Here is a 62,126-nt window from a genome sequence, read left to right as displayed (position 1 = left end):
TTTTTTAAATTTTTTTTTTTTTTTTTTTTTTTTTTTTTTTGGGTAAGAGATCGGGCGGGTAGGAATGGGTGGGGTGAGAATCGAGGGGAAACAAGCGAACGCACACACAGTTAAACGAAGCGACGAGTTTCGGAAGGAAAGTACAGTTTTCTCCTTCGGTGGCGACGGATCCACGTGAGTTATGGCGGGGTCGAATAATCGAGGACCGCAATAAACGTCGCACGTCCAGACCTTGGAGTGAACGAAAGGGGAAACCGAAAAGCGACATTTCTATTTACATGCGCGCCCGACCACCCAGCAGATGCTTCGCTTTACGACGCAAGTCGTTTGCGTTAAATGGCATTGGTGCAGCGACGAATCGTAGAAGAAACTCGCTCGTGATGATATCCGTCTCGGCGAGTGATGGGGATCGGGGAAGGGGGAGGAGAAGAAGGAAGGGGCAAGTGCACCGCGGCCAATTAGCATTGAAGATGCGAAGAGGATATATGGATGGAAAAGAAGAGAAACATCTGCCGACGAGGGCCGCTTTTCGCGCTCGACAGAACATCCGAGGAAAAGAAAGTATTGAATTTCGTTGGCCCTTCTCGAGGGGCCCGCTCGCTGTGCTCCAAACAAAAAACTGTTTTATCGGCCACGCAGTATACCAATGTGCCTTTGTCTTTGGAGGATGTCGGTAAGGTCGGGGGGATCGCCGGTAATTTGCGAGGACAAAAAGCACCGGGGTTGTTTGCAAGAACACCTGTTGGCACCCTGAAAAAAAAACGGGCGCTCGGGACAACGGGGGCGCTCCTTTGAAATTATTCGACCATAATAGGTGTACATGAGTGAGAGAGGGAGAGAGTGAGAGAGGGGGATATGGAGGGTGATGAGGGGAGGGGAGAACGAAGGAGATCGGAATGGGGAGCGGAGGGATCTCGCGGGAAAAAAAAAATAAACGAGGGACGATTGAAAGGAATAGGCAGCTCGTTGTGAACGGGACTTGCGGCATGAACGCGAGTCTCGGTTCCATGAGAAAAGCAACTTTTCGTGCAGTCGACGAGGCATAAATTATCGCTGAGACTTGAAAATGCTTCCACGTACGGAGAATTTGGAACGTCTCTGTGATCCATTAGCTATCGTTGATTATCACGCGAATGTTCGCTTGAATGAAAAGTAAGTAGTACGGTTTAAGTGTGGAAGGTCGTTTAACATCAAACTTTGCGTTTGGTGAAACGTTTGTTCCCAAAAATGTCATTACACATGCATACAACATAACGTTTTTATCCTTTTAATCCAATTTGATGAAAAACGGTTAGATACTTTAATTGCGAAAGCTGCGATGCTTAATATTCTCAATATTAGAAGTCTACATTAACATTATTTTCGCTACTGTAAAATTTGCGTTAATGCGTATTATTATGTATTAATGCATAAAAATATTATTAAAAATGGAAAATTTTCTTGTTGTTACACAGTTAATCAATAATGATACCTGCTGATGAGGCAAGTTGGGAGAATGAAACGCGTAAGTATTGAACACTTTGGGCGACGAAAAATCCCGGTTAAATAAAAAAAATAGCGCTTTGAAAATATCATAACGTCGATTATTACGACGATCGCGAATGAAATGATCAATGAATTCGATCTTGACGTAACACTTAATGCCCATAGGGTTAGTAAGCCGAGAGAAGGCTGCGTAGTCAGAATTCTTTAATCACTATTTCGTTCTCTCTCTCTCTCTCTCTCTCTCAATTTCTTTCCATTTTTCTCTTTAATATACAAAGAACAAGTGCGTCCACGATACTTGGGCCCTAATAAGTTCATGTACATTTAACCGAATAAGGCAGGCTGCCGTAGTAAGACAAGCGAATAATACGGCTGGCAAGAGACGGTGAGAAATAATGAGCGATGCAATGATATAGGGAAATACAAAGTGGAGAGTGGGAGGGAGAAAGGATAAAGAAAAGAGGGAAGAGAAGTTAAAAAAAAAAGTCGTAAGGAGATTTACCTCGTAAGGAGCGAATCTTCTCGCGGGGCTCCCGCATATTGCACTAAGAGCCCGTGTATTCTCGGGGTCCTCTTGTTTTGGACGCGTCGCTCCGCCCCCGCCTTGGAGGAACAGAGGTCCAGTCACAATCTGGCGTTGAGGTTATGCGAGAGTCGCGGCTGCCGCCGCCGCCGTTAGCACCACTGGCGTTGCCGTGACGGGGGAGAGCGCGAATACCGAGGTAATGAATCACGAAGGGGTCGGGCGTCCGGGTGCTACGCTCCACGACTCCGACAATCCTACGAAACTGACACACGACTCTGCTGGTCGCAAGAAGGAAAACGAGTGTCTTGGACTCGCGCAGCAATCGTCAGCCTCACACCGTCGCCACTGAATGGATCGTACGTACGTGTGAGGTTAGACTGGTTGGTGGCGAGGGTGTACGTGAGCGACCGCTCATTCTCACTCCCCCCCCCCTCCCTCACTCCCCCCTCTCTTCCCCTTTCCCACTCTCCTGGCCAAGATCGTGCTTGGGCTTTTCACCCATTCCCCTTCCTTCGTCGCGTCGTTACTTTACGGGAATAAATATAAACGTACGGGTTATCTACCCTAATGTATTATACGTAGACGTATTATACGGCAACTGGGACGATGCGTGTCGCGTGCGCCGATGTTTCGTAAAATTGGTGTGATCCCTTCTTCAATTCTCTATAATCGTTTAGATTATCCTTAATTTTAAACTTTTTTCCACAAACCTGGCCTCGTTGTCATTGGTTGTTAGACGATTTTCAAGATTTACGACCAAGGCTTTATAAGCACGATTTTGTTGTAACTGTGTCGAATTCGCGTTATCTCAACTTTTTCTATCTCAATTTTTAATGTATTAAAAGCTTAGCATCACCTTACCGTCTTAGCGTTCCACTCTTGTGGGCCATTATCCCAAAAATGTTTATCATCAAATAAGCTCTCGTTAAGTCCTACGCAATACAACTTATATAATTGATAAAGGAGCGAGAAAGCAAGAAAACTACACTTACAGTTAGTTACTTCGTGCAATTATAAATAAAAATGCAAGCAGATATGTCTATATTGCCATAAGGAATAAAAATTGCCTATGTTGAATTTTTTCTATCGTACTTCGTATCGTTTACCATGATGGTAATGAGGTACCGAGTGAAATCAAAGCTGTAACCGTACATTAAAAATATTATAAACCTTGAACGTATTGCTCGATGGTAAGTAAAGACAAGACCTCGGTGATCAATTTCATTATTAATTTTAATCACAATTGAGCGCAGCCGAGACTCCGTTCGTCGGCCCGTCGGCAAGCCAATTTACCATATTCTCACCAGGCCTTTAATCTGTTTAGATGAATTGGGTTGTACACGGAGCGGATAGATTAATTTCGCTGAAAGAAAGTTGAGGGACCATGTCAAATGTCGCTCTTTCCCCGTTAAACGTAACGCAAAACCGCATGCAAGTGTGCGTGCGGCGTACTGTAAGTAGATTCGAGCGCCGCGCTGCGTTGATTGGTTCAACCAATTCCCCGACTACATGTCCTCGGATAACGTTGAGAGTGTGACAATCATGAAAACAGAAAGTCTACAAGCCATGTGTTCATTCTGCCAGTGGTATCCACTGTTTAGCAAAAATGCTCTGGAAGCGATAGTGCTCCCAGTGCCCAAGAACGTGTGCGATTACCTCGAGCATGATGCGTTTATATTACCCTCGGAGGCGACTAGTAAGATTACATACAGTAATTCGGAATGGTCGGATGGCTCTGCCGTCAACGAGCTTGAAGAGGTAAATTTTAGGTATTCGATTATTTGCTCATAGGACCTTTACATTTATCAAGTCCTCAACTTATATTAATTTCACTTGTTTTGTATCGATAAAACAAACGTGTACATAATTATATTTATATATATATATATTGAAATCGATTGATTATGTCCATTCGTGGTATCCTCAGTGCGCAAATGCTTATTCCTCGTCATGACCAATAATAATGACAGTTTGTCTAAATGAGAATTGTATTTTTTAGGACTCCGACTTTCAACCAACATTTCCAGATTTCAGTAGGCGAGTACAGGAGGTAATAGATAAATTTGAAGCAGTTTTCATCAAATCTAATTGGAGCGCTCCCACAGTAATAATATTTTATTAATTTTATATTAGAAGTATAAATAACTCTTGAAGCATGATTTATTTTATCCATTGTACAGGATTCTACATGGGTGACACCAACAAAAACTTTAAAGTGTACTTCTTTAGAAGATGTTTATTTACTTTTAAAGAGCTCCGATCGAATATCCCAGGATTTGAGCTTTGCAAAGAATTGTAATAACAAGGAGAACTTTATAGCTCCGTGCTTAGTATTAAAAAGGTGGCAAGACGTAGATCCTTGCACAGAGTTTCGTTGCTTTATTGTAAATGGCGAACTAGCTGGTGAGAAGCAAAATTATCAAAATCTTTTTAAGCGTTGCAATATTTTAAATAAAATAAATTACAGGAATTTCTCAAAGAGATATTTTTCAGTACTATAGGCACATAGAAAATGAAAAGTATGATATACAAAAAGATATTAAGAGTATGTTTATGGAAAAAGTAAAGGATAAATATCCAGCTAATAACTGTAAATTAAACAAAATTTAATCTTTCAAAATGTTAAAAAACATAACGTTCGATTTCTAAAATGGCTTTATTTTATACTAGATACATTTGATGTAATCAGATATAAAAAGGATAAAGTAAAAATAGTTGATTTTGGACTGTTAAACAAGTCTGTCACAGAAGGTACCTTATTCACTTTGCAAGAATTACAAACTGACATACCAGAAGCGCCAGAGTTCCGATTTATTGCCGAAGACATGGGGATTCAACCAAAGACAACGACCCACCTTTGCGTACCACGCGAAGTAAATGAATTTTTTCAAGCTACTGGAGGAATGTCAATGATCGATGCCATACAAAAGGTTTAAAAACTTGTTAAATCTACTTATAGACGATAAACGTTAAGAAAAACTTTCAATACAATAATACGGATTGAATTTCTTTGATTAACATTAATAGGAAGTCCAGGATCAAGGAAAGGAGGAAAATGCGAGTATTAGTTAGTCTGGAAATTGTTTTAGCAAAAAAAAAAAAAAAATCTGAATTAAATACAGAACTTTCATTTTTATTCTGCCAATACCCTCTTGTTTTTCTATTATTACATTACATAAAACGATTAAACACTATATTCTATCGCTTGAAAGAATTATCATGTAATATTGCAATATTCATCGAGCCGTCGATCTCAATTAATTTTTTCTTTGTTTACTGAGCGACGTTTTTCATATAGAAAATATGTCTTGTTTATTTACAATATGCAATCCTTCAAATTTCTGTTAAATTTTTTTTATTTTTGCTCATTCTCTCAATCTCTCTCTTTCTCTCTCTCTCTCTCTCTCTCTCTTTCTAGCTCACTGTTTATCTTTTTTTTTGTGCTAAACGACAAATACATAGCGCTCGAAGAACAACCTTTCATGACAATGTAGCTCTCTCTACTCTTAAGAGATGTTCAAAGTGACTACGGTACAACGTATAGCGCTTTCGAATACTGGTAATGTTTCTTTTTTTTTATTTTTTTATTTTTTTTTTGTAATCTCTTAATCGTTTTAAGTGACAAAACTTTAGCCTTAACAAACATACGTTACAAAAACTCCTTAAGTTACTTTTCTTATAACGGCCTTTAAGCAGCTTAAGTACCTGAAGCTAACTTTGGAAAACTTTTTTTATATACCTCCTTATCAATATAATAATAATGTACGATTTTTTGTCTCGAAAAAAAAAAAAAAATGCATTGCGGCTCTTTCACCAAAACCTATGTTTTAATTATTATCGGCTCTACTGTGTTATGTTCTTTGCTTATTTACTGTTTATAGCCATTTTAAATGCGCTCGGTACGACTAAGTTTCGGCAAAAGACCGCACTAACTCGTCGACAAAAATTTCCTCATCAATCGCCAAGACAAAGTGATCGTTATGTTTTCGTAAGTCGTTTTTCTTTTCAAAAATACGCATCTATTAATCTGTTCTTAAATCAATTTGTCAAACTCTTTTTACGTTTGCTTCTCACTCATGCCTATGACGTTAACGCAAAAATTTACACATTTAAAATATACAGGAAGATTCTTAGGAGCCGCTTCTTGAATATTCACTTGTTTCTCCATTTCGCATACGGGCATCGATGAAGATAAATAAATAAAATTTTACTTTTACACAACAAAGAAAACTCTCACATTTCATAAAGGTTAAATAATATACAATACTCTTTGAATTTACTTTATTTGTACAGTAATTATAACGTTCATTCAAGACATCCAAGTACAGATTGCAATTATAAAAGTCAGGGAAAAAAGAGCAGTAATTTTCGAACAACGAGTTTCTATTTACATATGATAAAAAGAAAAAATAAAAAAGTGAAAGTCAATATATGCAATTTTTAGGGCAAGAAAACAAATAAGTTATATAATCTCAGTATATTAAAAAGTACGATCTAATTTCCATTTTATTTAATTAAATTATTATTATTATTTTTTTAAATAAATTTGTTTCGGGCAACAGAAACATCAAATAAGCGAACAAATTGACATGTAAAAAAAAAAAAAAAAGAAGTAAACTTTCAACGCAAGACCCGTTTTCATCGTAGCATTTCTGGTTGGTGCAATTACAGGATCGCATATGCTTAATATCAACCCCTCGCGTGTTTCTTTTTTTCTTTTTTTTTCTTTCTTTTTTTCTTTTGTCTTGAAATGATGATTACAGCCGATACTGTATAGGTAAGAATAGAGTTACACGTATAAATGTTGACTTAATTCTGCAAGGAAAAATCTACCTAACTACCTTTCAATTAGTTTCTATTTTATTACTCGCTTTATATGCACGAGTACACACGAACAGTTCGCACTCACCCTTGACTAGATTGCATTTTTTTTTTATCTTTTAAATTCTTACTATGAGTAAATCGGTTCTCTACTCCTCTACTGATAACTCTGCCCATAAAAATTCGAACTGTTACTTTAAAAACATCTCGGAGATTTAAGTCGTATCTAGTTTACTGACACTTCAATTTTTACAGTGATTCGCGGTTAATCTATAATTTGAGAAAACACTGATTTGTTACGATGTTATTATAACACCTCTTCATTACAATAATAAACAAAGCAACAAATTCCGAGAGTATTGCAAAATTATTACAATGAGAACGACTACTGTTGTAAACAGCGAAAAAAGTCTAATCATCGGTAAAAACAATACCCCGAGATTACATGTGTGTACATCAGCGTCTCTACAAGTCATCGCTACTGCCTCTTTAGTCCAGCCATTTATTTAGCTCGTGATCACCTACTGTAATCGAAAACATCTACAATTTAAAAGGAGCACGCACTAACGATCCCCTATTTTGGGGTCCTTGTGGTATTTTCAAGTTATATATATATATATATATATATATATATATATATATATAACTGTATACATACATAAGCCTAAATTTCTTTCATTTTATAATATATATATAACTTAAAAATTTTCACCTATGGATTTTACCTAACTTTTTCTCATTTTCTCTATTAATGATTCTCGTAACGCAATTATTTACACTGAAGATCCTCCTTGCTAATGTCAAGAGGAGGCTCTGGTATTTTCTAGGATAATCTGACCAAGATACCAGTTTTCTTTTTTCCTTCATTTCTTCTAATTATAATTTAGAGAAATATTTTCGACTTTTTTTTTATACAAACGTCAATTCTTTGTACATTGAAAAAAAGTTTTGGTATTCCGTCAGAGTAAGTAACAACCCTGCTCGTAACTTGATTTTATCTCGACCCTGTAAATGCTTTGTTGAATATATGACGTGTATAAGAAATCGGTCGATCTTTATAGAATATTGGCGCGAGGACGTATCTGACATTTCAACGTCGCTCAATTCAGTCGGCCGTCGAGAGCTCGGGGAACGATAATTGATCTATTCAGCGAGCTTTTTCATTCTTCCTTAAAACATTATCTATCTCCAAACATTAGTATAAAATTTAAATAAATGATAAAAAAAATAAATAAAAAATAAAAAAATAATAGTCGATCGAAAAAGCCTGCCTCCTGCGAGTACGAGCCAACGCACACTTTCACTTTTAAATAAGCGCTCTCGAGGAAGAAGACGAATATCCAATCGCGCAATCGGTCGACTCATTGAATCACACGAGTCGCGCTCTGTGCGGCTTTATATAATCATCAACTTATGACGGGAACGAATTGGCGATGCCTTTGAGAGTAGCACGAGAATCTACGTTCCTCTTCAACATCCTTCAACAACAGTAGGCGCAGTCGGCACTGCGAGAAAACCACTTATCACGAACGAAGAATGTACAGACGCGTGTGAGCTAGGACTACCTCTTCTTCACTAAGAGTTTCGTCGTCGTCTTCGTCGGCTGTTGCTGTTGCTGTTGCTGTTGCTGTTGCTGTTGATGCTGCTGCTGCTGATGCTGTTGTTGTTGTTGTTGTTGTTGTTGTTGTTGTTGTTGTTGCTGCTGCTGTTGCTGCTGCTGATGATGATGATGGTAATGGTGCTGGTGCTGGTGTTGCTGCTGCTGCTGATGATGATGATGATGTTGATTTTCCTGGTGTTGATGCGACTGTTGTTTCGATCTCTTAATTTTACTAGGACTATGATTCTCGGGTTGCTGCTGGAGATGCTGCTGTTGCTGCTGGAACTTTGGTACTATGAGCTTTTTGCTTTTGGGCCTCTCTGGTGATCCATTACAGCAGGCGCAACCTTTCTTCACGTGACCGCGTAGGCTCAATCTACGCGCCGTCAAACAGTGTTCGGCTCCGACATCGAGGGCTCCGAGGCTCATAAGTGTTGTCGCACTGTTCTCGTCGTCAGAGGGGCCCACTTCGTATAACTTGTCGACCGTGGTAATGGGACTCGAAGACTCGTTCTCACTCGTTGTCATTATTGCTGCCGTTGCAGTTGCTGTTGCCGAAGCCGTTGATTGCTTCAACTTTTTAGAGAGAGATTTTGAAATCACAGGCTTTGAGTCCGTTGATTTATTCGTTGCTGTTGACCCTATTCCAGCATTTGAATCTCGAATTAATGTTTTAATTGAGTATACTCCATCGAATCGATAATATTGGTATGGACACGTATATGGTTTTCAAGATATTTTAATACATATCCATACTACAAGAGTTTCTGAAGTTTATCTACAAAACGTTAAATTGCGAATAAATCATTTTTATAAACACATTTTAGCGTTTTAAAATATTTTAAATAATACAATTATATAATATTAAAAAAATAATAATAAATCAATTAAATGAAATGTAGAGATAATAAAATCGTTATATGATAAATTTTAAACTCTGAATTTTTTCGAAATTAATTACTCAATTAAAATTAATGAAATAGCTCGGTATATTATTTATACCAGTTAAATGATTCAAATAAATAAAACATGTATAAGAGGCAATTATATAATAATAAAATGCTAGAATAGAAATCATACGTTTTATATACGATTATCTTATTTTTCATTTTCATAAACTCTTACAATTTGCTCGATCTATTTATATACTTCAATATATGAAAAAATAAAATAATCTGCCGTTCAAAGCATCACATTTATAATAGAGTTAAGCTATAATATATTTTGCAAATACTTAATAATATTCTTCAAGCAACGTATATATTTATTAAACGTTATCAAATACAATTTGCTATTGTAAAGAGACGATCCTTACTTTTGACGAATCCACCACTCCTTTGATTAATTGTAGTCCTTCGAGCTACTGGTGCTTTTCTTTTAGCTGAATATGTAGCGTGATCAACGGGCGTGACCTTGATTGCAGGTACACTCCTCGTTATAGCTTCCTGCAAACCATTGCCAATGCCACCTATATTATGCTCAAGCTGAGCTGGAACGACTGTACCACTTATGCGTGGAGATTCGTCGCCATCGTCCTCATCTTCGTCGTCGTCCTCATCATTATCACTGCTCGATCTCGTTCTTTCTGACATGGGACTCTCCCAGTTTAAGCTTGTTGTCCTCGTATCGACACTATCATTTTAATACAATCATTTAACATTAGATTATAGATAATCAAATAATTTTTTTTTTATCCTTAAAATAGTACTAAATCATTTATTATAGGCTAGCGCTATTAAAGCATTTTTATTAGGAATTAACGAACGGCTAAGAAATTAATGATTATACCTGAAGAAGTCGATGGCGCGAGGTTGTTTCACCGCCGTCGGTCGCTTCTTATTGTTGGCGTAAGTAAATCTGTGTGTCATGAGGAGAGGCCCGGCAATGGGTGATAATGGCGAGGGTATTGTAACGCTAGCGGCACTATCCTCGAGTAGCGTTAAGCTCTCGTCGTCTTCGGCCGAACTCGCCGTTGAAGAAACATTGTTGATTTTTAGAGAACGTCGTACAGAACTTGATGTTGCACTGGTTCCCGATGGCTCCACGTCCATATCGAGCTTTACCTGCGAATGACTACTCGATCTGCTACTACTCAGTGTATCTTCTCTATCCTTTGATCCGTTTCTATTTGTTATCTAGTGAATTGCGAAGAAATATTATTGTTATTTTTTTTTTTTACGAGCACCCATAGTATATTTTCAGTTACATTTGCATATGTAATATATTTCTCATTAGTATTGAATTCATTCATTTCATTGAAATATAGCCATCTTTATTTTCTACAAATGTAAGCAAGACAAGAGCGTATTTAATTAGCAATAATCAAGTTAAATATAATTGAATGTAATATTCGTTGGTTACAATATAATACAACATAGTTAATTTTTTGAAAATAATACTTGCTCTCCACCTTTTGATTGAACGTTTCTTTACAGAAGTCATTATCGGTAGCGGGTGACAGTCGGGAAAGGTCAGAGTTACTATTGGAAGCTTCGTCTTGGCTCAAATTGTCGATAAGGCTAAGTCTGAGCTGCTTGGCAGTGGTACTGGCACTTGTACCATCGACTAATTGTTGGCCGTCTAAGTTCCGCTTGTTCCTCCTCGTCTGCGAATCCTTGAGCTTCGGGGTCCGTCTCTGAATCGGTGTCTTCTTCTTTGGCTCGCGATATGGAACCGAGGTCACGACTACAGGACTCGCGTCCCTACTGCTTGTTGATACCGAGTCCAATGATTTAAAGAAGGAACTACTGCTGCTGCTGCTTGCTCCGGCATATGATTTGATGCCGCTCAATGTGCTCGTACCGCTGAAAATTATATACTTTTATTTCCCGTGCTCTAATCACCACACGCTAATGAAAAATAGTGACACTAAAATTACGAAATAATTAATAAATTGCATATAGTAGAAAATATTTTGTTTTGAATATGTTTGTAAATAGTTTAATGTTATAAATATTTTGAAAAATTGATTAACTATTATGATAAAATCGAACGATTATTAATTCAAATTCTTATAAAAATAATAATAAAAAAACTACAGTAAATTTAAATTCGTATTTCTATTACCTCAAAGTCTGGCTGCAGCTGGCTTCTTGTGAGGAATGATCAAAGGAGGGAGAGTGATTGGTGTCGAAGAGCAGATCTGCCTCGGGGAAGAGATCGCTCGTGCTTGGTTCATCGACACCAAGGTCCTCGCACTCCTCGCTCAAACTCTTCTGAAGTCTAAGCTCGCATTCGATTATTTGTTGCTTCCTGTCGTTAAGTCGTTGTTGATTTTCCTGCTCAGCGGTAGAGCGAGCATTGTTAGTGTGTCCGGGCTTTGTTAGTCCCTTACTCGGAAATTTCTGGAAGGGCTCCATTGAGTTATTCATCGTGTGATAGTACTTTTTCGTATGGAACACGCCACCACTCGTCATTTCGATGCCCTGGCCTTTATTGATGATCTGAAGTACGCTACTGTGGACGCTCTCCGAGTTCTCACCGTCACGGGAGTAAACCTTCAGGTGATCGATACCCAGTGAATTTGTCGTTGGTATGTACCTAAAATAAATCATACAAAATGATTTTATGCTAGGGCATTTGTCATCTTTATCACTGTTCATTACTTTATCGCTATAGTGGAAATTATGTAAAGCAATTAAATATCTGATCACAACAAAGTAAAAGAAACAGTATTTTATATTGAGTTTATCAAGTCGTTGAATAATTATAAGAGCAACGATTTTGAACAGAAACTTTTTACGAACCGCCAAGGTGTGTCCGGTGAGCCTTTCCTCTCCGGTTCCCAAGCCTCTTGAAGTCGGGCATTACCGCATAGCACCCCGTTTTCAAGCTTCACTCCGTCCATGCTGCTGTTCTCCATTGTCGAGTTTGGGATCGTCGACGACACTGATTCTTGGCTGTCCGAACTACTTGGCCCACCACTCACAAGTAACTGCGTGGCTGCATCAAGACAAGACGAGGATGGTGTTGTCACAGAAGCCAGTGATGGAGACGACAACGACTGTTTTACTTTATTACTGAGTGATTCCGACGTATCTGTAAGGTATAATGCAATTCACTTCAATTATGTAGTTAAAAACTTTTTAATTATTTCACTTCAATTCACATGAGCATCAAGAAATTCCTAAATATACATTTTTCAATATGCAATATTTCATTGACGATTATATATTAACTTAAAAAGATATTTTTTATTGAAATTTCTCGATGTTTTATGTAATACTAAAGAAAATTTATAGTTGTTTATACACATAAAATTTAATGATATTTAATATTTAGAATATTTATGTATTGAATTCTACGAGATGTCATTTTTTTCAAATAAGTAAATTTTAATTTACATTTATTTATACCATTATTTCGTAATTTTATTATGACTAGCACCAGCTTCTTTAAATCATTGGACTTAATTTCAATAAAAATTATGATAAATGATAGAACATTTTAAATAATTAAACAGGATTGAAGTCATTTTACTTTGTTTGACAAAATAATATCCCATATAAAGCGAAAGATTGAAATATTTCTATACACAAAATTCTAACATAAATTACAATGATATAATATCAAATATGATATACAGAAAAAACGCAATGAATAGATGATACTTTGATTGTGCATGATAGACGCTGTGTGAAAACCAACTAAAAAGCTGCAGAGCTGAAAGAAAACAAGTTTGAAATAAGAGTAAATAATGATAATACGTAAGTAAACAATAAATGATTAAAGTGCAAATGAAATAACATGGATTACAATACCACAGTATACAATATCACACAAATACAATTATTAATTCGTAAAAGTTAACCGATAAGAATTTACTTTCAACACATTAAAAAAAAGTACATGCAAAACATGATAATATGATATACAACATAGATAATAAATAAAAGATGAAGAATAACAATTAATTAAACGAAAAATTATATAAAAGACACGATGAATGTATAATTGATTACATATGAGAATTGACAAATATTTCTTTTTATTATTCTTTAAAAAATTTATTGGTATAAAAATATTATCCTACTTTTATTAAAAAAAATATATATATATATATATTAAAATATATACTTCAACTACAATAGTTTTTAAGTGGAAAACATTTTGTAAACATATACTGCCCATACAAATTCTAATATTACATTCAAGGAGGTAAGCATCTCTAGAATTCTGTACAAATACGCAAACAAAAGAAATTATATAAACACGAACAAATAGATAAATGCGCGAAGTCTACGAGTAAAAAAGAAGTCGCATAAAGTACGAGTTCGACAATCGAGTCACTCCTCATCCTTACCGGCGCCAGCATTACATTGTGTGATCGTATCTGCGAGGATCTGTTCCTCTTTTCTTTTAACCGTCTTGGGGGACACAATCTTGTTGTCCTCGGGAACCACGCCGTTCTTAGTCTCCTTTTGGCCCTGAGATACGGCACTAGCAACGTCGTTACTTGCGGTAAACGCGAGAGCAATGGTTGTAGCCGCCTTGGACTCACCATCCTTCATCGTTGTGGTCAAACGCACCATTTGTTGTTGTTGCTGATTGCCTTCGAGCTTAGCCATTGGAACCTTAACACTGGAAGAATTACAGATCCGCTGGCCGATATTCGGATTACTCGTTATGACGCCCGAATGTTGGAAAAGTCCAATTGTCGCCAATGGTGTCTTGCCCCCCTCGACTTTCATCTCGCCCTTCTCGACCTCTTCACTAGCAAATCTTACGACGCCCGTGCCCTGCGGTATCACAATCTGACTTTGTTGAGACAATTTTAGATGTTGTTGTTGTTGCGGCTGCTTTTGCTGCTGCTGTTGTTGTTGTTGTTGTTGTTGTTGTTGTTGTTGCTGCTGCTGGATGACCTTGTTTGCTTGATTGAGGAGGGACTGTAGAACAAAGGCGTTGGATACGCCAGAGGTGCCGCCGGTTGTACGAACCGTCGGAACAGCCGCAAGGAGCTTTGAGCTCCCCGAAACGACCGTTATCTGTTGTCCACTTTTAACAAAGTTCATGGGAAGCATGAAATTCGTACCTGAGACCAATACCGCCGTGCCCGTCGTCATCTTGCTCGTCACCGAGGCGAGAGTCTCACCTACTCCCGACTGAAGCGCTTCTTGCACAATTACCGCTCGTGTTTGACCTACAAGTAGGAGGAACATTGTTTTTGAATAACTTTTAGTATTCATGATCATTATCCTGTTCTTGCATTCTTTCCTATTTTGTATTGTGTAGCGGGTATGTAAAAAAAAATTTTCCCAAACAAACTTTCATACATTGTTACTGCAATGTTTGTCAATTTAAAAAGTATTGCGAATTAATATATAACAGTCATATTGTTTCTATTTATGAAAAATATGCACCAATAGAACATATAAATACAATGAAAATTAAGGAATATTCATATAAAAAATAACGATTGTTTCCATTGTTTTGGCAATAATTATGGACATATTATGTACAAGTGTGATGATAGTGTGTACACTAAATGGTGTAAAAAATCGACAAATAATTGACGTGAAAATTAAATAATTTTTTTGCACTAATGTTCCTTGAAATAAATTATTAACCTGTATTGGGTTCGGCAAATATAAGATTCCGCCTTTTCATGTTTACTTCTACACCGTCGTTGGAGTCACTAGCTGCATTTGTACTCTTTGTCTCCGACACACTTCTAAGCGTTGCATTATCATTAGTAGAACTAGAAAAAAGCACGTTTACGTTATCACAAATTAGCCTAGTATTTGTATTTACAAGCGCATACAATATATATTGTAATTATTTTAAAATACTTTTCAAGCCTTATTCACATTCGAGATTGTCTTTATTTTGACGCTTATTCATATTACATTGTGTAAGCCGTGGAACAAAGATCCGAAAGCAAAGCACAAAATAGAATAATATTAAAGCAAGTTTTTATAGCAAAGTTTTTGTCTTGTTGGAAGCCCGACGACTCACCTTTGGCTGATGTTATTGCTTCCAGCAAGTGTGTCGTCGCTGGCGGAAAAGTTGGCTGGACTGTCTTGCACGTGCAGTATTGCAGTCGCTGATCCGACACCCGCGGTAAGACTTCCGCCACCGCCACTCGAATCCTCGCTACCCATTGTCCTGCCTGTATCCTCGGCACTGGGGCTGGGCTCGGATGTCTGTTGGCCCGAGACCGCCTTGGACTTGCTTGAACCAGATTTCTTGCGTTTCGACGATTGGTTGGGATTCGTCGGTGGGTTTGAACGTCGTCTCGGTGCTGGCTTGTTGTTTAAGTCCGGCGAATTACGTAACTGCTCCGCATACTGGCCTAGGATCGCATATATCCTTTGGGTCGTCTCAGGATCCTCCTGGGGTTTCTGTTGAGGTTTAGGAATCGGAGCTGTCTTCGCTGTACTCTGGGTGTTCACCTGTGGATCATACTTTTTTAATGCTCTATCACTATGTTTTCTTAGAACGAATAAGATTCTTGTGCTTGTCCATTTAAATTCCTATATCAATTTGATACATTACAAGATAACGATACCATTTGTAATTGCGGATTTTCGAATTCTATTTGTCAAATAAATTGACTGAATGCGAATCGAATGTCTATTTAAGCCAACGTTTCTATTATTATTACAATTGAAATTACAATCAAAGTCTACTCGAGTCTTTTTCGAATATTTTTAAAGTATTCCTGTTTTTATGCTTGTATAATCGTAAAATAACTGTAAACTTCGAGTACACTTCATTAACATTTAAAAACATTGTTAGTTTTCATCGTATGCTTATAAGAACTTTGTGATATAAATTTTTATTAATTAATTTACGTGAATATTACCAGAAAAAGTATTTTTAAATATAATTTATTTTATACAGTCTAATAAGTAATGTAAAACTTTATTACTTTCCTTGACACTCATAAACATGTATAATTGATAAATGAATAAAATACATAAATTTCACGTTGCTTCGTGTATTTACATTTATTTTTAATTAATATAAGTATATGCTGTAACGAATAAATCTATTTGTTTCTTTCTTCTATTATTATATTATTAGTATAACCATATAATATAATATTTCTGCATTAGTAACAGACGCTAGCATCTAATTTTTAAAGATGAAAACCATGAGAATCAAGAGCGAGTAATAATGGATTTGCATGTAAGCAACTATTATCTAACACCTGATGATTTGTGGGTTGGCAATTGGCAATTGGTAACAAGAGTTGTGGGCGCAAGCGAATCCTATATTGTCATCCATTTCCAAGATCACTGGTCTTATGTTGCATTTACCAACATAATTCGAACGAGAATTATGTTCAATTACTTCAACGTCAAAATTTCAGCATGATAAACGCAACATTGACGAAGCTGTAAATCTCTTGCATGGGTAATTTTTTTAAGTAAACTATGATACCGGGTGCGTCCTCGGGGTATAATGGGCTTTTTAACTTAGACTAATTAATTTGTCTATTAGGCAGCCACCGACTATGTAATCCACCATTCCATCATAATTAATTTGTTCGTAAAAAATATTTGATAAATATCGATTAGATGATTGATTGCCTACCGTAGTTCGGCTTAAGCTTTTAATCAGTATTTTTATTTGGGAGAAGAAAAAAAATTTTTAATTTAAAAATTCTCTAATACTATTCTAATAATGCTCAGATATGTTGAAATGCTAAATGTTCTTACATATTTCTTTCAATTAAATTATTCAGCGATGTTGTATAGTGTACTCGTGCCAAGGGGTTCTTGATTAGTTCTTGCAGATAAATAAATTACATGTTAAGAATTCATTTACACGCGAATGAAATATCTGACTTTTGAGCGTACGTGATTGAAATACATAGTTGACAAAATAATGATTTTTCTTTTCTTTATACTAATTATTCAAATTTATTTCTGATTAAATAATCGCGCCTTTTATGATAAAATAATCGGAGTTTTATTCGATAAATAAATAAATTGATTTTATTGATGAAATGATTAGTGATGAATCATTATGAGTTTAAATTTAAATGCATTAACTTTTTCAACAATGTTAAAGTTTTTTTTTTTTTTTTTTTTTTTTTAAGATAATATTTTAAATGATAATTAAAAAATTTAATCTTTAATACCAACATCTTATTCAAATTAGGTACTTACTTTAACTGTTTTGGGAGCAGCCTTCTTTGTACTTTTTGAAGATGACTGAGGTGGCGTTTTCCCAGTAGATGAAACGGGTGTAGGCGCCGGTGTTACGCATGGACTCGACGAACTTTGAGAAGTAACACTCAATGCCGGAGACGCTGCTGGTTGGCAATACGATGTGACAACGACAACCGGTGTCGAGTTTACTACTTTCGATGTCGCTGTGCTGCTATTTTGATTTGTGTACATCAGAGCCACTTTTTGTGGATAAACCTAAAAACAAAAAATATTTATTATGATTTATTATAATATTACTGATATTGATATTATTATTGCGATAATGAGTTTTGGAACATTTTAACTAATTATAAAAAATATTATTGTTCTTATTGTTTCGAATTTTTACTAATATGAAATTATTTTTATTTAATTTTAATAAGAACTATTTTATTTATAAATTATTATATTGTCAAATTACCATTATATATATATATATATATATATATATTTAAAATGTATCTTTGCAGCAATAAACATACATTTTATCAAAAAATCTCTATTCATAAAAATTCAATTTCACTTTTTGTAAATTTAATTTTTCCTTTTTTTAATATACGTAATTATCATCTATTTATATATATAAAATACAAATGTATAAACCTCCTGCTGCTGGAATGTTAGAGTATTGCCATTGCTGGGAAATTCGAGAGCACTACTGGGTGATTGCGAGGACATAAGGAGTTGTTGTGTCAAAGCGCTCACAGAAACCTGCTGTGGCTGGGACTGTTTCGCCGGCGCGGTGTTCTGCACTGCCTGGGACTGCGTTTGCGTTTGCACAGTGGTCGTATCACTCGAGGACGATTGACTCGTACTACGTTCCTTAACTTGCTCCAATACGCTCTCAAACTCGCGGAGCTGCTCGAGGGTGGATGAACTCACTTGATTCGGCATCTCCATCGACGAGTTTATTAAAGAATCGGCCGATCTCACATTTTGCTGCTGTTGTTGCTGTACTTGCTGAATCTGTTGAGGCTGTTGTATCCTCGAGGCCAAAACTGCCTGAATCGCCCCGCTAGCTGATCGGAACGGTGCAGTCCTTATGATATTCAGCTTCACCTAAGCAACAAATTTGTATGTGGTTATATAATAGAATTATTTTACACACGAATGCAAAATAATATAACATAAATTTAAAATACTAACCTGTACCGGTGATCGATTGTTAGAAATAGATGCAGGTATGGATATTAATTGCGTTGCTGGATTTGCTCCAGCGATCGTTACAGGTATCTTGTGCGTGTAGATAACTCCAGGGGTCGAGTTGGGCACACTGCAGAGCTGTAGTGTTTGTCCAGGATTACCCGCACTGGAGTTGGCGCTCGTCACCGCACTTTGGACAATGTTGAGAATCTGTCGAGCTCCCGTGGATACTTGCAGATTTGGAATGTTTGTGATGTTCGTGTTCTGCACGGATGCCTGCACAGATGTCTGCACAGCTTTCGACATATTCAAAGAGGTTGACGATTTATTGCCTGCCCGTTGAACATTCGTAGCTGCTCCGGCTGGTGCTGCTGGTGCTTCTGTAACATTAAACAATTTATCTTTTATTATTTGCCGAACATCTCGAAATGATGTATATGCACCGATCAATAAATAATAATAAATGTAAACAAGAAATATTACACTGAAAATACTAAATAGCTAACCGTGTGTGTCAGCTGCAGACGAGGACGGTACAGTCGTTGACTCGGTTGACAAAGTGCAGATGGTTTTGCCGAAGGCTTGTTGGAACTTGGGTAGTCCAGCATTCCTATTGGTCTGCGACTGTGTCGTCTTGGCGTCAGTACCAGCTACAGAAGCGACAGACACCTGTCGCGCAAAACCAATGTTTCCATCCTCGAAGTTCTGCAGAGATAATATGTTCCGTTGGCCTGTGACGATACTCGGACTAACCTGATTACGAAGATAATGGTATCAATCATTATTTGAAGTAGGGATAAAAATAGTAGAAAATATTTCATCACGAAATATTATATTATTCCATTTTTATTTTAAGGTTACTTCTTTTCTTTATTTAAATCAGTTGTAATTCAGAACTTACGAGGTGATAAGTGCCATCTGGTTTACAAAGAACAAGCTGTTGCTCAGTAGTATTGATTGTTGATGGCGATGGCGACTTTTTTGGTGATTGATTCGAGCCGATTCTTTGATTTGCTAGTACAGCTAAAGCGACGGTCCTCGTATTATCTATGGAATCCATGGTTGATGTATTCGTAGAATCTACCATAAAAATCATTGAATAACAATATATTCAATTTGCATGAAAATAAAAAGTAAATCTAAAATTGCAACTGGGTACGATATAACGAACAATTTATTATTTATTATTTATTATGGATCGAATCTGTAAAAATAATTTTGAAAACGTTATGATTGAAAAATTAATGAAACAACGTTATACTAACTCAATATTATTAAGCATTATTGTAATTATCTTAAGCTAAAATTATATTATGTAAATGAAATTGTTAATATACAATGATAAAAATGTATTAGAAACGTAATTTAATTAAAAAGCAAATACCTTTTCAATAATAATATTTAAAAATGGTGTCAAAACAAAAGGTAGTGTACCTAATCCAGGTGAAGTATCAGGTGGTTGATTGGCTTCCTCACCGACATCCTGAAGGGACGAGGATCTGGTGGGAGGAGGTGGTGTCTGTCCTGCGGGACTCATTCCTACGCCACTATCGTGTCCGCCCGACGACGGGGTTCCTGGCAATTGGATGTTGCTACGATTACGTGGTGGTGTATTACTCGAAGCATTGGAATTTGGACTCTGCGATATATTACGCGTTAACTGAACTACGTGGACTGTTGACTGGACACGTGGTAGCACTGAGAACTCCATTGAACGCATACCTGGTACCGTCTTCGATAAGATTTGTTGAAGTTTGGACTTTGCTGTTGTATTCTTCCGTGGCCTCGTCTATTTAAAAAACATCATTTTAATAATATATTATTTCTTTGAATTTTACATTTTATTCAATATAACATTTATAAAATATTTATGCAGAAAACAATAATTATATACAACTATTTATTATTAATAAAAATTATATCGTACAAAATTAACGAATGTTTATAAAATATTTTCTCTTTACATATTTCATATTTTAAATATAGTTTTCCGACGAAAGCTAAATTACCATATCGAGCAGTTAATTCGAAATAAAATAAAACATTTAATTTTGAAATATAAAAAAGGAATATACATTTGTTGAATGCGACAAAAAAAAATTCCTTCAAATCAGAAACAATGGATTTTATAATCAATGAAGCAATAATAAAATATTCATTATGTACATAATTACACACACAACTACACAAGTTATTACACACGAGATCAGAACTCTCCCATTCAACTAGTTTTAATATAAAAATCTAATGAGATTGATCTATCTAGGATCTACTCTAATGATTAGATAAGTCAGCAATGACTCAAAGGTTACGGTAACATTATGTTTATTGTTAAAAGAACAACATCCAACTGTTTACTACGTAAATTTGAGAAATAGATATAAAATAAAAATAGGTATGTTTGTTTATTAACGTTCTTGCTTGCTTCATTCTTAATCACAACTTGAACAAAACGTATTTATATTTTTATTCTTTTACTGTCTTAATTCTAAATTTATTAATGTAAATTTTTTGTTTGTTTGTTTGTTAATGTATATAGAAAAATGCATAGAACAAATTAATATTTAAATAAATAAGAAAAGTCTTTACCAATGTTTTTTGCTTAGAAAAGCCAGTTAAGGAATTTTTATTGGAAGAAAATGGTATGGTTTTTTGTATATTCCTTAGTTCATCACTCAAATCTCCAGCAGTGACCTGTTGTTTCTTTTGTTGCAACGCCAATTTTTTATCGATTTCATCGACTCTTCTCAAAGCAATTTTCGGATTGAGATTTAATGTGCTGAGCATTGGAGCGAATTTCGTTGACATACCATTCTCATTATTTTCATTCATGTTGTTATTCTCTTTCTTTTTGCTAGTAGCGTTGATACTATTGGATGATTTTTTATTGACCTGTGTAAGCTTTTTAGAATGTGGCCTGAACATGCGTAGGGATTTAATGACTTCGGGATCACTACGCTTCTCCGTAATTATTAGTTGTGCAGCATTAAATGCCGCTGAACCTTTAATAGTTTCGCGCTTATTCTCATCCATATCTGCCGAGAAAAGGGTCATAATGTCATTATTGCTATTGTCACCAACGCCGTCTACGCCACTACTAGGTCGGATATTTTCATTTACAAGCATATGAAAATGAGATACTGAGTCTACCGTTAGTTTTGTCTTCTTTGGTCGTCGCTTTGTTATCTAAATAAAAATATTTATACAATATTAATTTTAAAGAACTTCTTTAATAATACATTCATCTATAAATAACAATGTAAAATCTATACAGTAAAATTAGTTACAAATACATTAAAAAATATTCACTAAAACTTCTTTATAAATTCAAATTATTTTTAAAATTGTTTCACATTTAATATTTTAAATAGTTTAAATTTAATATTTGAAAATATTTTGCTTATAATTTATTTGTATATAAATTATACATAAAAAAAATTAAGGTTTTTGAGGTATAAATGAGTTATATATATATATACAAATCTTAAAATCAAAATATAAATAAATTAACAGGCTATGATGGAATGTACCTTTTTGGTGCCATTGCATGTTTTCTTATTCATCTTTAATTCTCGCTTAAATCCATCGCTTCCTAAACTATCAGTTTGACTATCCTGTGTGTTAATGTCGCTCTCAGAACTCGATATCAAAGCTTTTCTAAATCTTTGTTTGGACTTACGATGCCGTACATCGTATTCACTTTCTGACGACTCAAGTCGCGGCACCTTCTTTGGCCTGCCTCTTTTCACCGGCTGGGCAACTACGTTCTCGCTGTCTGTATCTGAGCTATCATCAAGGCTACGTCTTGTCGGCGCTTTCGTAACTGACGACTGCTGGAACATGTCAGATTCCGAGTAATCTGAATCATCCCATTGTTCATAGCCTTTTTCAATACCATAGAAAAGAGCATCGCGTGGATCGTCTTCGTATGGCTGATCTTTGAACTGCGAATAATCAATGTTCAGGTACTTAAGCTCCTTATTTGTATTGCGCATCTCTTCAGCATTTTCAAGATACCTGCGTAATATTAAAGAAAATTATTTTATATAAAATATAAATAAAAATAATTATATAAAATAATTTAGATTTCTGATATATTTTTATAATAAAATTAATTTTAGAAAATTGCAATTCTTTTTACTAGAATTAAATTAAATTAATTAACTGGGAACTATTTTTTAATACTTTTTCCTTGTAACTGAATATTTTATCTTTTTATTTGATTTTTTAAATGCCCTTGTACAATCAATGACATCTTCATTTTCATCAAATACATCAACATTATTTTATTTTACTTTATCAGGGAATTTCTTCCATCTTGCAGTTGCATAATTTTTTATTTAACAGTAGTCTGCTCAATAATTGAAATAAAAAATAATTAATATTAATGAAAAAATTTCCGGAAATAGATAAATATACTTGAGCAGAATTTTTTTAAATTAATATGAAAACCGTTTACTAATCTTAATTAATAATAAGATAAATTTGAAAATTTTATTTTCCATTTTAATACTAAGTAGTTACAATTATATCATTGGTAAAATAAAGGAACAATGGAGGGGTATAACATTTTAATTCTTAAAATTACCTTTCACAGAGTTCGCTAAGTTCTTTCCAATCTAGCCACCAAGTGAGTACATGATACCGTTGACTACTTAATACAACGGCAAGATCGTCACAAAGTTGTGGACTTATCCCGAGCTTCTCGCCATCTAGCACTTGACTGGGCACTGCCTTCTCATCATAATTAGCTGAACCGGTTACGGCATGGCCTTTAATAAGGATTAATGCGCCCTGATTCCTTTCAATAATTGGTGCAATCCTTGCAGATGGTTCATCTTGATTGGTATCCCTTTTTATTTCAGACAACATTTCTTCTTTAATTACCATATCTTTGTCTGTATCGATCTTAATCTGTAAAAAAAAAAATAGTTATTTTCCTAGTTATATTTATACGAATAATTGCACTTGTGAAAAATTGTGGTATATTTATAAATATTCGATTTATTTCATGTATATAATTCAATGTGACCTAGTACGAAAATATTTTTAAAATACTGATAAAATTTAATAATAAATTAATATAAATTTAATATTCTTATAATAAAAAAGGTTTAAATATCCCAGCAAGAAAAAATTATTAATATGCTGTGTTATTTATTTTAATGCATGCTAATCAATGTGATAATATAATAAATTTTAAACAGACTGTCATAGGATTTTGCGAATGGCACTGCTGCTGACTCCGGTTATCCGAGAAACTTTCTTTCGACTTGTCTTTCCTTCTCAACGTCTTAACCACTGTTGACTCTTCTTTTATCCTTGACTTTTCCATCGTTGTTAGCTCTAGCGTCATTGTCGGATTACCATCATTCAACTGTACACAGACTGCATTCTCAATCGACGTTATTTCAATATCATCTAGACTCGTAGACTCCTCGCATTTTATCTCTTTTTTCATCTTTTCCGTCTAAAATAAAAATAGTATGCTATAATTATTCCCAATTGATTTAATGTACAAATAACTTCATCTAAATTAAACTATTCATATTAATTTTAGACTGTTATTTGATAAAGATAATAGTATCATTCGGATTGTAACAATTTATAATTAAACTAAAGTAGAATGAATAATAAATTTATATTGAAATATTTATCTAAAAAATTAATTTTCAATAATATTAAATAGTCTTAACATTCTCTATCTCATATTATATTAGATAATACAAACCTAAATCGTTCTATTATCAATTACTTAATAATATTAATTCAATAAAAATAATTTAACTGGAATAAAATATAGAAAGAATAGAAAACTTATGATTATATATTTTAATTCTTCTGTTTAAGATAAATTATTATCTGTGGCGCGCAGATAGTTCGACACGCCTGATATGCATTAACAAACAGTTGTATATACTACCCACTCGCGCATGCGTTTAAGTAATAATGCATTTATACTCGTATTTGCGTATCTCGATTCGTACGTAAGCGCGCGTATTTTTTACACATGTATTATTTACACTAGAATAGTTTAAAAGATAGTGAAGTCAATGTCGAATTTCAGATGTAACGCTGCAATATACGAAGCTCATCTATTGATAATTGAAAATTTATATTAACTAGTTTATGGTTTAATTATAATAAGGGACATAAATTGTTAAACACAATTTTTAAATATATGACTGTATACTAAGAAAAAAATCATAATAATTTTATGGAAAAAGAGATTTAATATTTAAATAATCGTATTGTCACAACGACCTTTTTTTTGTAATCAATATTATTATTAATGCCAATTCAGGACAAGGTTTATTAGTTGACATTGTAAAAATAGGTTAATATGATTTGAATCCATTACATTATATAGTAGATATTTAAAAAATTAAGCAGTACTATTGAAATAATTTAAAAAAGAAAATAGAAAAAGAAGAGTTATTTATATTTTTGGTGTTGCCTGTCCAGGTGTATTGAAAGAAAATAATGAGGAAAAACAAAGATATGATTGGTCTCGACAGTCCGTTCGATTAAGCAAACTTTCGTCGTTAAAATAATGACCTTGATTTTGGTGTTAATATCTGCCTCGAATTTAGTTTCAGCTCCTTTAAATAGCGCTTCCTTGGATGCATGGGCCTCGCGGATTATCTTGCCGCAAGCGATGGCCATATCCTTAATCCGATCGTAACAGGCTCTGGTTGGATGCAGCGAAAATGCGGTGAGCACACACTCGCGAGCGATGCCAACGCTGTCGCTCACATAATCGGCCAGTTTGAGGAACTCCTGACTGAGCCGCTGTGCTGTCTCCTGGACTTTCTCTTTGTCGCCCTTGGATTTCTGGTTCTCTAATTCATTCATATCCGTGGTCAAGGCGCGAATATAGAGTTCAATCACCAGCGGTTTTATTGTATCGCCAAACTGTAAAATCGTGGTGCATAATTAACCTTTGTTATCGTTTATGTCTCGTTGAGTCCGGGACATTCGAGCGTTCAAAGCCAAACTTACATGCTTAATTAACACCCCGCAAAATATGTATATATGCTGAGCGCTCTCCGCTGGCTCAATTAACTTCCTAATGATGCCGGGCAGTGTTGCGACGACATCCTTAGACTTGGCGTGTAAGAGTGCCCATGAGTTGAGGATCTGCTCGAGGGTGGCGGCGCTTACCTCGGCCAGGGGCCTCACCATACCTGTCGTCACGAGGTACTGGGCAACGAGCTCCGCTGCTTTACTCGAGTTTCGCCAGACGCGCGCAGTTCCATACTTAGTTGGCTTCTCTCCGCTCAGCCTCTGCATAAGTTCGAGTCCATCCTTCAGGTCCATTAACTTTAACTGCAATCGTTAACAGCGCGATGATTAGTAACGTTCTTATGGATAGGTGTTGAGATCATAAGTCACTTCAGATGAGAAACATAATGGATTGACTCGTGAGTACGCACGATAGTAAAACATATGTGCGTGCGTGCTTGCGCGCGCGCGTGTGTATGTATGAATCGTTTACAAGTTTTCGTACTTTGAGTTACGATTACATTTCTTAATTTGAAGTGAGCTTGAAACGTTTCCTTTACATCAACTACACGTTGTTTATAATTTTTTAATAACCAGTGCTATAAGAATCAACTCAAAGAATTTCAATTTTTTAATCGCTTATCGGCTAATAGTCTTTCACGAACTCAGTAAATAATGCTTATTTATTCGAATGTCCGTTCTTACTTCAATTTCTCAACAAATGTCATTCTACAGTGTTATTAGTAATATTCGCTAGTACATTATTTTGTAAAAAGCACTCACTTGGGCGACGATATCGTGGGTGCGTTTGAGTTTGTACAATAAGACGATATAGACGTCGATCATATAGTGGACGTGGCCAGGTTCGGACAGTGATCGCAATCGCTCGTTCCTGCGCAGCGAACGAACGCATGCTGCGGCGAGGTTCACCGCAATGTCCTCGCAGCGATCCTCGCATAGTATCTTTAGCCTCATCTTTAATAGCTCTCCTTTCTCTTGACAGCAGAACTCTATAATATGTTGGGCCAGCAGAAAGCGAACCACATGGTTATAATGTTCAAAAAGTATTTACTTTGTCGAGCCTACCTTCCTCCTCATGTTCGGGATTCAACTGGCCGTTAAGTATCCTGTCGAGGGCCGGTTTGCCCCATGGATCCTGAACAAAGTCGATAAGCGCCTGACAACGCTTCGCCGAAGGATGCTGCTGCTGGACAAGTTGACTCGCGCACCTCTGCAGCGTCACGTTCAGGTGCGTCCTCGTCGCAGGTGCAAGCTTCGGCCATTCGCCGCGCAATACCAGTTCGAGCGTGTGCCTATAGGATCGGCGGGATTAACTTTGTAAACATTGATTCAATAAGACATCCTAGCCCACGCTGTTGGGAATTTGGAAACTTTGGTATAGAGGCAATAAAAAAAAAGGATCTGGTTGTGTTATTTCGTTTGAGTGGATCGAATTTGTGGGAACAACGATCAATACTGGAGGGAAACGAGAGGAAGGTTCGTGAATACGAATGTGTCGTCATATGACCAAAACATACAGTTCACAAATCAATATTAAGTTGTAAGTTTTGGATAAAAACAAGATTTTTAGACGATCAGTGCTGCTGATCGGTAATTAAGCATCAAATACATGTACTCGATCTTAAAAATTGTAGGCACGGCAACCCATAGCTACACATTTTTAAATAATACTCATATTTTTTCACGATAATCTATTTTCGAATTTAGTATCAACGAGTAAGCCCCCCCCCCCTATTTTAAAAGAATTTATTTCATTCTCGGGATAATATCGTATAAGTAGACTCTCACTTCGAAGGCTCTCAGTTAAATAAATTTTCGACGATTTATATCGAACGGCTTTTCATGCGTTCGACAATCTAATAAATAATAATATGAATATGAGTAAAAATTTCTTTTCTGTTCGGTATTCCGTGATCAAACTACTAACACCTTTATGCATGTGAATTCATCAAATTTATTAAATTTACAAAAGAATTGAAAACACTTTAGTGTAAAGTACCTCTTATAAAAATTAAACTTAAAATAACATTACAATATTTCAGAAAATAATATTCATAGAAATATATAATACAAAGTATTTATGAAGATTCTACTTATGCGTGCGCACTGATTCCCCATATATTAAACAATATGAAAGGCAAAACCATTAAAAGCTTTAATTAAAAACTACTTCTGAAGAGTGACAGTCGATATTTTCAGATAAATGTATATCAAACGAGAAGTTTAGTTTTTAAGATATAATTGGAATTTTAATAATTAATTAGTTCTACTATGATACTTTAAAATATAATTCAATGATGATGTTACATTTAATTAGATATAGTATGAGCTTAAGAAACGTATTTCAATATATTGTACATTACACATTACGAAGAATTATTAAAACGTGCGATACATTATAAAAATAAATCTATAAATAATTAGACATTTCGCATCGATCGATAAAATTAAGGAAATATAAATGAATAATCATTAATTTTTGTTTAAATATAATATCGTAAAAATCGCAGTGTAGTTTATTAATATAAAATGCTTTCAATTAGAAACTAATTTCAAACTATTTAATATAATTAAAAGAATTTAAATATAATTTAGCTTATCCACTGAGTCTTTTAAAACCTTGAAAAAAAACGAGTATTTTAAATTATTAAATTTGCTCTGTGTTTTAGAAAATCGAGCCCATTTAGAAAAAAAAGCCATTTTTACAATCATTTATTTCATAATATTGGAGGAGTATACATTAAAGAGTAAATAGTGATTGGAACGAGGTGGAGAAAAGGAGCGCGAGCCAGATAATCAGCAAACTCATTTTGGAGACTTACTCGTTCGCCCATTCTATGAGAGACTGGGTTGTCTCTGAAGTATTAGTAATATAATTGGTGACATGCTCCCAAGCGGCCAAAAGTGCATTCACCTTATCGATGTATTTCCTCTTGCTGTCACTCAATGTCGCTTCAAGCCCCTGCAATTCATCCGAGTCGGGATGAGAAATAATTTTACCAATTTTTATTATCAGTTACATGCTTAAGTATTAGAACTACATAAGGATTGTAAGCACAAATGTTTAGAATTCACTTATTAGCGAAGGATCAATTTAGGACATTATTTACAGGACGTATTCGTTGAGCAACAGCAATTAGATTGAGGGTTGTGTTGAATAAGCATATAATTATATAATGATATCGATACTTAATAAACGGGGGTTAACGGTTTATTAGTTATTTATGAATTATTTATATTTAAGAGTATAAAGCTATGATACAAATTCATAAGCAATCATGTGAATAAGTGATTATATTATCTTTATAGTATTTATAAAGTTAAAGAAAAAGAAGTAAGAATAAAAAAAAAATAAATACAAATATTAATATTTGTTAAGTTAGATGGAAATTTATTTAAGATGAAACGAATCTTAATTTAGAATGTGATACCAAACGCAGGCGAATGAAAAGGAAAAGTAAAAAAGGTAGATAAATTTTGAAACTTGAGAAATAAAAAAGTATTTTTGAGCGTAGTTTTCATGTTCTTGATCAGAACATTTCTCTATAAAATAAGTCTTCGCGTGCCAATGGTGGAGTAAAAATGACAAATGAAAATATGCGAAACATACTATTCTATAATTTGCATTCATCTCAATTTATTGAAGAAATGATGAAAATAAATGATCAATATCTTTTTTTTATTGAATTAAGAACATATACATTAAGTAAAATGAAAATACAGTTGTGTCGCAATTTAAAATTTCCTTACATTGGTCAGACAGTTCTTTATGTAAAATTTAGAACATATATTTTAAATAAAAGAAAGAACATTACGAAATAATATTTATTCATATTTATGTATATGAATATACATAACATGATCAAATGTACGTTCCACAATGTACGCGGCATTGCAATTTATTCGGGAAAAATTACCATGGATATGTGCAATAACCGAGGTACATTGAAAATACGAAATATGAACTTGTTAGATAATGATTATTGTCCATATTTTTTTTATTATTCAAAGATATTTTAAAATGAAATACTTAATAATACTAAAAGTATAAAATATTATATTATTTTTAATGATTTAAAACTTCAGATTTTTCATTATTATTGTCTTACATCGCTAAATTATTTTAACACTAAGTGTAAAAGTTCTACGTTAGATGAATTTGCTATTTTATCACATACACCAACAAAAACTTAAATTCTATTCTTCAAGAAAATAACTTTTAATGAAATATATATGAATACAAGAAATATTATTAATCTATTATGAAAAGCTTCTTTAAACTATTTTTCTAATTAGAGTATTTAGAAAAGTAACAATATTTATTCGTTATAGTATTTTTCTAGCATTTTAATATAAAATTTTACATTACTTTTAATGTTATTATAAGTATTAAAATTACCTTTATAATAAAATAATGGTATATTTATTTAGATCGAATTTTTTTTGTAATAGTATTATCTCGTAAAAACAGTATGAAAAAAAAAGTTTTTCAAACTTTTTGCATAAATATTTAATGCATATTTGTAAATGAAAACAAATCAATAATTATAGAAAATTAATTAAGCGGTAATAAAATGGACATTAGTAGTATGAAAATGTCATAAAAAATTAAAAGATTGAAAATAATGATACAAAAGCAAGGAATAAAAATGTGAAGAGCATATACAAAGAAAAGATAAAAGTTAGCTTTCTCAATTTCCCGCAAGACTCAAGTAAACAGATGCTTGATGAGAAATTCGATTCTCAAGGAGTTGCTAGTTTCCTTTAAAATATTTCATAAGCCCTGAGAATAAGTAGATACAAATTTCCGAAATTACAGAAAAAAGCAAGTTTCATATATTAACATATTATGGATATTGAATTTTTTATGAAACCGAAAAGTAAAAAAATCTAATTAAATGGTGTCCATGGATCTACTTTATTACATTATTATATTTTTTATATTCAAGCATATAATTAATGCATATTTGCACAAAAAATATTTATGATCATTAACTTATTAATTTCAATATAATTGTATTAAAATCAATATTACAAAAATTAATAAAACTTATGACAACAATCATTATTAGAATATTTAATTAATGCTGTTTTTATATAGTTCAAGGCACAGGCCAATAATATATTCATAAACTTATCAAAATTAAAAAATTGTAATAATTGTTATGCTATGTGCAATACACTATGTGCATTCTCTTATATTTTTTCTAAAGTCAATTAACATACATTAATGGAATTAATTATGGTACGAATAAAATTCCAATTATAATTACAGGATAATTAATGGATCGTTTGTTTCAATTGCGTAATTTAACGGTTGAAGCTTGGAAGAAAGTCTGAAAATAGAAAATCGATTTTTATTTTTAAGATTCGCCTTACGCTGTTAAACTCGATAAAAATAAAAATTCAAGCCTCCGTTTAAAAGGTCTGCTATCTATTACGTAATGAAGTAAAATTCCGAAAAATAATATATATATATATATATATATATATATATATATATATATAATGGTGAAACAAAACACCTATTATATATTTTTTCGAAGGTTTATATGCCCTCCTGTATCAAGAACGTAAGAAGTTCCTCTCTTTGAATTGTTAAGGGGACTGGAGCCAAGTAAAAATACCCGTATTGATGATATCGAAGAATTAAGAAATAATAGAAACAGCATTTTTCATGCGAGTGCGCATTGAAGGTAGCTAGAAAAATCTACTTATTTCAATCCTCGAATGATCAAATACAATTTATTTATTTCACAAGTAATTTTTACTTTTTGTAATTGATGAAAATCCATTAATAGAAATATATTTATAAAACATTTTGCTTTCCTTTAGAATCCTGCAATATATGTGCATACTATTTTGTATTATTTCGTAAAGTAAATTTTACTCTTAATATAAAGAACATTCAATTATTAAGGACTTTAATTGAAGTTCTTATATTAGAATCAAATTATTGAAAATTATTCTGCTTATTGTTCGAAATAAAGAGATAAAAACTGCGTATAAAAAATAAAATACAAAAAAAAAATATAATACGTAAAATACTTACATAATGTTTTGTAACAAATAAATAAAAATTATTGATAATTATATATAGTAATATAATTTGCAAATATTTACTTTTATAATAAGAAAGGTATTAATTAGGGATATTGATTATCATAAAATATAATAATTATTATTTATCAGTTATTTTTTTAATGTAATACAATAAAAAAAATGTATAATGTTACACTTTTTGTAACAGTATTAGAAAAAAAATGAATATAATGTCGTCCTCGTAATACAAATTATAGTAATTTTTAATTACCGGTTAAGAATAACCTAATTAAAAAAATGGAAATATTATATTACAGAGATAAATTCAAATATACAATATAGGCTAAATTAAAACAATCTTTTAATTAGAGCTAATTTTTACTCTGTTTAAAATCGATTATACTACCTTAATGCTTCAATTATTAATAAAAATTATTACAGAAAGTGTGGTAAGATTAAAAATATGAAAAAATGTGATGAACTAAAGAAACTAAACAAGAAATTTGAAATGTTAATGAGTTTAAAAATACTGTCTCGGTCAACGTTATTGTTGCGTATAAGAGTTATTGTTGCATATTGCTTTTCAACATGATAAGAAATACTTATGGATCCTAATAGTCTTGTGCTAAATAGTGTAACGTTGGTATTAACGTAACGCAGATAGAAATATGGGGAAGTTTTTAAGTAATGATTTGTTTTTTGTTTAAATTAAATCGATTTTTTTATCCAAATAAAATTTTATAATAGTCTTTATTACTATATTATCATGCATGTGATAATGGGACAGATATTGGATAATTTAATATTTAGTTTAATACTTAAATTTTTTAATTGCTTAAAAGTGTCTTTAAAAATTATATTTGTATACTTCTTTACTCGTTTATTTTAAATACATTTATCAGCATATTCTTTTTCCCCAATTTTTTGAAAAAAAAACTTCAATAATATTTCAGTACGTATTAATTAAATATTATGTTTTGTAAATATAAACAAGTTTTAGTTTTTCTATTAATGTCGAATATAAAATTTTGATATTAATTGTTATATGTTATTAATTGATTACGTAAAGTGTTATTTTTTCAATTTAAAAAGCTAAAACTTAGACAGGAATAAATTAGATTTTATAATATATAGTTTACTTATAATGCAGGATATAATTTATTTTATAAGCTTTTAATAATTTATTATGAAACATTTTTAAAAGCACACACACGTAATACTAATTACATACAGTATAACATAATTTATTAGAATATTACAATTTTACAACGTGTTAAAAAAAAAAGTATAAAATAGCTTGGATATAATAATATATTAATTTTATTTGTGTAAGAACCATTAATAGTGCATATGAATAAACATTGTATTTTTAGAATTAAACGTAATATTCACATATCTTATATCTTATTGAATAACTAAAATATAATAGCCTTCTCTAATTAAATTGACATATTATTAGTTAACATTAGACCTTATTAATAACATTATATTTTCTTAATTTAACATATTACTATTTTTAACGTACAGTAAAAATATTAAATATTTGATTTTTACCTCAGATTTTTATCTCAGATAAATTCAATTACGCAAAAGAATTTTAATTAAGAAAATTTTTATATTATAAACCTTTTTTAATGAATGCATAAATACAAATAGACATAAGTATAATAATTTTGTATAAAAATTAAAAATAGAAAATAATAGAATAATTTTTACTTAAAGACACATATGAGCGACACTTAGAAAATTTGTTAAGCTCGATCTAAATCAATAGGATAAAAGCACCAATAAATGTGAAATGAAGAGATACAAAGTATAAAAAGAAATAAAATTCTTTGCTTCCTTCAAGTACTGATAAAAAGTAAAAAAAAAATTTACTGGTAGTAATTTCGGCTTTTTTGTTTGACTAAATTGACTTATATATATATCTCATACATTTTTGTGAATTTATGACAATGATAATCATTGTTTAAATACTATAAAAGAGCCTTTATTAATCATTTTTATAAAAAAGATTTTATTTTTAAGCTTCGACATGAAGTAATCATATTCGTTCTGAATTAAATTAAGTTACTTATAATAATATGTCATAACTATACGAGAATATTAAAATAAAAAAGATAAAAGCTAGCAATTAAAATTGAAAATAATAAATTTGATAAATAGGGTATTCCTTTTGAATTCTTACATATAAAATAATGAAAAACGTGTCAGGAACATTTTTTCATATTAATTATTGATAAATTATATGTAAAATATTTTTAAATAATTTTTTTTAATCTAAATATCTCAATGTTTACTCAAATTATTAGCACTAATAATTGTAATCTAATAAATTAAATTTTTTTTGTTAGAAAATTATTTTTGCTGTCTTCTTAATCAACAGTTTACTTTAATACATTAGGTGATAAAAAGGAGGTTAAAAGTATTTGAAACCCTGCAAGTACCGTGAACGATCTAACATTCTCAACTTAATACTTAATCTCTTGTCATTATATCTACCAACGAAAAAATATATATATATATATATATATAAACGAGATCATTCAATGATCTTTTTAATTAAAGAAACTTATAAACTAATTATTTAAAAAAATTATAAATATTATGATGGCTTAAGTTTTCAAATCACAATAAGGTAGAAGGAATTAAAGATTATTAAAATATAAAAATTGTATGAGCACAAAGTTGATATTTAAAAGGATTGTTATAAAATTTTAGAAAATAGAAGAAAGAAATTTTTATAAAAATTAACACGCATTATCAGAGTCATATACATGTATCGTAATTATTTTGATAATTACAAAAACAAAAGAATATGAACAAATATGAATTTATTTTATGAGTGCAATGTAGGCTGCTCATGTGTATCACATGTTTTGCACTATTTACATTATTACGTGATCGTAGGTGTCCTCGTCTCTACAATGAAATTAACATACCAATACATAATTCTCGACCTCTTGTATATTCATATTATAGAATAAATCCTCCCATGTCCACGCACTCTCTCTCTCTCTCTCTCTTTCTCTCTCTCTCAAATGCATTGATTTGATATAGTTTTTTTATTAGATTGATGAATTTGTATTTTTATATAAATATTAATGTAAAAAAAACATTTTATACATACATTTTTCTTTAATGAGATATTTAATTACAGTTTGATAACCCAAGTCTAAATTAAAATATATATATGAAAAATTCGAAATACCAAATACATAAAAGTAATTTACAATTTTTAGTTTATGCCTTGAATATAAAAAAAGTTAACGAGTTTTTTATTTTTATTAAGTATTTTGTATATAAAATCGAAAGTTATATTAAGATCTTAGTTTCATCAATTTATAGTAAAATTATATTTTCATATCAATGTAACTATGTGTGATACACCTACAGACGATATTGTATTATTCTGATATTAAAAAGCATTATTTTGTCTTTGATTTGTGTAATCTTTACAAAGCTAAAATAAATTGAAACTATGGAAATGAGTTATTAATTGATTCACATACTTTACAGTTCATATGCTAATTAATCATTACAACAGCACAGTTATTATCTTTTATAAGTGTACGAAACAAGTTCTTTAGTCTAATGGTAATGTTAGTATTTATATGTTAACAAAGTAATGTTTTCATGAAAAAATGTACAATGAATACCCAAAGCATTAGAATTATTACAGCTTTAACATAATTTTTAGTAATATATTTAATTAAACGAAAGTATAAGAATTAGTAATACCGATAAAAGTAATAATGAAATTCTGCTTTCAATATACATTAATGAAAAAAATATTAAATATAAGAATAAATAAATAAGCCCATTATATTTTGTATTTCGTTTCTTTCTCTTTTCTTTTTATAAGTTATATAAAAAATTTGTAATTTTGATTAAAAACATCAAATAAAGATTTTTAATTTTAATAATTTAATTTAACATCAAAAATAAAAAATATATAATTACCCTGCATTAATATGTCTGTTTGTTTTAAATGTAACGAATAAATTTATATTGAAAAATGAAGAAATTAATGTGTACTATTTTATTTAGTGTTTCATTAAATTATTTCCATACATTCTATTTATTCTTTTAAAAAATCCTAATTTTTCTATTAAATAAATACTATTGAAATCTAACAATTATTTTTAGAAAAATTCATATTTTTTGTTGCTAATATAAGATATATGTTAAAATGTTATTGACCTACTGAAATGCAATAGATTGTCTATTTTTAAAAGACAACTTGTTTTTTTTAAGTTTATGTGTTCAAGTCTCAATGTTCAATTATTTAATTGCAATTTAATTATATTTTATCCATAAGTTTTATTGAAGTCTTATCACGGATTACTAATATTGAAAATGTTTCAAAACCAATTTATTTAAAACAATTAAACGAAAAAAGAAACGAATGTAAAATAATGCAAAGAACATTTAAAAATTATTAATATCATAACAAATTTTTATATGAATAAACTAATCGGTAATTATCCATAATATTGAATATTAAAATTAATTTTCGCAGTTTAGAATTGAACGGTTAGTAATTAATTCATATTTTCCTGTCTCAATAATTATATAATATTCATCACTATTCATAAATAATTGTAGTAAAAATGTTTTAAACTGTAGATTAATTCTGTCAATGCTATTACTATACTTGCATTGTTCATTCTAAAAATTTACTTTGCAAATTTTTGTTAAAATATTTGAACTTATTGTGATTTACATTTTTAATATTAAAAAAAAAAAAATTTTTTTTGGATGAAGTTGTTGAAAAATAACAATTGCAATTTACGAATAGCTTTGCCAATAATGATCCTTTAGTAAATGTTATTCTTCCGTTGAACAAAAATATTTTAATATTATTTTTATCTCAATTAACCATAGCAAATTTTCTTTGATAATTAGTAATATTAAATATTTATAATATACAACTTAAAAATAAACCAAGTACTTTTGTTTAATGTTTTTTTATTATCTGCGTAAACTATTTATTCAACAAGAAAACCTCTTATTTTAAAGTAGACTCTAAAAGCTCGTTATTTCAGAATGTCATGCTTTTTCTGACTGACTAATTCCACTATTTAATCTTATCATGATCTTAATACTTATTCTATACGTTTTATTTCGAAAAATATAATAGAATTTAATCTTTTATGACGTAAATCATTCTGACTTGCACTCTTGCCAATTTTAAGTAGAATACATAAAAAGATGCTTCATTTTTATTTAAATATGTTTTTTACGACTATTACCAAAAAGTCTGTTAGTTTTTAGTTATAAATTTTATTCGAAACACATTACGGAAAAATATTTTTAGTAAATTTAGCTTGTGGTTTCTGTCACGGGAAGTAATCGATACGGGTACTCGATAATATACCATAAACAAGAAATCACTTCTATTTGCATATTATCCAAATTCCCGTGAACTCCATATACATAATTGTCCCTTATATAATAAAAAATGAATACATCAGCAGTATATTGCAAGAGGTTAGTTAAACTTATTATGAGCGATATCCGTGAATTTAATTCGACGAGCAGAAAAGCTACTTTTCATATTTCGAGAACGAACTTCAAATGGAATTAATTTTATATGCGTCATTGTTGTATTAATTTGATACTAGGGATAACGGCGGGCAATAACAATAGCAAATGCATATAAATTCACATTTTCCATAAATCAATGCACTCTTTCACATTTATATATCGATCTCATACCTTAAGGGATAAACTAAATTTGTTGGATTCATTTTAAGAAGGGAAATTTATATGAAAACATCTGTATAATTATATGTTTGTATGTAGATAATGGACAGGCAGAAATGTAAAGAATAGAAGGAGTGAAAAATTGAATTAACGATAGGTTTTTTTTTTATATAATAATATGTAAAGTTCTATAAAAAGCAGAATCAATGGAGTAGTGTGACTTGTATCCGAAGATAAGCAAAAACTGCAAACCGCTGTTTCATAAGCTCAAAACGAATAGCCACCTGAATAAATGTTATTTGGCATTGCCTAGCTATTCGTAGAAGCGCCGTAAAGCATCGACGAAGCCGTAACAAAAATAAAGAAAGAAAAAAAAGGAAAGAAAAAAAAGAATGAATGAATGAGAAAGAGAGGGAAGACTCTTATTGTAGAATAGTGACAAAGGAAGTGCCCTTACCACGCACGACTTCTGTATGTTCGAAGACATTCAGAGCCGGGCTGGCTGGCGGTGGCAGAGCACCGGTGCCTGCAGCTCGTCCTCTCACGGGCACCACCAGCAGCTCCGCACTCTTCCTCCGCCTCCTCGTCCTCCGGCGCCCTGGTGGGGGCCGCAGCGGGGCCTGTCGGGGTGTGGGTTTGGCCCAAGGGCGCCGGCGCCACCACCGGCCGGGCCCTGGCACGACCAACGCGCTGCTTCTGTCGCTGACTGGTGGGCTGCTGAGTCGGTAAGCCAGTACCCGGCTGGAGGACATCAGCGGTGCTCCTGCCCCCCGGCCCCCACCTCACCCCGATCCGTCGTACTCGCGGCCTTGATAACGCTGACCTGAAAGACAAGAGAGACCAGACGTCAAGACAAGTACTAGTCTTGAATACCTACGTCCAACCATTTAGCAAAGATGTACTATCTCTACCGTCCTCATCATCATCATCATCATCATTATCATTATTATACTGTGATTATGTTTATTTGATAATATTTTTATCGAATTCATTATCGAAATATCGAAAGTCATCATATTATCAAAGGACATTGTTGACGATGTTAAAAAGAGCTTAAAATATCGAATTAGAATTGTACAAAAAAAAAGTTTATTCGTATGAAAACGTTTTTTAATATTCGATCGAGATATTGAGCAGCCAATATCAGCTATACTTTGTTCTCTAAGCAGTTCTGCAGCTTAATTCGCGCCACACTTTAGAATATAAAGATAATAAAGAATTATTGTTAAGTTTTTTGTGTTCTATGTTTCGCATTAATACTTGAATGTATTTACAATTACTTAAGATTTAACTAAATTCATCAATAATATGTAAAAAAAATTTCTGAAAGAAAAAAAAAAGAAAAAACGATTCAAAACTTTTCATTATAAAACTCATTATTCTACGCAATACATAGAAAAGAATAATTTTAAATTTTATAGTGGAGATAATTTCAAAAACGAACAATGAATTTTCCCCACTATTTTGATAATAAATAACGTAAGTAGTTGGATAAAAAACTAATAACAAATTAGCTATATATAAACGCTATAGTCCCATACTATTATATGAAAACGTAGATTTATTTTATAAATGCGGCTATCGAAATTCAAAAGGATTTGTAGAAATCCAATTAGAAAACGAATGCATATATTTATGCAGAAAATAATACAAGAAAAATTAAAATTTTCGTTAACAGTAAATTATTAATGGAAAAGTTATTTAATCTGTGTAAAAAAATTCAATTTTCTAATTAATTTTAACTTAATCACAGAATAACGAAGTGATTATCCGATTAAATGCAAGTCTGATTTTTCACATGATTCATACATTCTACGATATATATTTTTGCAAATTCAGTAAGGATTTCGTCAGCAATTTTGAGCTTATGAATATATAAAACACGTTATATCCACTTCAATTATCTTACGGCCGTTATTGCGATTGTTATCTCTAATTAGTAACTAACAATCATTCTGTACGAAAATATAAAAAAGGTAAGAGCAAAAGAAAATTGATATTGTCTATGTGAAAAACGATAATTCGAGTCTCATCACATCTTTACAGTTTTGTAATAGCCTTGAATGTACTATTATTAGAAACTGCTTTGCCATTTTGTCTTTCGGTTATATTTGAGATTCGAAGTAAACCTATAAGTGCGTGTGTGCGCATATATCAACTGCATTTTCTACATAACCAGGGTTAAAACTCACAAAATGTTATAAGATTGTATTTTCGTAGATTAAAAAGAGAAGGAGGATTGTCAAGCCGCAGTCTAATATTACGGTTCGCGGCTGACAGATGGAGCGATGAATTTTATCAACAAACCCCATCTTTTCTCGGGACCTGAATCGATAGTAAAACTGAAATGTCATTGCTTATGTTTAATTAAACATGGATAATCTAATGCCTCAGTGCCCATAAATTCGCTTAAATATGAAAATGGCATCATCGTTTTAAATTTTTAATTTCTTTTAAATTTGAAGCATTTCGGTGTTTAACTTATATGTTAATGCGTCATAGAATGTTTCCTACAGCTGAATCTACCGATCGCCAACTCTTTTAAGCAATATTTTCAAGTTTACAAAAGATTACCATTTGTTTATAAATATTAAAATTCAATTGAAAAATACTTAATACTAAGTAAGAAAAGCGGTATCTTTTTAATGATCATCTTTTCAAATTTTTTCTTTTGCATGAAGAATCAAAACTATTATTTCTACCTTTTCTTTAACAAATAAACTAAATAAATTAAATTAATTTTAATAAATAAAGGTATTAAGTTGCTATATATAGATAAAATAATATATATATATATATTTTTTTATTTTTAAAACATTTATTTAATTTTCAACGAATATATATTATAGAATAAAAAATTATAAAAATTAATTGAAATTTCCATTGGAATTATCTTTTTAAAGTGCTTAGCATATTTATCAACTTGGGATAGTTGAAAAAATTTAGAATTTAAATAAATCTGCTATACGATCCCCATTTATCTGCAAATCAAATATTTGTAGATGTTTATTCCCAGCGTACTTACACCGCACGCATTGTTTATAGAGAATGGAAATTTCATTAAAAAATCAATAAGTGTCAAACCATTAGATCGAAATATTTAATAGAATTTAAATGAAATTGTGAGCGTTAAATCGCACGCAAGATACATTCAAGCACATATTGAACATAACGGAAATTTCTTATTTTAAACAAAAAGTTATCGTTGCTTTCTTTCTTAATTTATACGATTTAAAATAAACATTGGCAATTTTTTTTAAAAGTAACATAGCATATAGTTATTTGACTAAAATATTAGCTATTCCAACGAAGCATTATGTGATAAATTATAAGTGTGACATTTACATAAATATGCGAAAAGTCTCTTCCAATTTTTTTTTAGCATTAGAGGTCAAAGTAATTAAAAATAAACCAGAAGGTAAAAAACCACTTTAGTTTGAAATATGTCTATCCTACAATCCTACTAACTAATGCAACTCTAATGCCATGGCATCGTTACATATAATCGTACAAATGGAACAATGCTTACAAAGTAAACACAAATTTAAGAATCCACCAAGTATCAATGAATTGTTCGTACTGTTAATGTAAATAAAGTAGCGTGTTTCAACGATAGGGACGGCGATGACCGTTACGTGTATCTTTTGACAAATGAACGTGCAAGCGCTCCCACAGCACATAATTTCATGCGTACACGTCATCGAACGTAGGTCCTTATAACGCACGCCGCTGTGGCTCCAATCGTAAAGTAACAACAGCGCAGGGGGATGTAAGCGGAAGTTCGTGCATTTTTAACACCTGCACGAGGAAAAGGTCCGAGACAGTCGCCCTTAAACTCTTGACCTCTGTGCCCTAGCTGTACTGTCGTCGCACCTCTTTCAGCTGTCGCTTCGCGTCCTTATATTAAAATTTTCCGTATTTCCTCCCATTTCTCTCCGATTATATATATATATATATATATATATATATCAACAGTATAGACATAAGAAAGAAAAAAATATGCAGTAAAATTAGAACTATTATTTAGACGCAAAAACCAAAGGGGGATAAGTCATATATATTACTATTGCTTTAGGGAGATAACCACCACGTTTTAACAGATATAATACTACTTTTAACCGATAAAGACTTTCTCGTGAACTTTGCTTTACCTATTATTGCTTCAAACTAAACTCAAGTGAATTATATTGTAATTATTTTCAATTCTATACTTCATATTTCTATCTTTAAATATATTTTTGAGTATGTAGGGAGAACAATATTAGATATACAAATCAATATAGATACATTTTATTTTCATATTACTAATTTTTACAACATAATATTCGAGAAAATGTATTTTTTTAAACTAATACATTTACAAACATACGAAATTTGTTTTCTTTTAATTACTAGATAAAAGTTGTAACTTTATTTAATAACGTAATTGTTGAGAATTGTATTTAGAAATAAAAAAAATCGCTTCAATCCATTATTAGCATATATTTAAAAGTAATATAAAATGAAATATAAAATGGTATAAAAATTTCGTAAATATACTAGCATTAAAGATTAGAATAGAATATATTAGATATTATATATTAAAAATATTGAATGCAAAGAATAAATAATCGATAAAAAAAAATTAGCTATGAACAAGAAAGAAAATACGATAAAGGATAACTACAACGATAAAACTAGACTGGTATTATTATATAAAAAAATATCGATTATTTTTATATCAATGTATACGCTTGTTTATTCTAAGGTAATTATTTTAATGCTATAATAAATAATAAAATTATAATATTATATAATTAAATATTATTATACTTGAATATTTATCTAACTCCATTATTATTCAAAGGATATTATGAATATGATAATTTTATAAAATGAATTCTGAATAATGAATAATTAAAATAAAAGGAAAATTGTAGGTAATTCTGTTATTACATCTTTGATTCTCGAGCTATTTTTTCTAATTCTTAACATTCGGGCAGTCTGCTATTTTAGAACGCATATGTTTCAACTTCATACACAGAGAGGAAAAGGGTGTAACATACAGCTAATATTTAAAAATTTTATTATCACTTTTCAAAGATAATGAATCATAAATTCACGTAAGTGTACGAAAAGCATGAACGTATCTAATAATATGACTATTAGATCTAATCAATCTTTAATTAACCACAATAGCCTGTAATCAGCTTTTAAAATAAAAAATTACCAAATGTTCTAACTTACCAATATAAATAACAAATAACGTACAAATTTAGTCGTGGTAAAAAGAAGGGTAGGCAAACAAAGAATAAATGTGTGCAAGTTCACTGAAGAGAAAACGAAGTTGTCTTTTCCTCGACTGCAAAAGTGAGGCTTGATTTAGAACGAAAGTGTGTATAAGAGAAAAGAGGTACGATATGGTCTAAAATTGCAAGTACCAAGTCCATTTCAGATAATAGATGATTTGGTAGATGAAGTTATCTGGGCACTGAGTGAATCTAGGCGTAACAGCATTTATCTCACAACGGATGTCGTGCGCCGGTTCCGTGAAGAGAAAGGAGCCATGCGTATTTATTATGCAATCTCTCTTCTCCCTCTTCTCTCTCTCTCTCTCTCTCTCTTTTATGTTGTTTTTTCAAAATTATAACTAGGCATTTCCGTGTTATTATTTGATCTTGATTGCCCACATTTTTAGCGTTATCCCGTTACTCACGCTGCGACCATCATCAGAATTTTCTCTGTGCCTCACATTTTTTACCCAGCCAAGCGACAAGAGTTAGCTCAACTTTATATCCCGTTGTCCATCCATTATTGTATATAAATAGAAAGTTAATAAGTTCGTGAACGCACTCCATTACATCTCTCCGACTCATATTCCGAAAAATTCGCATCATTGGTATTCCCACCCTCCGCGATAATCCATCAATAGTCATCAAATACGAATGAAACAACTCGTTCGTTACGATTGCATGAGGTCCAATTATCAATTCCGAATAATAATATCAATTCCGGAAGTCTTTTACACAGTATTTTCAAATATATATAAAGTTCATGAATTGTATACATTAACACGAATATAAAAAGCGATAAATTGATGAAGCGGGGAAAAGGAAGGTAAATGCTCTAATATAAGATTGAATTATTATTGGAAATTTTTCGTTCATGATACTTGATCTACCTAGTAATAACATTTTGTTGCATAATAAACTTAGTTAGCATAACTGAAATTCTATATTAGGTTTTTAATAAGGCATTCGCAACCTCACTTTTAACCATTGCATAATGTTGACAAGCGAATAAAAAGTTAAAAAAAAAAATCAAAATTAAATGCTACAAATTTATTAATTATTTTATTGAAGACAAAATCATATGTTTACGCAAATGATTTATTTAGTAAAATTTACTTGAATATATTATAATCAATTTTTATTGATATTTTAATTATACAAATAAATCATTTCGTTTTAAAAGCTAATATCATATCACATATACAAATTACGGATATTTAGAATAAGTAATTTGGAATGTTACAATTACGTCATTATATAAATTAGGCTGAATTTTGAAATTTTAGTCGATATTAACTAGATTGCTTGTAGATAACAATTAAGTAAAAAAGAATTAAAATTCAATTTATACTTTAGCTTCCATAAGCATCAGCAATCCAGAAATTTTAGTTATAGTTTTTATTCAAATATTAAAAAAAGATTTGAAAGTTAACACAAAGTAATAAAAGAAATAATAGTAATAATAAGCAATTTGGAATCATATTGTGATCGTTGTATTGATCAAAAAAGCAAGATTACGTGCACGTAAAAATGATAATGTTACCAATGTACAAAATAAAATACAGAATAAAATGAAAACATTTGTTAAATATATGTAATTAATAAAGTGATCGAATAATTTAAGGACATTAAGGTTTAAAAATGCATCGGTCTAGAATTTAAATTCAAAATGTCTTAGTCTTTTTTAAAACCGATTTCTCTCGATGCCTCATTAAAAAAAGAATCTAAATAAAACGAATAATTTAACTTTTCATTGATTACTTGCGATGTAAAAAAAAAAACGTATGGATGGAAAGTGAGGCATTTAAAAAGATGAAGTAAAATTTTTCAGGCACATTGACGTGAAACTGTAATAAAAAGCTTACGTAGAAGATTTTAATTCCATAACGACTTGAGCGCATGATATACAGGTTGGAGAAATTGCTATTTAATTTTCAGGACAAGTTGGTTATCCACGAATATAATGACTTCTTTTTCCCACGGGAAATGGCTTTGATTTAAACCGAAAGCTCTCTTCCAACGTCTTGCAGATTATTCCATACGAAGCCGAGGATATCATTTCTTGGGGTGCTGCAGCGAATTCAAATTGGATAGTGTTCATGTGCACGTAATGCAACAGCAGGCTAGTCTAGAGATCCCATTAGTTGGCTTCTGGTAAAGCAGTACACGCATGTGCGCACGCAAAGGAAAGGAAAATAAGTCGGTCGAGGGTGTGAAAAATCTCCAGCCCACTCTGTAATTCATTGTTTCTCACTTTTACATCATTTTTTTTTTGTTTGTTTGTGATTTTGCAGTGAGTAACCCAAACCACTTTTGGGTGAGTTACCTCGTACATTAGAAATATTTATATCCCATTCCAACTTTATAGATTTTGTAAGATATATTCATATCCAATATATGATACATTATTTTTTTATTACATATTATACAATATACATTTTCAATATTAAAACTACGCTTATTCTATAACTACGCGAGTTTGTTATACGCTATATGAGAATTTATTATTCGTGATGTATATTTCTTTAAAATAAATTTTATACGTGTCACTAACTGAAAATATTACTAATAATTATTTTAAAAAATTATTTAAAATAAATAATACTTTATATTTTATAACTATATTTTATAAATTTTTTTTTATACTTATTTTTTTATTTATAAATATTTATAATATATATAATATAATATAATATAAATAATATTTATAAATATATAAAATATTATTTTATAAAAATAATCAGTAATTGATAAATAATTTCTTGTTATAAATTTAAAGATATAACTCTATTTCAACCGTAACTTCTGAATTGTATAAGTCCTTATCTAACCATAATTCCAATAAATATGTTTTCAAAAAAGTAAGTATTGATCTTATTTAAGTACTTCGTTATCGAGAAACCTGTATAAATATTATCTTTTAATATAATGGAAATTTATTAACAATATGAAAAATTGGAAACTATCGATTTTTTTTATTACAAATTAATGGTTTTATTTTAATCCAATTATCCTTAATTTATTACATTTGATTAATGTGAATATGAATGATATATACAGACTTTATTAAGCCAATGAAATTATTGAATAAAAATTGAAATGAAATTATTTAATTTTCAGAAAATGCCACTTTATTACTTTAGCATCAATATATTAAAATTCTTTTTATAATTAATAATTATAATTATTTAAATGCATTATCCTTATTAAAATATAATAAATTCAACCAAATAAATATAATAATTCACAAATACATCACAAAGAAGAAAAACAACACAAAAATAAGACATGACCTTATTTTTCTTACTTGGAATCAATTCCGTACAGTTCAACTTTAAAGAGATTCTTTGCAGTGCGGGATTAAAAATTTAAGTTGATTATCATACTACTTATTATAAATATTCTCACTCCATATTATATATATAAAAGACATATATATATATATATATATATATATATATATATATATATCATATTAATATTATATATCTAATATATAGGCAACTCACGCGCGCACAAATCTTAATTGATAGGATAAAATAAAAAGAATTTGTAGAATAAACAAAATAAGTAATTAAATGTAAACGATATAAAAAAATAATATTTACATTATCAACTTAAAATCTGTATGTTCGTTAAAAATATTAAAGGATTGAAATAACCTGAGAGAAAAATTTTTTTAAGATAAATACTTTATATTTTAAAATTTTTTTTCATTTTGTAAAATTTTTATCGATTTCAATAAACTATATTTATCAATAACTCATTTTAATTAAATATTATGATTTAAGTCTATCGTGTGAAAGTACATCAGTTGGTAATGCGTGGCATATTTAATCTACCACTGTGCACACGTACGCGCCGTCTCTCATTTTCTATTTCTCCTTAGTACTACTATATTGCGAGCATAATTTCGCCAGCAAAGTCTTGTACTTTAATTGGTAAATCGATTGACATTATCATCTGTACTATACATACAAAACAAATGCATATCCAAATTTTATAATACACAAAGTCAAGCAGAAAACCGATTGATCTTAAGACGATTCATCTCCACGACTCATTTGACATTCGCACAGAAACTTTTCACGGATATTTGAACTTCTAAATAAATCTCATTACGAAAACACGAAGTAAATGTATAATTATTTGGCATTTCCTTAAATGCGGAAAGCGAAATTAAAAGTCTTTGGGACAAGTGAACGGATAGTAAAAACTAGCATTGAGTGACTTCGCATTAAACGTGCATCTTTGCGATGCTGATAAACAAAACATTAATGACTAATTCTACTTTATAGGACTCGACCAGTAGGAAAACTTAGAGAGAATGCAAAAGTGTGTACGTGCGTGTGTGTCTGAGAAAGATAGATAGATAGATAGATAGAGAGAGAGAGAGAGAGAGAGAGAATGTTAAAAACCTACGGTAGCCCCCATTTTTCTTCCCCTCAAGAATTTTCATTCCTTCGTCTTACGATCACCTCTTATTATCTGTGTCTTTTTCTAGAGGCTACCGTGATGCGCCGAGGGGTGGAATTGAGCGATGCGAGTCAACGCGAAAAAAGGCAATCTTCGAAGCCCCAAGATGTTTCCCTTTAATAATCTTCGGCCAAGCTGCTGTTACTGTTTCTCTCGAGCTTCCACGCGCATGCGCCCTCTAAAGTATCTCGACTTAATGAGCTTTATTCGCAGGCGCTGCGGGTTTCGAGCTTTCTTTCATTTTACCGCTCTCTTTAACTAACCCCATGCTCGTACACACAAAAATCAGTATGAATTTGACGAGTGTCTAGCAATTTTTTTCATCTCTCGTGTGCATTAAGGCTGAGGCATAATTACGTATGACCTTATATACCTAATAGAAATGTCCTATTGCACAAAACATTCGCATAAACGTTCGATAAATGACTGTATTTGTATGAAAAATAATAATTTAAATTCAAAAACCGTATTCACCAATTATTATTTTTTACAAAATAACGAATAATCAATGATGGTATGAAACGAAAAATATTAATCTTTTTTTAAACAAGATATGTCGTTGCGGTATGTATTTGAAAGGTCATGCACGTGTCGATACTTACACTATTTAGTAGTCGTGAATTTTTGTATGCTTATTTAGTGAGATTTTCTTATGTCATTTGTATGATTATAACAAAAAATTGAAAGAAAAAAAAAATAAAATCAATTGTTTTTCAACGTTATATACTTTTTATCGTTATTCCGAGTGTAAATTTGCTTAAATTAAATTATATTAAACATGTGCTAATAAAAAAAAATTAATTTTGCTATTTAATACTACTTTATTGATATTAACTATCGCCGATTTATTCGAATGATAAATGTCAAATAAACGTTAACGTTGCCTTATACTTTAGATACATGCTAGAAATAATAAAATGAATATTACAAATAAAACTTAATACATTTTTAAAAATTATTTTGAATATTAACATAATAAAACTCTCCCTTTTCTAAAGCTACAATAACATTTTACAATTTTGGAATAATTCATGAAATAATGTAAATACTTATAATACATTTTGGAAACTATCATAAACATATATTTATTCCAACATTCAAAAAATTTTGTAGTTTAATATTTGTGTAGTCTTTTGTATTTTCTCATTTCTTACGTAAATGCTAAAATGTATTTATATTCAAATTTAGAGTATCACCAGTAACTAACGTAAAAATTGATTAAAATTTTATAATATTATAATGATATAACTGTAATTTCGGAGTGAGGCATATTTTGTCACAATGTTACATGAATATATAAATATTATGAATATTTATTATGAATTAATTTGAAGTATAGTTACGTATAAATACTCATATTAACGATGTATTAATTACTAAGAAAAGAAGGATAGAGTGTAACGTACGAGATATTCAAATGAAGGAATGAAATAGAAGATTGCGTTGATGTAAATAATAACTTATTGATAACAGTTTTTATTAATAATTTCTAGAATTTGAACGATTAACGTTTTTTTTTTTTTTTTTTTTTTTTAAAGTATAGCAATACTTGAAGCACCATACGTATCTTTTATTTTTCTTCGTAAACTTTACTAAATTGCAGTTGTAAATATAACAACAAAATTTTGAATTTTAAATGCATGAAATGATGTAAAATACGTTTGTAATTCAAGAATTGACGAGTGAAATGAAAGTTACAAGACACTATTTGAAATTACTGTTTTTCTTTTGTGCACACGTTTTCACTATACGTTTTCATGCGCGAAGTTTGGCACAAAATACTAGAGTAATAAACACATGGAAGGAACGAGAAAAGTATAAAATAATAAAGAGGATTTTTTGTAAAGTAATTATTGTTTGCTATATTTTGATAAAGCTCGTACTGGTGACGCACACACATTTGCTTGAAATAAATTTGTTCTTCTAGATTTTTTTCCCAATCTTTCAAAAGTAATTAAATTATATTTTTATTGTATTTTCATTAATATGAAGCTCACGCATCAGCAGATGTAAAAGAGAACTATGAATATCAATCAACGTATAAAGGTTAGTAACTGATGAGAATTAAAGGGTGTCGTTTGCTTCGCTTCAATAACAGTACACTGTTATGAATAGTATGCTCCTTTTACTCTATTATTTCTGAAATACACTTAACGCTATTCACGGATTAGAATTTTTCTTTTTAATAATAATTAAATCCTTGACTGTCTTACAAAAATCATTTTTAACAAGCGAAAAAAATCTGTTCATAAACGATTGTTGTTTACATAGAAAAAATAAATTTTATATATATATATATATATATATATATATATATATAATTATATAATTAATATAAATTATATACAATATATATAATTATATATATATATATATATACATATAATTTATTTTTTCTTTGTAAACAACAATCGTTTATGAACAGATTTTTTTCGCTTGTTAAAAATGATTTTTGCAAGACAGTCAAGGATTTAATTATTAAAAAGAAAAATTCTTATCCGTGAATAGCGTTAAGTATATTTCGGAAATAATAGAGTATAAGGTGTATATATATATATATATATATATATATACTTTTCTTTTTTTCTTTCGTATTGCTCTCCTGCTCTTTTAGCAAATAATTCTATAAGGCTATTCATTTGTAACAATCTGAGTGAAATATCACGTTCCAAGTATCTGAAGATTTATTTTACATTTTGTAGGATGTCCCAGTAAATGCGGGATAGGGTGAACGCCCCCCCTCATTCTCTCTCTCACTCTCTCTCTCTCTCTCTCTCTCTTTCTTTCTCTATTTTCACGATGCAATTTTTAAATTGAAAAGGGAAAAAGAAGAATCCATTGTAAGTGGGTAGGCTATGGGGAAAAACTTGGAATAGTGACGTGCGTCGCCTCATCTTCATGAGCCCCTCGTATTATAAGGTGATGCATGGGAGAGATATGAGTGGCTCACGATTACATTTTCTCCTGCCTTTTTCGATACTTTCACCTCCCCTCGATGGCTTGCTTTTCCTAACCATGCCATTCACACTCTACTCATAATTGCGAGCTTTATGAAATTATTTGTTTTATTGGATATTCGTTATGAAATATTTAGTAAAAGAGACACGTGAGAAAAGGACGCCAGAATACTATCATAATACCAACTGAATGGATAGATACCTTTGGGTATTTATAAATAAAAGAAAAATATACGTTTAATCATATATTGACTCGTTATATAATTTGTATGTTATTGTAACATCCTACGAACCATCAGCTTATATAAAACATTTGTAGTTTTTACTAAAAATTATAAATTATAGAGAATTCTTTACGATAAGGGATTGAATTGTATTATAACCAACATTTGAAAATTCATCAAGCACCGCAAGTGAAATTTATCGAGTCGCTAATACAATTTTCATAAATGGATTTGGAATAAGAGCCGCTATTTTACACTATGGAAAAAGTGCGAATGTAATAAAACGATTAATTGACAAATGTAATCGACAGCGAGGTCAAGTATGTAGTGAAATAAACAATGATATTGTTAAACTGGCTGATAAAAAGGCTTCTCGCCCAACAAAGAAACTGTACAACGTCATAATCATTATAATTTTAATTTATATGGACCATAGCAACGTCTAGCATGAAGCAACTATTGAATAAAAGGATACTTTGATCTTAAATTTTATAACTTGCTTACTTTCTAGAAAATTGACTGGATAATGATTTCATTGGTTTGCAACAGTAATTTCCGCATATTGCGTAGATTTATTCCGCGAAGAATTTATTAATAAGTTGCCGGAAGGATAATAGCACCATTAATCAGAAACTTCTTATCGTTTTCCGCATACAAATAGAATTACTTGATGAATATTTCAAAGAAAATCACGATAAAAGATTTAATGCATGCATACGCACTATTACGAAATTATAGAATATCTCGTTACTTTCTTAGAATTATTTTAAGCTCACAAAAAAAAATTCGTTTTTTATTGGAATAATATTTGCCTTACTTACTTGAAGTATCACTTTGTCATTATCAATTGCTAATAATAAACGTATCATAAAAACTCATCACCGATTCTACACTTTTCAGAAAATCATCTTAGCTTACACCATCGATGTAATTCATAGTTCGATCCGTGCGATATTAAACCATTCGTGCAAAAAACTACTCTTTTCGCTTGGCAGTCGCATTGACGTGCATCATGAAGTGAATTATATATAATAACGTAGGGTTTATTAAGCGATTGAAATATGATCAGCAAGGTAGGCCTCATTTAAAAAAGGTTTTAATGAATTAGTAAAAGCTCTGAAAAACGACATACCACATTAATTCATTCGCTTATTTTTGCTGCCACATACAATGTAAGATTAAATTTGTCTTTATATTTTTGGAGGAAGAGATAAATCAGTTTTTAATGTTTTGATGTAATGAATAGTAATAAATTTGTTACGTATAGTGGAAGCATACGTAGCATTTGATTGAGAAAGAAGATCGTCCGTATTTGAGTGCAATTGAATGAATTTTTCAAGGATTACAAGAATCATGTTTTCATTTGAAGGTAAAACAAGAGAACGTTGTGATAATCTGAATACTCTTAGTATAGAGTGCAACAAAAACTAAGCAGTGTAATGAAAATTAGATTAAAATAGTACAGATATTTTATGTATTATAAATCAATGTGGGTATTTGGAATGTCAATATCATTTATTAATATTTTAAATGTTTACTGAAAAAAAAGATAAATATGTGTATGTAAACATGAACATAATATATAATAGACAATATATATAAATTTTCTATAAATCTATAAGATCATGTTAATAAAGATAGTATTATTCAATTTTACTATTATATTTAAAAATTAACAGATTAAAATATAATTCTACGTAATTAATAATCTATTGTTTCATGTTTTTTGCATTTATTATTAAAATAATCGAATTGATGTCAATTTTGAATATATATATACTGTTTACCTCTTATACATGTAAATAACAAAATATGTACTCTGGATAAAAATATTTTGAATCAGCCTTAATATTAATATATTCTTTTAATAAAATCTTTTTCCTGTGCGTTATTATTATTAATGTCTTTAATACATAATTAATAAGATTTTTTTATTGAAACGGCATTTTTACGATATTTTCTAAAGATGTGATTTATTAACAGTTTTTAGTTATCGATGAAATCAAAAAAGTCCTCGACTTTGCTTCCAGCATATGAAAATATTAATTATATATTTTTAACGTTGATAATTACCACTGTTAATAAAGTTTTTCTCTATTGCTTCACATGAAAAACTTTAATATAAAATCGCTGAACATTCCTAATATAGATTAGTGCCAATTAATTAAATGTTTATTCGACGGCTATATCTGAAAATACTTAAAAAATATATTTCATCATGTTTAATAAAGCTTCTCAATGTTTGTTGCTTTAGTAATATTATTTTATATTTTTTGAATTTTTTTTCTTATACCTTCATCACTAATACATCGTAATTTTTAATTAAATGAATATGGACTATTACCTAAAACTAAAGATCGATTAATAAATAACTAACAATTTTTTTTAACAACAATTAGAAGCCGGTAATCCAATAGTTTATCCTCTTTATTTGCCATAATATTGAATTCGTTCTTTACGAATATTGAACTAGAATATTGGTTTTCGTTACGTATTTTTGAAAGTAATAACTCGTAGTTGTGCTTTACTGCAATATTAATAATGAAATTCGACAAACGTTTTAATCAGAAATTAGTAACATCCAATTTCAAGTATTTCTACAACTGAAATATAAAGAATTCAGTCGAATAAGTAAGAACGACTCTAGTTCCAAAACATAACATTTATAAAAACGATCTACATTATCCTTTTACCGGAATGGAAAATGTATACGCAGTTTAGAAAAACCAACCAATGTCTCTCCCTCGTTGAGAAATCCATGGATATGAGCCACAAACACCCTACGCATTTTCTTTCCCTCCCTCTCACGCTCTCTATCTTTCCATTTCTCCTATACATAGCAGGGTTTTCCCTACCCCGAAAACTTTCCTGCCAGGACTTCACGAAATATATGGGGGATGTTCGTATATATGCATGTATGTAAGAGAGAAAAGGGGATGAAGCGTGTTCCTCCCCCTTTTTTTCATCCAGCTGGAAACACATGGTGTGTTTCATATGTGGCATATGCAATGTGTGTGCATGCATGCACATATGTACGTGTATACGCATGTCATGAGTGTATATACTGTATATTCTTGAACCTTCGTTTTCACGCAGTTTTCTTTCGTATTTACGTTACTGTGTTTTATGCAAAGTAAGATGCACTTTCTTTTTTGAAAGAGGGAGCCGACGGAAGCGATGCGAATTAATTGAAAAATATTATTAACATACTTTGAAAGTGAAAGGAAAGGAACACTCATCTTGTTTCTGTTACGATGACCTTTGAGATAAATTAATAAGTTATGTTGAGATGTTTGCCATTAAATAAATATAATGGCTTAAGATTTTTCAATGCCAATGGTAAAATATTGTTAACTATAATTCATTATATATTATTGCTATTTCTACTAATTTACTTATACATTTAATAGTCGAGTTTTACAGTTGCAATTTGAAATGTTTAACAACGCCATTTCATAAGTCGATTTTTCTGCGTAAGAACTTTTCAAATTGGACATAACAAGATCTCTTATTTGAAATGAACACATCTTTAATTCCATTATTATATGGTTTATTACATAAGCATATATCAAAGCATTTACTTTTCTCTAAACTTTGAATGCACGTAATATTTATTATTGTATGAATGGCAAAAGTACTTCAAGAAATTCTAAATCCTTAAATATTTAAATATAAACGTACACATGCATTTCTACATTTGTTATTTGGTATTTAAAAACGTTTAATTTTGTATGTTATTACCCATACCTAACCTACATATTTTAGCAATAAAAATAATAAAAATAAAAACATTACTCTTATTAGATTATTATACAGAAATAGTGATTCGTATTACTTTTCTTCGTTTCTTCACTTTCTTTTACCTTTGTAAAAATTTAAAATCTATGTCCTTATTATTAATACAAAATATTTTATATTTTTGCGTTTAATATTTTGATGGTGTTACAATATTAGTATTCTCAAATAAATCAAATAATCAAATTCAAACGCATCGAAGTATAAAATCAATGAATTTAATAAAATATTTAATATTTTTTTATTTTAATACATATATTATGCTAAAAATTTGTATTCTGTTCAATTAAATGATCGAATTAATGCACTTGATGTTTTCAGAAAAATTTTTAATATTTAATAATTAAAGCATAAACTTCAAAATCAATCGATTGCTCAACTCTATTATATAATAAATATAATAATAATAATAATAATAATAATAATAATAATAATAATAATAACAATAACAACAACAAAAATAATAAGTGTAATATATATATATATATATGTGTGTATTTATAGTAATAATAAAAACAGTAACGATGAATTTCATAATAATAATAATAAAAATGATAATAACGACAAAAATGATAAATCCTTCTTTTCGTCCCGCAGTAGTTTATGCGCGCGTGCGCATTTCCCTCGGGCGTTCGGATGTGAGCGTCACGCTATACGATCAGCAACAGTAATAGTAACAGCAACGTTGGAAATCAAAAGGATATCGCAGGGATAGCGAGCGTGCACCCCGCAATTTTCGTTAAGCCTGTCTTTCTCCCTATGCACCTAAATGAAATATATTACATTCTCTCTGCTTTCTTCGTCTTTCAATTTCGAAAGTACCGCGCGTATGTGTTTATCGCGCTGCTATGACTTGTAAAGCCAGGCTAGCGTCGATGGATTTTCAAAATTTAATATACTATGCTCCTATTTGTATTTTGTTCTTGTTTAGATGAATAGAATAAGCTTTTATCAGAAATCATTATTATTCGTAACACGAAGAATTAGATTTAAGTTTTAATTATGTTAAAATTCCACAGTTAGAAAATTTTTTAATTATGGATTTAAAATTATTTTCCTTCTTAATAATCTTCAATTAATTATAGCTTCCAATTGATTAATAAAACTTAGTATTTTTAGAAGATTAGTAAAGACTTTGATTAGTAGAAGTTGATAAAATTTCCAATAAATTGAATATTAACAAATTGTACATTGAGAAACGGCTTCCAAAATCATTGTAGCAATGTATTTTTTCATCAATTCGTGTAACTTAATTCGTTTCATTTCCCACTGTTTTTATGCTCCTCGATTTCTACCCTTCAACACTGTTCACTTTGCTCTATTTCCCCTTCTTTCATATATTAAATACATTGTAGGTGACACTCATGACTGCTTTTCCTTATCTCTCGTCTTTTCATACTGAATAATGATTAGAAATATACTATATAGAAAGCAGTCATATTGTTACAATACTAAAATAAAAATTACTGATGTTTATTTGAAAAATTATTACATGATCGTAAATTTGAACGTAGTGTATGCCAAACTCTGAACTTTATCCTTAGAATCGGCAATGTATTATTAATAATACTAATTTCATTTAGTCATATAAAAATTTTAATAACAAGACTTGTACATTTAAAATTTAGTAGTTTTATCATTTAAAAGTAAGTTTAGATATAAATACCGTGTGCACCTCTACTATCAAGATACAAGATATAGGTTGTTATTAATATTAGTATTGAAATAATTAATATAAGGTTTTTCATTCTAATATGAAAGCTATAGAGGTAATTTAATTATTTATAGTCAAATAAGCTATGAAGTTCGATCGCAAAGTATCAAAAGTATAAACGTAAGAAATATTTCGTAATCGTGATTAGCTCAAATTAAAAGTATCAACAGAATAATTATTTATTTATACAGATATGTAGCTCAAAAGGCTATAATTATCAAGATCTTAATGATATACGAGACAGAAACAAAGAGAGGGAGAAGGAGAGTGCATATTTATGATTTAGGGTGCTCTTTCATTTGTGTTCTACGCGACATTTGATAACGTAAACTAGCATGTTTCATAGAACGATTTTTCCACTTCTATCATGATTTTCCAAGCTTCTCTATAATTTCTACTCTACGAATATAAATTCGCATTCTTTTTGCTTTAATTTTTTACATTAGTAATTGAAAAATGAGACATTAAAATATAAGCAAGACAAAGAAACTTTGTCAGTACAAAATAGAGATAATATTCAATTACTCTTATTCGCCTTAAAACTTGAAATTAATAACGAAATTAGGTATAATTGATGGGATAGGTGACTTTAATACAACTGATTTAATTAAGACTAAAATCAACAGAGGCGAACAATTTTGACATGAAACGTTAATCGATAAATTTATTTTACAATTAACAGTATTAATTAAATTTAATTCCACTTTTTATAGGACTTTCCTTGTATTGAGTAATGTGGAAAAGTACATTGTTAATGTTAATGTAATTTAAATTAGTTATTATTTCCCAGATCACATTTAATATTTAACTTACTGTAGAATTATATCAAATATCAAATACATAGAAATAATTTATGTTGATATAATATAAAGGAAAACTAAGATCTCAATATTTATTTTCAAGTAATCTAAATTAGTTGAAAAAAGTTGAAATAAAAATAAATGATGAATAATTGAACACATTGAATTAAAAACAAAATTTTTTATTGATTTGGTACTGAAAAGTCAATTGAAAATTTGTTGTTCACATAAATAACAATAAATATATATTAACATATATATGTTAATAATAATGTAAATACATAACCTTCTTTTGTACAATACAAATCGTATCGTTTTTAAACAACTCAATTATTTTCGTTTGAACATTCCTGTTTGTATACGATAATAGTTACGTAAAACCGTAGAGTTTTTCTTTTATTTCAAATCTTTTATTTCTAGTCCTTAAGTATATTAATATTAGATTTGAGAAACCTTCGAAAATATATTAATTTACAAAATGAAAAAAGTTAGTTTTTTGGATACTTACTAATAAATACGGTTAATATATACATGCTTATATATTATAAAAGAATGAAATACCAAATTTTCTATTATTAGTTTAATACAAATTTTTAAAATAAATTTTTCAAAATGTATTAAAAATTAATCTTAAAGATATTTAACGAAAACTTTTTAAATACTCTAAACTGATTTACTAGAATAAGACACGTTTAATACTGTTTTTTAAGTTATAAAACTAAAAATAAATAAATATTGCTACTTCTAATCAATTCTTAATGTAAATTAAATTATATTTTTATAATTAAAAACTGAACCGTATAATAGTAAAAAATAAATATATATTTATATTATAATACAGAATATTTGTAATAACCCCATAAAATCATTGAAGATTTTTTTTTTATACAAAAACTATTAATATTGGCCAATAATTAATAAGAAATAAATAAAATATCACTTATCGTATCAATATTAACAAATCTGATTTAATTTAAATTGATATGTAAAGAGAAACTATAGAAATAAAAATAATAAAATAATAAATCTACTAAGGCTGAGACAACGCCATTGCATAATGAAAAACGACATTGATCGGGAAAATGTTGAAAATCTGTTTATAAAGAATAATGAAGATGAAATATAGTAATAAAAATTTTTAATATAAATTTAAAAAGGATGGTTTCGAACTATAAAGTAAAAAAATGTAACAAAGGGGTGACAAAATGTATTGGTAAAAATATAAGCGGATGACATATGTACTGTGGAGAGCCATTATTTGTTTGGACAAAAGTTACCCGTAAAAAATACTGTTAATGTGGTGTTGAAGCTTTTGGACACCCACTTTTGTCTTATTTTACGATGATACAATTTTAAAAAAATTTTCATTTAATAGAAATAATTATTGTATAATTTTGTTGCCTTCCCCATTCTCTTATATAAATAATGATTATATATTAAAAGTTTTGATCAATTAGATAAGTTATACAAAATAGTGAAATTAAAAACAAACGTTCTTACATTTCCTTATTCCTTTATTTTTAGTAAAAATGAATTCTCAACAATCCTGATCATTTTAATATACAAAATACTAATCAGTAACACATTTGCCTAAACAAAAAAAATTAAATCATCGTATCCGACATTTAGAATTTCATATCGTTTTAATAACTTTTTAATTTTTCATAACTTTTTAAGTAGAATAATTTTTTTTTAATTTTAATTTAAAACTAGAGTAAATTACTCATGCATATATTAAACATACGTAAAATTAGCTCACTTTTATATTAGAGCATTAAATGACTGTAATTAATAAGATAAGAATTATCTGATATGACAAGATAAATTTGAATCGAATATGATAAAACATTATAAATGATAACTAAGCTGATAACATTATTACACTATATAAAATTAATTTTAATAAATGCTTTATGATATATGTAAAATACTATGTTAGAAAATTTAAAAACAATAATCCTTAACATTAGAAAATGATTTTTAAAATTATTAGTGTATGAACAAATTTTAATTGATTATCATTATTAGATCTTTAATGAAATATAAATATAAAATACTAAAATACTAAGTGGCTTTAAATATTCTGCATTATTTTAGAACGTAATCAAAAAGTTCCAATTTTAATATAAATTAGCAAACTACTACATAATGTAATAAATTCATTTGTAAAAATGACTACCTTTCACCAAAGTATTGTGACAAATGATTAAATAATTGTTTACGAATTTAGTGACGCACGAATCATAAAATTATAACTTTTTATTAATAGCTTATTCAAGAACTAAATAGAAAAATTTCTGAATAATTATATATTTTTAATGTATTTAAAAAAGTATTCAAAAGATTGTTAAAGACTACGTAAATATTTAAAAATTTATAACATTTTTGTATCGAATCAAATAATAAAATCATTTTAGTTGAAAATAAATCTAAATGAATTATATACATTTATTATGATTGATGTAAATTTCGATTTTTACAAACTGGGCAACTTTCATGTTCCATTATTTCCAAAATTTTTCGATCTCCTACTATTTTAATATTAATATTTTTAAAATAAATTTGCCCTTTATTTTTAACGCTATAAAAGAAAATTGCTTTATTCAATTTTAACTATAGCATTATTTTATTATTTCAAGACTTTTATATGAAATATAAATTTAAAGTTAAAATATTAGACGTTATAAAATATTTTAATAATAAATATATACATTTAATATATTAAAAGTTAACGAGAGATTCCATAAATCAAGTCTTAACTCAAGGGTCTCAAATAATTTATAAAATCTTTCGACGAATATCAAAACGTTCAAACTAACAAATAAAATTCGATTAAATAAATGAATGTAGTGTACGTAGGTATCTATGTAAAATGACAATTATCGAAAATAAGTAATTGAACGTAAATCAATTTTTCATGTTTAAAACTTTAATATATATTATTAATTATTTTCAAATTTTTTAAAAATTTGATATTTAAATAGAAATTGAATCTATCTATCTTAATTTATATTAAATTTTTTAAACATTTCGTAAAGAATAATAATTCAAATTCTAAATATATTATTTTAAATTGTTTCTATCAAGGATGAGTATTATACAAGTGAAAATTGTGGTAAATATTATATCTATATGTTTCAATCCTTTCGTTTATAAACGTTGATGATGTCCTGTTTTAACTGAAATCAATAAATTTTTAAAGAATTTATATAAATTGAAATCGACGGTTTGATTTATTTATAAGCTATTTTATGCAAAACTAATTTATAAAAACAAATAGAATATTCTTATTTAGCAAAGAACAATACATCGTATTATGGAAAATATTGTAATATCATTTATAACACAATTGTACAATCAATGAAAACCAGTTTTAAAGATGTTTGGTATTCTGATATTTCTATTGAATATCGCTCTCGCATACACTTTTATGACATTACACGAACTATTTAGTACTATTCATAAATGTAATAATTTTTATTTAATGCTTAATAGAAGATTGTAAAATTTAATATCAGAAAACAATTTTGTTAACATTTTTGTATCAGATACTCTTTTATGATTTAGAATGTTTACGATTTTTATTTTTATAATTTTATCATGCATAAAATTATTTTAGTTTTTGAATGCGTTTGCAAAGTTCATTTTTACATGTGGGTGAGTAGAGTATATATATGTATTAATATTAATTTTTCTTGTATTATTTTGTATTGCTTTTAAAAAATCAAATCAACTAAATAATTATAAAAATATATGTAAAATAAGTTACAGTATTCATTATTAATTTTTAAATAAATAATTATTCATTTTAAGCTAAAAATTTTATCAAGCATAGTGGCCTAATTAAAGATAGACGAAAGGGAAAACAACTGATGAAAAGTGGAAGACAGAAGATCAATAAAAGCGCAAATAAAAATTGTTGAGATGATTTAAATTAGATTTTTTTGATGCAAGATAAAACACGTTTCATACAATTCTATATATAAATATTATATATCTAAATATCTACATCTTTAAAAGTAAGTATAAATTTATGTTCTGTAAATTAAGACCATAATTGAAAATTTGTCAATGTAATTATTTTATACATTATATTTAAATTTGAATTAATAAATTAAGTTCCCTTTATTTAAATATGAATACCAATATAAAAATAGTCTAAATTGTTAATTTTAACAAATTAATTTTCATAATTAACTTCACATCAAATTAAAAAATAGATAGTTTCAGTTATTCTACATAAATTAGATTATTTCTAGTATTTATATTAAAAGTTTATGGTATCAATGCATGTTATTATCATATGAATTATATTTTAATTGACATATATACATGTTTGTATCCAATTAGTATAGTTACATTGAACCAAATTTTCAGTCGCAATAAACAATGGAACAATATTTTTATATTGCTTTACCAAATATATCGTTTACTTATTAATTTTATTATAACTTAATTACTATTTTTTTAATAAATATTTAATCTATAATAAGCCATTCCTAAATAACTTTCTGAATAATAGATAAATAATCAAAATAATGCTTCATATAAAAAATATAAATAAAATTAAATAAATTGTTAAACTTACTTTTTTATTTTAAACATATGTTATTAAAATACGAATATTTTGAAATATATTTGTATTAATTTTTTTTATATAATTTCATTTTGTTTGAAATTTCGTTAATGACATACATAAGTAATAATAAATTGTAGATTATTTGTATTATCAAAATCTAAGTTCTATGTAGATTCTATTCAGTAAATTCAGTAAATTCTATTCAGACTACCATTTGGTAATACTCTACAGATTTATTATGTATTTACTCGTTTCACACAATATTTAAAAACAGATAAACTTAATTTTATTATCGATATACAAATTATGAGAACGATGTTGTATAAAAAACTTTTACTTTACATGGCAACATAATATAAGACATAATTATTATAAGCTAAAATGGATAATAAATATAATTTTAATTTAATAATTACAATAAAAAAATGTTTATTACTTTTCGCTATTTGAAATAAGAATCATATTCACACATGCAGTTATCTTTTTGATATTCAGAAAAAAGCAGAGATTCGAGTTAGAATTTAAAAAAGGTGGATGTTGACAAAATAGATAGAAGAGTCCTTGAAAATAACTTATTCATGTCAATAATTACATAAATCACCTCGAGCTTTATCATAAATGTTAAAAGGGAAAATATTCTATGATTTGTACAAATTTATGCGTACTATGGATTTATAAAATTATTGTTAAATTGATATAAAATTTGTCTATTTGTATGAAGAAAAAACTATTTTGCAAAATAACATTACTTTATTACGTCAAGCCTAAGATTAAATAATTTCAAAATAATCTTATAAGTTT

The 62,126-nt window shown here is 29.9% G+C and overlaps 2 protein-coding genes across 2 annotated transcripts; one reads left to right on the top strand and one right to left on the bottom strand.

The window, feature by feature from the left end:
• The first annotated feature begins 3,381 nt into the window (after positions 1–3,381).
• Positions 3,382–5,297, top strand: LOC105365708 (cell division cycle protein 123 homolog). The gene is made up of 6 exons (XM_011503940.1): positions 3,382–3,769; positions 4,011–4,115; positions 4,192–4,414; positions 4,479–4,601; positions 4,682–4,941; positions 5,039–5,297. Exons 1-6 carry the CDS (start codon positions 3,521–3,523, stop codon positions 5,081–5,083), a joined length of 1,005 nt encoding a protein of 334 aa, XP_011502242.1. The 5' UTR covers positions 3,382–3,520; the 3' UTR covers positions 5,084–5,297.
• A 3,058-nt stretch (positions 5,298–8,355) lies between these two features.
• On the bottom strand, positions 8,356–38,328 carry LOC105365751 (uncharacterized). Its single transcript, XM_011503985.1, has 27 exons — positions 37,968–38,328; positions 28,582–28,721; positions 26,825–27,051; positions 26,522–26,748; positions 25,736–26,062; positions 25,292–25,648; positions 23,943–24,203; positions 23,322–23,647; positions 22,264–22,750; positions 21,323–21,919; positions 20,168–20,522; positions 19,635–19,813; positions 19,240–19,486; positions 18,737–19,113; positions 18,194–18,649; positions 17,549–17,806; positions 15,387–15,823; positions 14,999–15,129; positions 13,735–14,571; positions 12,179–12,470; positions 11,499–11,972; positions 10,843–11,236; positions 10,221–10,567; positions 9,748–10,064; positions 8,587–9,073; positions 8,528–8,544; positions 8,356–8,435 (listed from the first exon to the last, which is right to left on the bottom strand). Exons 1-27 carry the CDS (start codon positions 37,995–37,997, stop codon positions 8,356–8,358), a joined length of 8,664 nt encoding a protein of 2,887 aa, XP_011502287.1. The 5' UTR covers positions 37,998–38,328.
• Positions 38,329–62,126: the final 23,798 nt, after the last annotated feature.

Source organism: Ceratosolen solmsi, unplaced genomic scaffold, assembly GCF_000503995.2.
Source record: "Ceratosolen solmsi marchali unplaced genomic scaffold, CerSol_1.0 scaffold53, whole genome shotgun sequence".
Taxonomy (NCBI): domain Eukaryota; kingdom Metazoa; phylum Arthropoda; class Insecta; order Hymenoptera; family Agaonidae; genus Ceratosolen; species Ceratosolen solmsi.
This window is presented reverse-complemented; position numbering and strand designations above follow the sequence as displayed.

What these genes read in the sequence shown, in the direction of transcription:
- LOC105365751 (XM_011503985.1), bottom strand. Translation starts at nt 37,997, where the DNA reads ATGTCTTCGAACATACAGAAGTCGTGCGTG. An exon ending in CTGCTCCCAAAACAGTTAAA is followed by an intron (nt 15,824 to 17,548) that starts GTAAGTACCTAA and finishes TATGATCCACAG; the next exon opens with GTGAACACCCAGAGTACAGC. An exon ending in ATTTGCCGAACCCAATACAG is followed by an intron (nt 14,572 to 14,998) that starts GTTAATAATTTA and finishes TCCTACTTGTAG; the next exon opens with GTCAAACACGAGCGGTAATT.
- LOC105365708 (XM_011503940.1), top strand. Translation starts at nt 3,521, where the DNA reads ATGTCCTCGGATAACGTTGAGAGTGTGACAATCATGAAAACAGAAAGT. An exon ending in CCGTCAACGAGCTTGAAGAG is followed by an intron (nt 3,770 to 4,010) that starts GTAAATTTTAGG and finishes TGTATTTTTTAG; the next exon opens with GACTCCGACTTTCAACCAAC. An exon ending in TAAATATCCAGCTAATAACT is followed by an intron (nt 4,602 to 4,681) that starts GTAAATTAAACA and finishes ATTTTATACTAG; the next exon opens with ATACATTTGATGTAATCAGA.